Consider the following 72,089-nt stretch of genomic DNA (forward strand, 5'->3'; position numbering starts at 1 on the left):
AGATCTCATAATCATAGATTCCCTACAGTGTGTGAACAGGCCATTCGACCCATTGGGTCCACAATGACCTTCATGCCACCCAATAACTTACTACTGCGGGGCAATTTAGCATGGCCAAGTTTATAAAATCATGAGGGGCATGGATAAGATAAATAGATAAAGTATCTTCCCTGAGGTGGGGGAGTCCAGAACTAGAGGGCATAGGTTTAGAGTGAGAGGGGAAAGATATAAAAGAGACCTAAGGGGCAACTTTTTCACACAGAGGGTGTTACATGTATGGAATGAACTGTCAGAGGAAGTGGTGGAGGCTAGTACGATTACAACATTTAAAAGGCATTTGGATGGGTATATGAATAGGAAGGGTTTGGAGGGATATGGGCCGGGTGCTGGCAGGTGGGATGAGATTGGATTGGGATATCTGGTCAGCATGGACGAGTTAGACCGAAGGGTCTGTTTCAATGGTGTACACGTCTATGACTCTAAACCACGCACATGGGGTAGGGGAGAGGAGAGAATATGCAAACTCCATGTAGGTTCCGAGGGTGGGATTGAACCTGGTGCCATGTGATCTTGGATTGAAGGAATCCCCTCTCCAACGCTCAGCAGGAGATTGCCTTCTCCCCAATCCTGGTGACACTCCAGTCCGTTTAAGGAATTGAATTTGCTTCCACAGGGTCATTGGGTCTCGGCAGCTTTAACGATACAGTGAAGGCTTGTCTACTGTGAGAACACTCGTCCACATTTCACGAAAGAGTTAAAGTTCTCTCCACAATCAGAACCCTGGAGCACTCTCACGCAGGCTGTATGTAATCATGGGGTTTCTCAAGTCACGCTAATGTTTAAAATAATTTCCTGCGCCAAACATTTCTCCTCCTCCCTTCAAATGCTGCTGATATTCAGGCCCTGAGTACATTTCTTGTGCTTGCCTTAACAGCAGATGCTCCTCTGCTAATACCTTGTGAGAAGAAAGCACAGAAATCAGTATTGTCAGTGCAGGGCAGAAAATAGGATGAGAGAAGTCTGGTTTGTAAGAAACAGCCTTCTCTATCTTATACCTGAAATCTGAATCCCAATTCCTCCACCTTTCAATGGATTCCAATCAGAATTCACCCTTCCACCCTCCTGTTTTTGCCCAGCTCCCCTCTCCTGAAAGTTCAGCTCCTCAGCCACTTCTTGCCATCCCCAGTACATCCCCAAGTCTTCATTTATTTAGTTTTTAAAACAGAAAGGCTGATGCCAGGACATGAAGATGACTGCGCTCACACAGCGCCCCTTGTCCATTCCCCCGCCACCTACCAGGTTCCTGTCCATTCTCTCTCGCCCCTACCCCCAACACCCTATCCATTTGTCTCTCTATTCCCAGTTTCCTGTCCCTTCTCTCTCTCTCTCAACATCCCACCCTCTGCACATCTGTTGTTTCTCTCCCCACCCTCTGCCTCTCCGTCCAGTCCTTCTGATGAAACTCTACAACCTCCTCCCTGTCCATTCTTTCTCTCTCTCCCTTCCCCACATCATTCATTCTTTCTCTCGCTGCCCTAACCCTCTGCACACCCAGCCTTTCTCTTCCTCCCCACCCATTGTACTCCAGTCTTTTTCTATTCCCTACTCTCTGTCGCCCTGTCTGTTTTATCTCTTCACACCCCCACCCTCACCGCCACCCCCACCTCCTCTCTTTCCTTACTCGACCCTCAAGCCCTCTTTGATCACTGTACCAAGCCCTTCTAAGAGAGAGAGAGAATGGATGGTCACGACTCTACCTGCGAAAGACAGGGTTCAGGGAGGTGAGAAATAGCCAAAATGATATATTCAGAAATATTGTTAAAGTCTGAAAGCGTGTTCAATTTTTTAAAAGAGCTGCAGGCGTCTTTCTGAAATTTGTATTTAGTTAGGCAACAGCTCAGGGGTGAATTGCCTATTCGTAGTCTTGTGAAATTGGTTTTGAATATATAGAAATAGAGTTACAGAGCACTGAATTCTAAATTAGTGTCATGTCCCATTTGCCAGCATTTCGCCCATATCTTTTTCAACCCTTCCTGATGCCTTTTAAATATTTTAAATGAAGCAGTCTCCACCACTTCCTTTGGCAGTTCGTTCAACATACTCACCACTGTCTGTGTGAAAAAGTTACCTTTTAAATCTTTCCCCTCTCACCCTAAACCTATGTCCGCTAGTTTGAGAGTACCCTACCAAAAGAGAAAATGCTGGAAAATCTCAGCAGGTCTAGCAGCATCTGTAAGGAGAGAAAAGTGCTGACATTTCGTGTCGAATTGACCCTTGGTCAAAGCTTTGACAAAGGTTCAGTGAGACTCGAAACGTCAGCTCTTTTCTCTCCTTACAGATGCTGCTAGACCTGCTGAGATTTTCCAGCATTTTCTCTTGGTTTCAGATTTCAGTATCCGCAGTAATTTGCTTTTATTCGGAGTCCCCTACCCTGGCGAAAAGACATACAAAAGTTGAGTAGCCGGACTAAACGCAAACGGGATAAAATATCGAACCACAGGTGAAAAACACCTCCTACTTTTTTTCATTCCAATTGGTATTGGGACGCTTAAAATATGTCACTAACACAAACATCACCACAGAGAATACTGCGCATGCTTTTCGGTGTCAGCAAGAACAGCGCATGTTACCGGTGTCAGCAAAGGAGTGCGCATGCTCCTCGCTGTCCGCTGCAACTGCTCGCGACCCTCTTAGGATTGACCAATGAAAAGCCCTGGAGGACCGGAAGGGATCTGGCCCTTCTGCCAATTACGGCCACCCTATTGTCGAAATGCGGAAGTAGGACCATGAGCTTCTGAAGCTGCTGCTGTTGTTCCCCTCTCTCTGAATGAAGATTGCGCTTCTCCCCCAGATTGCAACTTCCTCTGTGAGTACAACACTTTTGTTTCTCACCCTCCCATTTTCCCTTTTTTTTCGTTCTGCAGTTCAATTGTTGACTGAAATGGAAGGGAGCGAATTTAGGAAAGGGACAGACTCTGGAAAAGCTCAATTGGCGAGCACATGGCAAATGCAGTAACCACAGGGTGAACTTATAGCCTTTGCTGGGGGGAAAAAATAAAGAAGGGAGGTGCATTGTTTAAATGTTGGGATGTGGAGAATGTGAGGACTGCAGATCAGAGTTGAAATGTGTGGCACTGGAAAGGCACAGCAGGTCAGGCAACATCCGAGGAGCCGGAGAGTCCACGTATTGGGCACGAGCCCTTCATCAGGAATGATGTATGAACGTAAAAAGTGGCTTTCTACGCCAGTCAATGCAAGTTGTCAGACAAGTGCAGCAAGCAATGAGCAAGGCAAGTTGTATATTAGCAAGAGGAATTGAGTTCAGAAGTGGGACGTCTTTCTGTGGTTAGAAGTTATTAAATATATTCAAGGCTGAGTTCATCTGATTTTTGAACAACAAAGAATTGGATGGTTATGAGGGAAGGCAAGAAAATAGTTTTAAGACCAGTACTGAATAGTTAGTCATACAGCACAGAAACTGACCCTTCAGTCAACTAGTCCATGCTGACTATGTTGTCAAACTAAACTAATTCCACCTGCCAGTGTTTGGCCTATATTCTTCTGAACCTTTTCTATTTATATATTATTCAAATGTCTTTTAAATGTTGTAACTGTACCTGCATCCACCACTTCCTCTGGACATTCATTCCACATACAAGCCACTCTGTGTTTTTAAAAAAAACACATTGTGCCCCTCGTCTTTCCCCCCTCACCTTCAAAATTGGCTGTCTAATCTTGAAACTCCCACCCAAAGGAAAGGACACATTTCATGTTCACCTCATCTATACCTCTTATGATTTTGTAATCCTCTGTAAGGTCATCTCTCAACCTCCTAAGCTCCAGTGAAAAAAGTCCCACTCTATCCACCTAGATGTCGATCATATCCAGTCATGGTCTGTTCAATGCTGGTACAGGCTCGAAAGACCAAATGGTCTACTGCTGCTCCCAATTCTGTGTCCAAGACAGCAAGAGACCTTAAGACACAGGAACAGAAATTAGGCCATTCAGCCCATCAGGTCTTCTCCACCATTCAATCACAGCTGATAAGTTTCTCAACCCCATTCTCTCACTTTCTCCCCATAACCCTTGATCCCTTCAATACTCAAGAACCTATCGTTCTCAGTCCTAAATATACTCAGTGATCTGGAAGTTCTCTGGAAGTAAATTCAATGCACTCACAACTCTCTGGCTGAAGAGGTTTCTCCTTATCTCCATTCTAAATGGTCTTTCCCATACTCCTAGTCTCTCCTACCAATGGAAACATTGTCCCAACGTCCACTCTGTTCAGGCCGTTTATTATTCTGTATGTTTCAATTAGATCCCCCTCTGAGTGTGGGCCTGTTAATCAGCATTTACCAGACCCTTCAGTATGAGGTACAGCAGGGATTAGGTTCAGCAAAGTGAGAATGGAGGGGGAGTGTGTGGGATGCAGAATTTCAGCTTTTTGAGAATAAGAGAGGAAAGAAGGTTTTGTGTAAACTAAAATTGATTGGATGAGCTGATAGGCTGAGGAGTAGTAGATGGAGTTAAATTTAGACAAGTGTGAGGTGTTGCCTTTTTGTAAGGCAAATCAGGACAGGACTTACACAGTTAATGGGGAGTGTTGCTGAACAAAGAGACCTTGCACTGCAGGTTCATGGTTCCTTAAAAGTGAAGTTGAAGGTAGATAGGATAGTGAGGAAGGCATTTGGTATGCTTTCCTTTATTGGTCAGTGCATGGAGTAAAGAAATCTTGTGGCTGCACAGGACATTAGTTCGACCATTGACTCATGGAGATTTACAGCATGAAAACAGACCCTTCGATCCAATTCATCCATGCCGACCAGATATCCTAACCCAATCTAGTCCCACCTGCCAGCAACTCCATATCACTACAAACCCTTCCTCTTCATATCCCCATCCAGATGCCTTTTAGATGTTGCAATCATACTAGTCTCCACCACTCGTCTGGCAGCCCATTCCACATATACACCACTCTCTGCGTGAAAACGTTGTCCCTTAAGTCACTTTTATATCTTTCCCCTTTCACCCTAAACTTATGCCCTCTAGTTCTGGACTCCCCCATCCCAGAGAAAAGACCTTGTCTATTTATCCTATCCATGTCCCTTATGATTTTTATAAACCTCTATAATGTCACCTCTCAGCCTCTAATGCACAGGGAAAACAGCCTCACCCCATTAAACCTCTTCCTATAGCTCAAATCCTCCAACGCTGGCAACATCCTTGTAAATCTTTTCTGATCCCTTTCAAGTTTCACAACATCCTTCTGATAGGAAGGAGACCAGAATTGCATGCAATATTCCAAAAGTGGCCTGACCAATGTCCTATACAGCTGCAACATGACCTCCCAACTCCTGTACTCAATAATCCAAAGGATTAGGGAGAATCCAAAGGCATTTTACACGTATGTGAGGAATAAGAGAATGATCAAAGAAAGAGCAGGGCCGATCAGGGATAGCATAGGGAACTTGTGTATAGAGTCTGAGGAGGTAGGGGAAGCCCTAAATGAGTTTTTTGCTTCTGTCTTTACTAAAGAAAGGTACCTTGTAGTGAATGAAACCATTGAGGAGCAGGTAAGCATGCTGGAACAGATAGAGATTGAGGAAGCTGATGTGTTGAAAATTTTGACAAACATTAAGATTGACAAGTTGCCAGGGCCAGACCAGATTTGTCCTCTGCTGCTTTGGGAAGCGAGAAATGTGATTGCTTCACCGCTTGCGAAGATCTTTGTGGGTGGCACGGTGGCACAGTGGTTAGCACTGTTGCCTCACAGCGCCAGAGACCCGGGTTCAATTCCCACCTCTGGCGACTCTGTGTGGAGTTTGCACATTCTCCCCGTGTCTGCGTGGGTTTCCTCCGCGTGCTCCGGTTTCCTCCCACAATACAAAAAATGTGCAGATTAGGTGAATTGGCCATGCTAAATTGCCTGTAGTTTTAGGTGAAGGGGTAAATGTAGGGGAATGGGTCTGGGTGGGTTATGCTTCGGCGGGTCGGTGTGGACTTGTTGGGCCGAAGGGCCTGTTTCCACACTGTAAGTAATCTAATCTGATCTAATCTAAATCTTTGCATCCTCGCTCTCCACCGGCGTCGTACCGGAGGACTGGAGGGAGGCAAATCTAATTCCTCTCTGCAAGGAAATAGGGAAATCCCTGGCAATTACAGACCAGTCAGTCTCACGTCTGTCGTCTGCAAGGTGTTAGAAAGGATTCTGACGGGTAGGATTTATGGCCATCTGGAAGAGTATGGCTTGATTAAAGGCAGTCAGCTCGGCTTTGTCATGCCTCACAAATCTTATTGAGTTCTTTGAGGATGTTACTAGACAAGTTGATGAGGTTGAGCGGTCGATGTTGTGTATATGGACTTCAGTAAGGCATTTGATAAGGTTCCCATGGTAGGCTTGTTCAGAAGGTCAGGAGGAATGGGATACAGGGAAATTTAGCTGTCTGGATACAGAATTGGCTGGTCGACAGAAGACAGCGAGTGGTAGTGGAAGGAAAATATTCTGCCTGGAAGTCAGTGGTGAGTGGTGTTCCACAGGGCTCTGTTCTTGGGCCTCTACTCTTTGTAATTTTTATTAATGACTTGGATGAGGGGATTGAAGGATGGGTTAGCAAGTTTGAAGACGACAAAGGTTGGAGGTGTCGTTAACAGGAAAGAGGACTGTTGTAGGCTGCAGCATGACATTGACAGGATGAAGAGATGGGCTGAGAGGTGGCAGATGGAGTTCAATCTGGCCAAATGCATTTTGGAAGGTCGAACTTGAAAGTTGAGTACAGGATTAAAGACAGGATCTTGGAACAGCGGGATCTTGGTATGCAGGTACATAGATCCCTTAAAATTGCCACCCAGCTGGACAGGGTTGTTAAGAAAACATATGGTGTTTTGGCTTTCATTAACAGGGGGATTGAGTTTAAGAGTCTGGAGATCTTGTTGCAGCTCCCTAAAACTTTGGTTAGACCGCACTTGGAATACTGTGTCCAGTTCTGGTCACCCTATTATAGGAAAGATGTGGATGCTTTGGAGAGGGTTCAGAGGAGGTTTACCAGGATGCTGCCTGGAATGGAGGGCTTATTTTACGAAGAGAAGTTGACTGAGCTCAGATGTTTTTCATTGGAAAAAAGAAGGAAGAGAGGGGACCTAATTGAGTGTACAAGATAATAAGAGGCACAGATAGAGTTGATAGCCAGACACTTTTTCCTAGGGCAGAAATTGTTAACACGGGGGGTCATAGTTTAAGCTGTTTGGCGGAAAGTATAGAGGGGATGTCAGAGGCGGGTTCTTTACGCAGAAAGTTGTGAGAGCATGGAATGTGTTGCCAGCAGCAGTTGTGAAAGCGAGGTCATTGGGGATATTTAAGAGACTGCTGGACATGCATATAGTCACAGAAATTTAAGAGTTTGTACATTAGGTTTACCTCGCATGAGGATCAATGGTCGGCACAACATCGTGGGCTGAAGGGCCTGTTATGTGCTATAGTGTTCTATGTTCTATGTTCTAATACTCTTATCAATAAAGGAAAGCATACCAAACTGCCTCTTCACTATCCTATTTACCCGTGACTCCACTTTCAGGGAGCTATACCCTGCACTCCAAGGTCTCCTTGGTCAGCAACTCTCCCTAGGGCTTTACCATTAAGTGTATAAGTCCTGCTAAGACTTGCTTTCCCAAAATGCAGCAACTCTCATTTATCTAAATTAAATTGCAACTGCCCCTCCCCATTGGCTCATCTGATCAAGATCCCGTTGTAATCCGAGGTAACCTTCTTTGCTGTCTACTATACCTCTAATTTGGTGTCATGTTTGGAATATTGCATTCTGTTCTGGTCTCCTTGCAAAAGGAAAGATGTTGTGGAACTTTGAAAGAGTTCAGAAAAGATTAATAAGGCTGTTGCTAGAGTTGTCGGGTTTGAGCTGCAGGGAGACGCTGAATCGGTTGGGTGTGTTATTCCTGGAGCATCAGAGACTGAGGGCTGATGGTGTAGAAGTTTATAAGGGGCATGGACAGGGTGAATAGCCAAGAGCTTTTCCCAGGATAGGGGAGTCCAAAACTAGAAGGCATGGGTTTGAGGTGAGAGGGAAAGATTTGAAAGGGACCTGAAGGCCAGCTTTTTCACACAGAGGGTGGTGCAATCTGCCAGAGGAAGTGGTGGAGGCTGGTACAATTACAATATTTTAAAAGGCATCTGGATGGGGCCATGAATAGGAAGGGTTTAGAGGGATATGGGCTAAATGCTGGAAAATGCGACTCGATTTAATTTAGGATATCTGGTCAGCATGGACGAGTTGGATCAAAGGGTCTGTTTCCGTGCTGTATGACTCCAATTGTCTCTGGTGAAAGCAGAAGTGTCATTGTGAAGACTGGATTTTCAGAGCAGCTTTCAAAGATGTTTTGCCCTTACTGGGAGCAGAAGTAGTTCCGATGAAAGTTCCAACAAAAATAATTTGTGAAACAGCAATTGAGTGAGTGAGTTCATCAGGAATTGCACTGTGGGGATGAAGTGCTTTAAGGTTTATCGGCATTAAGTCAGTGTGCTGAGCTGGGAGCCTAGTGAAGTGCTAGGTGGGTTTTTTCTTTTAAGCTGCTCATTTTCTTTCAGCCTCCAACATTATATTTCCAATGCTGTGCATCAGAAGGAGCTGTGAATCTTAGGATTTTCAGTACTGCATTGTAAAGTTTACTGGTAGCAGCAAGAGGTGTGGGCTGTACTCCCTGGAAATGATTAAGCAGTTAGATGAAGCATGTATAAGAGGGGGACAGGGTGGGACTTGCCTTTTGATTTGCAGAATATGGGATGTTCTGGGTGCTGTGAACCGGGTCAAACACAACTGGTATATCGTGGAACACCTACAGTGCAGATGTAAGCCATTCGGTCCATCAGGTCCACACCGACCCCTCCAAATCCAGCCCTCCCCAACCGTATAAGGTCATTTCTGCTGGTAGGTGAGACTAGGCCTCAAGACTGGGGGAGTAGAGTTTGGACAGAGATGGGGAGGAACTGCTTTTCCCAGAGAGTTCTAAGGAATTCTCTGCCCAAGGAAGCAGTAGAGGCAGCTTCATTAAGTATATTCAAGGCACAGTTGGATGGATGTTTGCATGGTAGGGGAATTAAAGGTAGTCGGGATAATGCAGGTAGGAAGAGCAGAGATGATGGATTTGTCAGCCATGAGCTTAAAGAATGGTGGAGCAGGCTCGATGGGCCAAAAGGCCTACACCTGCTTCTATTGCTATGAAACTATAACCCTACATTTCCCATGGCTAATGCATCTAACCTGCATATCCCTGGACACAATGGACAATTTAGCAAGGCCAAGCCAAATCGAGGCCGGTGAGCAATCTAGTGATGTGTAAAATGAATGTTGGAGAATGATAGAAAGGGACAAGGAGAGTGAATGTACTAGCAATCAAACCCCCAGTCTCCCAGCCTGTCAATCATCCAGACACAATGTTGTCATAGCAGAGAATAAAACAAGAAAAATTAAACAAAATTAGAAATAAATGCACAGTTGGTGATTGTGCTTAATTGACGGAAATAAAGCATCTATTATCAAATAGACAGAAATACAGCACGGAAATGGATTTTTCGATCAAACAGTCCCATGCTGATAAGATATCCTACGTACGTCTATGTTCATTTGGTCAATTTCCCTCCAAATCCTTCCTATTCACATACTCATCCAGATGGTTTTTAAATGTTATTGTACCAGCTTCCACCACTTCCTCTGGCAGTCCATTTCATATGTGCACCGCTCACTCTGTGAAAATGTTGCCCCTTGGGTCCCTTCGAAATCTTTCCTATCTCACTCCAAACCTACGCCCTCTGGTTTTGAACACCCCTACACAGGCTTTAATGCAATGTGGGGTATGTCGGATTCCAAGCGATCAATTGTAAAAGGGCACTCTCGTCAGAGGCACAGACAGATGTTTTTGTGGCCAGCAGTGAAAAGTCAGAATGGTGTGTTGCCTCCCTTGTGCCAGGATCAAGGATGTCTCAGAGAGGGGGCAGAATTTTCACAAAGGGGAGAGGGACCAGCAGGAGGTCATTGTACACATTGGAACCAATGACATAGGAAAGGAAAAAGATGAGATTCTGAAGGGAGAGCATAGAAAGTTCGGCAGGAATTTAAAAAGGAGGTCCTCGAGGTTGATAGCACCGGGAGTAATCCCGATATTATGAGCTAGTGAGGGTCAGAATAGGATGACAAGGCAAATGAATATGTGGCTGACGAGCTGGTGTATGGGAGAAGGATTCACATTTTTGGATCATTGGAATCTCTTCTAGGGCAGAAGTGACCTGAACAAGAAGGATGGATTGCACCTGAATTGGAAGGGGACTAATATACTAGCAGGGAGATTTGCTCGAGCTGCTCAGGAGGATTTCAACTAGTGAGGTGGGAGAGGTGGGACCGAGGGAGATAGTGAGGAAAGAGATCAATCTGAGACTGCCACAGTTGAGAAAACAAGCCAGTCAAGCAGTCAGTGCAGACCGGGACAAAGCAGAGAACAAGGTAGGACAGATAAATTAAACTGCATTTATTTCAATGCAAGAAGCCTAACAGGGAAGGCAGATGACCTCTGCATGGTGAGGAACATAGGACTGGGATATGACAGCAATTACAGAAACGTGGCTCAGGGATGGACAGGACTGGCAGCTTAATGTTCCAGGATGCAAATGCTAAAGGAAGGGGAAGGGTGGGGAGTGAGAGAGGAGAGGGAGTGGCCTTTTTGATAAGGGATAGTGTTACAGCCATATTTCGGGAAGATATTCCTGGAAATACATCCAGTGAAGTTATTTGGACGGAAGTGGGAATTAAGAAAGGATGATCACCTTATTGGGATTGTATTATAGAGCCCCGAATAGTCAGCGGGAAATTAAGAAACAAATTTATAATGAGGTTTCAGTTATCTGTAAGAATAATATGGTGGTTATGGTAGGGGATTTTAATTTTCCGAGCATAGACTGGGACTGCCATAATGTTCAGGGTTTAGATGGAGAGAAATTTGTTAAGTGTGTACAAGAAAATCTTTTGATTCAGTATGTGGATGTATGACTACAGAAGGTGCAAAACTTGACCTACTCTTGGGAAGTAAGGCAGGGCAGGTGACTGAGGTGTCAGTGGGGGAGCACTTTGGGGACAGCGACCATAATTCTATTAGTTTTAAAATAGTGATGGAAAAGGATAGACTGGATCTAAAAGTTGAAGCTCTAATTTAGAGGAAGGCTAATTTTGACACATTAGGCAGGAATGTTTAAAAGCTGATTGGGGACAGGTGTTCGCAGGTAAAGGGATGGCTGGAAAATGGGAAGCCTTCAGAAATGAGATAACGACAGTCCGGAGACAGTGTATTCCTGTCAGGGTGAAAGGAAAGGCTGGTAGGTGTAGAGAATGCTGGATGACTAGAGAAATTGACCGTTTGGTTAAGAAGAAGAAGAAAGTATACAGGTATACACAGGTATAGATCAAGTGAATCTTTAGAGTATAAATGCTGTAAAAGTATACTTAGGAGTGAAATCAGGATGGTAAAAACATGGGATCGCTTTGGCAAATAGGGTTAAGGAGAATCCAAAGGACTCATCCAAATACATTTAAGGACAAAAGGGTAACTAGGGAGCGAATAGGGCCCCTCAAAGATCGGCAAGATGGCCTTTGTGTGGAGTTGCAGGAGATGGGGAGATCCAAAATGAATATTTTACATCAGTTTTTACTGTGCAGAAGGACATTGAAGATATGCAATGTAGGGAAATAGATGGTGTCATCTTGTAAAATCTCCATATTACAGTGGAGAAGTGCTGGATGTCTTGAAACGCATAAAAGTGGATAAATCCCCAGGACCTGATCAGATGTATCTGACAATTCTGTGGGAAGCTAGTGAAGTGATTGTTGCGGCCCCTTGCTGAAATATTAGTATCATCAATCGTTACAGGTGAAGTGCTGGAAGATCGGAGGTTGGCTAACGTGGTGCCACTATTTAAGAGAGGTGGTAAGGACAAGCCAGGGAAGTATAGACCAGTAAGCCTAATATCGATGGTTGGCAGGTTTTGAAGGGCATCCTGGGGAACAGGATTTGCATGCATTTGGAAAGGGAACGATTGATTAGGGAGTGTCAACATGGCTTTGTGCGTGGGGAATGTCTCATGAACTTGATTGAGTTTTTGGAGAAGTAATAAACAGGATTGAGGGTAGAACAGTGGACATGATCGACATGGATTTCAGGAAGGTGTTCGACAAGGTTCCCCATGGGAGACTGGTTAACAAGATCAGATCAGATCAGATCTCATTGAATACAGGGAGAACTAGCCATTTGTATAAAGAACAGGCTTGAAGGTAGAAGACAGAGGCTGGTGGTGGAGGCCTGTGACCAGTGGAGTGCCACAAGGATTGGTGCTGTATCCACTACGTTTTGTCACATATATAAATTATTTGGATGTGAACATTGGAGATTTAGTTAGTGAATTTGCAGATGACACCAAAACTGGAGGTGTAGTGGATAGTGAAGAAGGTTACCTCTGATTACAACAGGATCTTGATCCGATGGGCCAGTGGGCTGATGAGTGATAATTTCAACAAATGCGAGGTGGTGCATTTTGGGAAAGCAAATCTTAGTAGGACCTATGCATTTAATGGTAAGTTCCAAGGGACTGTTGCTGAACAAAAAGACGTTGGAGAGCAGGTTCATATTTCTTTGAAAGTAGGTCACAGGTACATAGGATTGTGAAGAAGGCATTTGGTATGCTTTCCTGTGTTGGTCAGAACATTAAGTATCAGAGTTGGAAGGTCATATTGTGGCTGTACAGGATGTTGGTTTGGCTACTTCTGGAATGTTGTGTGCAATTCTGTCTCCTTCCTCTTGGAAGGATGTTGTGAAACTTGAAAGGGTTCAGAAAAAATTTACAAAGACGTTGCCAAGGTTGGAGGATTTGAGCTATGGGGAGAGGCTCAATATGCTGGGGCTGTTTTTCCCTGGAGGGTCAGAGGCTGAGGGGTGACCTTATAGAAGTTTATAAAATCACGAGGGGCATGGATAGAATAAATAGACAAAGTCCATTCCTTGGAGTGGGGGAGTGCAGAACTAGAGGGCGTATAGTGAAAGATATATTTATTTTATATAAAAGACCTAAGGGGCAACCTTTTAATACAGAGGGTGGTGCATGTTTGGAATGAGCTGAGGAAGTGGTGGAGGTTGGTAGAACTGCAACATTTAAAGGCATCCGGATAGGTATTTGAATAGGAATAACACGGGCTCAGTGGTTAGCACTGCTGCATAACCGTGCAAGGGACCCGGGTTCGATTCCCGCCTTGGGCGACTGTCTGTGTGAAGTTTGCACATTCTTCCCGTGTCTGCATGGGTTTCCTTTGGGTGCTCCAGTGTCCTCCCACAATCCAAGAATGTGCAGGTCAGGTGAATTGGCTATGCTAAATTGTCTGTAGTGTTAGGTACGTTAGTGTGGGAAGGGCTTCACCCGCTCCTCCCACTTGTGGAGGCACCAGCAAGTTCACATGCCATCGCAGGGGGATTGAAGGAGCGATGGCCGAGTGCCATTTTCGACTGGATTATCAGCCCACCTCTGGGAACTCCTGGGTTCCAATCCTGCCGTGGCAGAAGGTGGAAATGGAACTCAGTCAGAAATCTGAAGTCCAGAATCAAATGATGAAACCATTTTCATGAGGGGTCAAAAAAACGCCATTTGATTCACACATTTCCCTTTTTAGGGAAGGAAACTGCCATTGTGGGAAAGGATTCATTCAGTCGTCCCAGCTGCATTCTTTACCCGGTCTGGCTGACAAGTGACTCCAGACCCATAGCAGTGTGGTTGACTGTTGACTGCCATCCCTCTTCCCCCACACCCCCCCCTCCCCCAGCCAGTGAGTGGGGAGAAACATACTTGGATACAGTGTGTAGGTTGAAATTGCTGAGTGAGGCAATACTTCCGATGGATTAAGGCTGTACCAGGGATCCAAATACAAATCAATAGTAAAGAAAGTAGGGTGAGGGATTGGCGGTTGGGGTAGTGTGTGTGCTTTGACCTTGAGTTGCTTAAAGAAAGAAAAGGCTACTTTTTTGTATGCCTTTTCCCTGGGGAAACCTGAAGCTGTAGCAAAGTTGAGTCGCAATAAAGGTAACCTGGGCTCAGACTTTCATTGAAAGCTGAGAGATCCAAATGGTTTTTGTTTTAAAGTTGCTGATTTCTTTCAGCCTCCAGCACTAAGTTTCCAATGTCATGTATCAGACAGAACAGTGAATGAGTAACTAGTATCATTAGAAATTGTCAATTTTTCAGGAGTGCAGGTACTGCATTGTTTCATCAGCGTTGTAACATTTATTGGCAGCACCGGGAGGTGTGGGCTGTGGTCAGTCGACACGATGTGGAGGAGCTGGTGTTGGACTGGGGTGGTTCAAGTTAAAAATCACGCAGCACCAATTTATAGTTCAACAGGTTTATTTGGAAAGATCTTCAGGTAGCTGTGGAGCAGGATCATAAGACACATAATTTATATCGAAAGATTACAGTGTCATGCAGCCGAAATGATATTTTGAACAAATTTAGATTGCTGTTAAGTCTTCCATCTTTTACAGTGGGTTGCAGATTTCATTTCAATAATATTGTAAATCCCAGAACTACTTTCAAGTCACATTCTTGAAATAACTTCAGGTTTTATGAAACAAAATGATGACAGCTCAGCTCAGACAATGTATTAAACGTGTGAAGTTTGAGTCTCTGTATTCCAATCTTGAGTCAGACTGGTTCTATTTCCAAAGTAGGAATTTATAAAATATTACATGGATTGACTGCCTGCAGATTGTGTGCTTTTTGAGCCAAATAGAATGGATCTGCAAATGCAAATTCACCCCATAGACTTACTTGTATGGTTGCATGCATGAGAGAGAGTGTGAGGAAGTTGTGCTTGTGTGTGAGATGGAGTATAAGCCTGACATTAGTCTTGGGAAAGTGGAGTGCAGTTAGGCCACAGTTGAGGACAGGCTTTGAAGGGTGAATGGCCTAGTCCTGACTATGTAGAAATAGAATAATGGAGTTGTACAGTATGGAAACAAACCCTTCAGTCTGTGCCGAGCAGATATCCTAAATTAATCCAGGCCCATTTGCCAGCACTTGGCCCATATCCATTTAAACCTTCCTATTCATGTATCCATCCAGATGCCTTTTAAATGCTGTAGCCTCCACCACTTCCTTTGGCAGTTAATTCAGTCCATGCACCACCCTCTGCGCGAAAAAGTTGCTCTTTCAGTCCCTTTTTAAACCTAAACAAATGCTCTCACCCTAAACAAATGCTCTCTAGCTCTTGAAGTCTCACACGCCAGGGAAACCTATCCATGCCCTTCATGATTTTATGAACCTCTATAAGGTCACCCCTAACCCTCCTATGCTCGAGGGAAAACAGCCCCAGCCTATTCAGCCTGACGTTGTCTCTCAAACCTACTAACCTGAGCAACACCCTAACAAATTGTTTCTGAAGCCTTTCAAGTTTCACAATATCTTTTGTGCTCTTGTGATTATGTTCAGGGCTTAAGCGAGGGCATTTCTTGAGGGGAATTAACGTTCAATTTTTTTTTTCTAATCCTTAGGATCCTTTTAATCTTTCCCTTACTCTATGCTCTCTAGTTTGGGAGTACCCTACCCAGGGAAAAGATGTACAAAAGTTGAATGGGCCAGACAAAATGCAAAAGGAGTAAAATAGCGAGACGCAAGAGAGGGAAAAAAAAAAGTCGTTCCAGCCTTTTTTATTTCTCCTATTCTCATTTGAACACAAAATCTGTCAGTAACACCAACAACCTCACCGAGCATATTGTGCATGTTCGCCGGTGTCAGCAAGAATCTTCTTGCTGTCCGCGGAAACGGCGCGCGACCTCCTTTCGTTAGACCAATGGGGAAACTTGGAAGACCGGAAGGAGTGTGGTCCTCCTGCCAATCAAAGCCCCCCTCCCCCATTGTCTGAATGCGGAAATTCGATAACGAGCTTACGAAGCTGCTACAGCTGCTTCTTCTTTCCGTCTGAATGAAGATTGAGCTTCACCCCAGACTGCGTCTTTCTTCCTCTGTCCAACATCTGTGAGTACAACATTCACTTTTCTCACCCCCTTTTTCTATTTGTTTTTCGTTTTGGTGTTCAATTGTTGATTTGCAGCAACTGAAAGGAAAGAGAGTGAATCCAGGAAGGGGACAGACCCTGAAAAAGTTGGTCCAGATCTGTATCTCACTTAGCAAACACGTGGCAAATGCAGTACCACAATGTGAAGTTGTAGCCTTTGCTGTATACAAAAAAATGAAAGGAGGTGCGTTGTTTAAATGGTGATATATTGGGGTATTGGAGAAAGTGAGGACAGCAGATGCTGGTGGTCAGTGTAGAAAAGTGTGGCGCTGCAAAAGCACAGCAGGTCAGGCAGCATCCGAGTAGCAGGAGAATCAACGTTTCGGGCACAAGCCCTTCAGGAATGACGTGTGGATGTACAAAGGGACCTCCTTCTACACCAGTCAATGCTAGTTGTCAGACAGGTGCAGCAAGCAATGAGTAAGGCAAGTAGTACATAAGCAAGAAGAATTGAATTTGGAAGTGGGGATGTCTTCCTGCAGTTTGGGGGTCATTGCTGAGTTCATCTGATTTTTGAACAAAAAAGAAGTGGATGGTTATAGTGGAAGGCAAGAAAATGGTTTTAAGACCAATACAGGACAGAAACAGAACCTTCAGTCCAAATAGTCCATGCTGACTATGTTGTCAAACTAAACTAGTACCACCTGTCAGTGTTCGGCCCATATCCCTCCAAACCTTTCCTATTCATGTACTTATCCAAATGCCTTTTAAACATTGCAGCTGTAACTGCATCCATCACTTCCTCCAGACATTCATTTCACACACAAGCCACACTGAAATGGTGCACCTCATGTCTTTTTAAAATCTTTCTCTCCTCTCACCTTCAAAATTTGCTCCCGCATCATGAACCACCACCCTAAGGAAAGGATACCTGCCGTACACCTCATCCATACCACTCATTTTATAATCATCTATAAGGTCACCTCTTGGCCTCCTATGCTCCAGTGAAAAAAATCCCAGCCTTTCCAGTCTGTCAGTTGGGTTGAAGAAATTTCTCCCTTATCTCCTTTCTGCATCCTCGTGGCCTAGTCTCTCCTAGCAATGGAAACATTTTCCCAATATTCCCAATGTCTGGACCATTCAGTATTCTGTATGTTTCAATTAGATCTCTCCTGTGTGTGGGCCTGTTAATTAGCATGAACCAGACTCTTCAGGATGACGTGCAGCAGGGATTAGGTTCAGCAAAGTGTGTGTGGGGTGGAGATTTTTAGCTTTTAAGGAATGAAAAAGGAAGAAAGTTCCTTCTAATACAAATTAGAATTGATTGGATGGGCTAATGTGCTGAGGAATGGTAGAAGAAGTTTAATTTAGATAAATATGAGGTTGCATTTTGGCAACACAAATCAGGGCAGGCCTTAGTTAACGGTGACTGTTGCTGAACAAAGAGAACTTGCAGTGCAGGTTCATAGTTCCTTGAAAGTGGAGTTTCAGGTAGATAGGATAGTGAAGAAGGTTTTTGGTATGCTTTCCTTTATTGGTCAGTGTGTTCAGCATAGGAATGATGGTCATGTTGCGGCTGTACAGATCATGGATAAGGCCACTTTTGAATAATGCGTTCTGTTCTGGTCTCCCTGCCACAAGAAAGATGCTGCAAAACTTTGAAAGAGTTCAGAAAGGATTTACAAGGCTGTTGCCAGAGTTGGAATGTTTGTGTTAAAGGGAGAGGTGGAATGGGCTGGGGATGTTTTCCCTGGAGCATTAGAGGCTGATGGGTGAACTTACACCAGTTCATAAGGGGCATGGATAGGGTGAAGAGCCAAGATCTTTTCCCCAGAGTAGGGGAGTGCAAAACTAGATGGCATCGGTTTGAGGTGAGAGGGGAAAGATTTTAAAGGAACCTGAGGGGCAACTTTATGCAGAGGGTGGTGCATATATGGAATGAGCTGCTAGAGGAAGTGGTGGAGACTGGTACATTTAAAAGGCATCTGGATGAATATATGAATAGGAAGGGTTCAGAGGGATATGGGCCAAATGCTGGCAAATGCAACGAGATGAGGTTCAGATATCTGGGTGGCACGGATGAGTTGGACCGATTGGTGTCTCTTCGTGCTATGTGACTAATCGTCTTCAGTGAAAGCAAAAGTGTCGTTGTGAAGACTAGACTTTGACAGCAGCTTTCAAAGATGTTTTGCCCTTACTGGGAGCAGAAGTTACAACAAAATCTTTCATTTGTGAGACAGCGACTGAGTGAGTGAGTAGATCTGGGATTTTGGAAAGTTGGAATTCATTGCATTGTGGAGATGAATTGCTTTAAGGTTTACTGGCAGTAAGTGAACTGTGCTGAACAGGGAGCCTAGTGAATTGGTGGGTTTTTGTTTAAAACTGCTCAGTTCTTTTAACCTCCAATGTTGTATTTCCAATGCTGTGCAACAGAATAGGTGAATCAGTAATTGATCTCATTAGAAGCCGTACGATTTTCAGTACTGCAGGTATTGTTTCATCAGCATTGTAAAGTTTACTGGCAGCAGTGGGAGGTGAGGGCTGTAATTCACTTGAAATGATTAAGCAGTTAGATAACACACAGGAGGGGGCAGGGTGGGACTTATCTTTCGATTTTCAGAAGGTGTGAAGTTCTGGGCGCTGCGGTCAGGGGCAAACACAACTGCGGGAAATCATAGCCGCACAGTGTAGAAGCAAGCCTTCGGCCCATCAAGTCCACGCTGCCTCCTCCAAAGGGCATGCCAGCAGCTGATGGGCCCCATCCTACCAAGTTGTTTCTGCTGGTGGGTGAGATTAGGATGAGGAGACATGGCCTCAAGATTAGGGGGAGTAGATTTAGGACAGAGATGAGGATAAACTGCTTTTCCCGGATAGTCGTGACTCTATGGAATTCTCTGTCTAAGGGAGCAGCAGAGCCACCTTCATTAAGTATATTCAAGACATAGTTGGATGGGTTTTTCCATGGTAGGGAAATGAAGGGTAGTTGGGATAATGCAGGCAGGAGGGCTGAGATGATGGATAGATCAGCCACGATCTTAATGAATGGTGGAGCAGGCTCAATGTGCCAAATGGCTACTCCTGATTCTATTGCTATGAATATATAACCTTGTATTTCCCATTGGCTAACCCACCTAACCTGCACATCCCTGGAAACTATGGGCTATTTAGCATGCCCAATCCAAATCAAGGCTGGTGAACAATGTGGAAAATGAACAACAGAGAATGATAAAGGGACAGGAGAATAAATCAACTAGCATTCAAAAGATCATAAAAATTGAAACTAAAAACTGTGCATGAATGTGTGCTGCATTGTAACAAAGTGAATGAATTGACTGCACACATTGAAGAGAATAATTATGATCTGAGACTCCTTACAGAGAGATGTCTTCAAGATGATGAGGATTGGATCCTGGATATCGAGGGGGTATGTGGCATTCAAGTTGAATGGAAAGCTAGGTAAAGGTAGAGGGTTGGCACTGTTAATCAAAGCACTGATCACAGGGTAGTCTGGTGTCAACTCGAATTACAAGACCTGATTTCTCTATCCTCTGCTGATCTCCCAGTTCCCAAAGAGAGAGATGTCATCTGTTTTCAGCTCTGCAGGAATTCTGCTGAAGCTTTGATCCCCTTTTTACACCTTCTGGATCAATAGAACATTCAGTTAATTAAGGCCCAACCCACAATCTCCCAACCTGTCAATCATCCAGACATGGAGTGTCACCGTAGCAGGGAATATAACCAGAAAAATGAAACAAAATTAGAAATCAATACATAGTCGGTGCTCGTGCTTAACGTTTTATCATTAGGAAGTAAACTAGAAATCGGGGTCTTCCAGGATTCTTATAGTGCCCTAATTGAGGAATTCTCTCTCCTTTACACCTAATGATTAGTACCCAGCTATGATTTATAAGAATATTTACATCAACAGAAATAAAGGACTGTTATCAAATAGTCATGGAGATATACAGGACGGGAATAGACTTTTCAATCCAGCACATCCATGCTGAAAGATATCTTATGTAAATCTAGTTGCATTTGCCAGCATTTGACCGATATCCATCCAAACCCTTCCTATTCACATACCCATCCAGGTGCCTTTTAAATGTAATTGTACTGGCCACTTCCTCTGGCAGTTCATTCCATACACGCACCACTATAGATGCTCTTTAGGTGCCTTTTAAATCCTTTCCCCTCTCACCCTTAAACCCCTGTCCTCTGGTTTTGGACACTCCCACCCTGGGGAAAAGACCTTGCCTATGTCTGTATGTGTGAGAGGGTGCATCTGTGGGTTTGTATGTGTGAGCGTATGAGAGAAGGAGGTCTGTAGGAATGTGTGTGTGGGGGTGTGAGAGAGAGAGAAAGTGTGTGTAGTGTAGTGAGGGCACCTGTAGTGTGACATGAACCCAAGGACCTAGCTGAGACCATCCCCCATGGGTACTATACTTGACTATCAGCCTTTGCTTGGCCACTTGTGTTGTTGCCTGTCCAGATGTCTGCCTTGAAGGATAGTCACCTGAAAGTTTGAGGTCAAATGGGAGGGTACACTCCTACCTGATTGTTGTGTAGTGTCCATTCATCTGTTGCTGTAGCCTCTGCTCAGTCTTACGAATGTACCACGCATCAGGGCATCTTTGTCTGCAGCATGTGAGAGAGACAATGTTAGCCAGGTCTTACCTGCCGCACACATAGTGGGTGGTGTCCCCACATGTAATGGTGGTATGCATGTCGACACTCTGATGCGTCTTGCAGCCTCTGCCATGACAGGGTTGCATGGTGTTGTCCTGAAAGCTGGGCAGTTTGTTGCGAATAATGATCTGTTGGAGGTTTGGTGGTGGTTTGGCGCGTGGGGAAAGTCTTGGCGAGGTGCTCATCCTCATGGATAAAGCTTTGCATGCTGCGAAGAACATGGGAGTAGTTTTTCGACTGCTGGGAAGTACTGGACAACAAAGTTCATGTCTTTCTCCTAAGGAGGTTTTTTGCTGTGGCATTTCGGAATTCGCGGTCGATGAGTTGAGCATTGTACCCCATTCTTATGAGGACATCCTTGAGTACTTCCAAGTGTCTGTCACGTGTCTCCTCATCTGAGCAGATCCTGGACATTCGTAGAACTTGTCCGTAGGCTGTCAGTTTGAGTGAAACTCCCTCCCTCTGGGCAACATCTGGGAGCAAAGCAATGTCTCTTCCTTTCCATTTGTCATCTTGGGAGGGAAAGGGGGGGGCGGGGAAGCACTGTTCACTTGTAGCAAATGGAGTGAATCCAGGGTGGGAGCAGACTCTGCAAAGGTACTCAGATGCTCTTCTCTTCCCTCTTAAAGGTATTTTCCTTGGGTATTTCCTCAGTTTGGCACGTGTACAGTTTGCACCCTCAAAGGATCGCTTCTTTCCTCACAGTGTCACCCTCCGGTCCAACCCATCCATGCCGACCAGATATCCACCTGGCCCATATCCCTCCAAACCCTTCTTTTTCATATACCCATCCAAATGCCTTTTAAATGTTGCAATTGCACTAGCCTCCACCACTTTTTCTGGCAGATCATTCCATACACGTGACACCCTCTGTGTGGGAAAAGTTGCCCCTTGGGTCTCTTTTATATCTTTCCCCTCTCACCCTAAACCTATGCCCTCTAGTGCTGGACGCCCCCACGCCAGGAAAAAGACTTTGCCTATTTATCCTAACCATGCCACTCATGGTTTTTATAAACCTCTAAGATCACCCCTCAGCCTCTGCTCCAGGGAAAACAGCCCCAGCCTGTTCAGCCTCTCCCTATTAGATCAAATCCTCCAACCCTGGCAACATCCATGAAAATCATTTCTGAACCTTTTCATGTTCACAGTTAAAAGGGTAGTTTCTCATGGAACTGAGCAGAATTTAAGGGATGCACACATTGATATCAAATTATTCTTCACCTTCTACACGTCCTGTATTTCTTGTCATCTTTTTTTATTTAATAGTACAGCAGGAAGTCATTCAGCAACTTTTAATGGCTTTCTTTTTGCAAGCAGCCTTGACATTTCATTATCATGTCCCTGATTCAGCTCCATTTCCAGCACCTTTGTCGGAAGCTTGTTCCAGGTCATTGTCACCTAAATGAAGATTTCCTCCATACACACTTCAGGCTATCTGGCTTGCATGAGGGTTTTCAGGTTTGTGTCCTGGATAATGTGTGATCATCAGGCATCTGGCAATCTACAGGAATTGCCACCTATATAATTCTTATTTAACTGTACTGACAATGAATACTTATGTTGTGAATTTTTTTGCAGGAAGTCATGCGGGGGAAAAAATTCTGAAAACAATTGACGCATCAACTTCTGATGGAGCCATTTGGGATTCTTTGGGATTTGAATATTAGCATGTACTCAAACAGAAGAAATGTTTGCTTTTTGTCTGCTTGAAAGATTTTGGACACTGGTTTGGCAGGAAGAATACTGACTCACCTGAGTGAGGGAGGTTCAGTGCACTGACTGTGAAAAGTGCTACACACCATCTCCTCAGCTTAGGGGATCAAAATCTCACACCTCACGGTGGGGGAAGACTGTGTACCTGTTCTGCTTATAATTTCAAACACAGCAACACAAGGAAAGTTTCCCCCTCCATGGAGAAACCGTGGAAATGTGGGGACTGTGGGAAAGGATTCTATTCCCCATCGGCGCTGGAAACCCACAGACGCGTTCACACTGGGGAGAGGCCGTTCAGCTGCTCTCAGTGTGGGCAGAGATTCACTGCAGCATCCCACCTCAGGAGACACCAGCGCGTTCACACCCGGGAAAGGCCCTTCACCTGCTCAGTGTGCGGGAAAGGATTCAGTCGGATGAGCAACCTGCAGACTCACCAGCGGGCCCACACGGGAGAGAAGCCGTTCACGTGCCCCGTATGTGGGAAGGGATTTGCTCAGGCATCTCGACTGTTAATCCATAAGCGGGTCCACACCGGGGAGAGGCCGTTCACCTGCTCTGTGTGCGGGAAGGGTTTCAGTCAGACGGGCAATCTGCAGACGCACCAGCGGGCCCACACGGGAGAGAAGCCATTCACCTGCCCTGTGTGTGGGAAGGGGTTTGCTCAATCATCTAGACTGTTAATCCATAAGCGGGTCCACACAGGGGAGAGGCCATTCACCTGCTCAGTGTGCGGGAAGGGATTCACTCAGTCATCTACACTCCTCATCCACCAGCGGGTACACACCGGGGAGAGACCATTCACCTGCTCCGTATGCGGGAAGGGATTCAGTCGGATGGGCAACCTGCAGAAGCACCAGCGGGTCCACACGGGAGAGAAGCCATTCACCTGCTCAGTGTGTGGGAAGGGGTTTGCTCAGTCATCTACGCTGCTGGCCCACAAGCGCGTCCACACCGGGGAGAAGCCATTCACTTGCTCCATGTGTGGGCAGGGGTTCAGTCGGTTGGGTAACCTGCAGACGCACCAGCGAGTCCATACTGGGGAGAGGCCGTTCACCTGCTCTCAGTGTGGGAAGGGATTCATCAATTCTTCTGCCCTACTGACCCACCAGCGGGTCCACACTGGGCAGAGGCCATTCACCTGCCCTGACTGCGGGAAGGGATTTATCAACTCTTCCACCCTGCTGATCCACCAGCGGATTCACACCGGGGAGAGGCCATTCACTTGTTCTCAGTGCGGGAAGGGATTTATCAATTCTTCCACCTTGCTGCTCCACCAGCGGGTCCACACTGGGGAGAGGCCATTCAGCTGCTCTCAGTGCAGGAAGGGATTCACCCGCTCCTCCCACCTGCGGAGGCACCAGCGAGTTCACATGCCATCACAGGGGGATTGAAGAAGCGATGGCTGAGTGCCATTATCTACTGGTTCTGGGGACTCGCGTTGAGAATGTGTATAGGGTATAAGCAGGCAGAGAAGGAGTTAAGTTTTGAGTTTCGTGAAAGAGGTTCAGTTGAGCATGACTCAGATCAGATAAAAACTTAGTTAACAATGGGGTGCTCGAGGAAAGGATAATGGGTTAACAAGATGGAAAAGCAGTCATTATGTAGAGCCATTTAACAATATTGGAAGCATTCAGTGTGCAAGGTCAGCTAACCAGGGGAAATGTAAACAAGGTTAAGAACAGTAAACAGTCTCTGCTACTGATGCTCGTTGATTGTAACAGTCACCCAATTAATATGTATGTTGCCTTATCTGGATGCTTCTCCCTGTAAAATGACTACCTAGTTCATTTGAGAAACTGCTCTTCCAGAAGAGACCATGAACTTATCTTTGTGCACATGGACGATTGTTCTCTCTCTCCCTACAGGGCCTGGAAGAAACATGAAGTGGGTAAAACCATACTGTGTCTTTGAGCATTTTGCTTCGACTGAGGTGATACCGGGTTCAAATCCTGCGGCGGCAGATGACAATTGGAATTCGGTCAGAAGTCTAGTGTTCAGAATCTAAGGAAACCATCTTCAGGGGAAAGAAAACCCCATCTGATTCACTCCTGCCCTTTTTAGGGAAGGAAACTGCTGTTGCGGGAAAGGATTCACTTGGTGGTCCCAGCTGCATCCTTTACCCCATCTGGCTGATATGTGACTCCAGACCCACAGCAGTGTGGTTAACTCTTGACTACACCTCCCCCACTCTCCAGTAAATGAGTGGGGAGAAATTGACTTGGATAGGTGACTGGATTGAAATTGCTGAGTGAGGCAATAGTTCCTACGGGTTAAGGCTGTACTGCAAAGGGACAACTCAGTGCTGATCAATAGTAAAGGGGGTGGGGGGGGGGGGGGAAGGTGGAGACTGGGTGCGTGGGCTTTGACTGTGAACTGTTCTAAAAAGAAATTAGCTACTTTTTTTGTCAGTCTTTTTGCTGGGGAGATCTGAAGCTGTAACAAAGTTTGGTAGCGGTCAAGGTCACCTGAACTTCACCGCCAGTCTGAGACTCTCATTGAAAGCTATGAGATCCAACAGGTTTTTGTCTCAAAACTGCTCATTTCTTTCAGCCTCTCGCACTAAGCTACCAATGTCCTGTCTCAGAAGGAGCAATGAATGAGTAGCTACTATCGTTAGAAATTGTCATTTCATCAGCATTTTAAAGTTTTTACTGGCAGCAGTGGGAGGTGTAGGCTGTATTCACTGGTAACAAAGTTTAAAAACACACAATATCAGGTTAGAGTCCAACAGGTTTATTTGGAAGGATGAGCTTTCGGAGTGCTGCTCCTTCGTCAGGTGGCTGTAGAGCAGGATCATAAGACAGAATTTATAGCAAAAGATTACAGTGCCATGCAACTGAAATGATCTATTGAACAAAGCTAGATTGCTGTTAAGTCTTTCATCTTTTAGAATGGGTTGGAGGTTTCAGTTCATTAATTTGTAATTCCCAGAACTAATTTTCAGTTCACATTCTCGAGATCACTTAAGGTTTTAGAAAAAGAGGTGACATCTCTGCTCAGACAATGTATGAAAGATGTGAGGTTAGTCTGTACCCCAATTTTGGAAATCGAACCAGTCTGGCTCAAGGTAGAAATTTATAAATTATGACATGGATTTACTGCCTGGAGTTTGTGCACTTTTTGAGCAAATAGAATATATCTGCAGATATAGTTCTGCAAATTCAAATTCACCCCATAGACATGTGTGCATGCATGAGAGAGAGAGAGACAGACTGTGTGCATGAGTGTGTGTGCATGCTTGGTAAAGTGTGTGAGATGGAATATAAGCATGTGAGGGTGTGTGTGTCAGAGACTGTGTGTGTGTGTGTGTGTGTGTGTGTGTGTATGAGGGAATGTATAGTGTAGTTGGGTTACCTGTAGTGTGACATGAACCCAAGGTTCCAGTTGAGGCCTTCCTCCTGGGTTCTGAACTTGACCATCAGCCTCTGCACAGCTACTAGAAACGATTTTAAGCAGTTACATTGGAGAGGGCAGGGTGGGACTTGTCTTTTGATTTGCAGAAGGTAGGAGGCTCACATGGAGCTAGAAGCCATCTTAGCCAAGTTGGGGGGGAGAAAAGAGGGAAAGTTAGTCTCTTAGCACCAGGTTTGATTCCACCCGTTGGCGACTGTCTGTGTGGACTTTGGCATGTTCTTTCCCCCTTGTGTCTGCATGGATTACCTCCACGTGCTCTGGTTTCCTCCCACAGTCCAAAGATCTCCAGTTTTGGGTGGATTGGCTGTGTTAACGTGTCCAAGGTTGCGCATCTTCAGGTGGATTAGTCATTGGAACTGTAGGGTAAGTGGTGGGTCTGGGTGGGATGCTGTTTGGAAGATCGGTGTGAGTTTGATGGGCTAAATGGTCTGAAGGGATTATATAGCCACGTGTATATTGAGAAATGATCACCCCCAAGTCTGCTGTAGGAGGAGTGGGTTCAATGGACACTGACACCAGTCCTGGGGATTTGTTCTCTCTCTCTCTCTCTCTTTTCTAGATCATGTGAAATTTTGAGAGCATCTTCAATGTGTCCCAAGTGTAAAATAAGCACTGGGTCCCTCATTCATTACATACTAGGCATGTGGCAGGACTACAAGTAAAGGAGTGTGCTCTGGGTCTTGGGAACCAAAGTTAAAGTGGACCTGGTCTCTGTCGGCCTGGTTTGCCAAATTTATCTTCCTTAGATGTGCACGGGTGAAAGCTTTTTAACATCCTCAATTTATGTACGAGGAAGAACAGTCTGATGTGCTGGGTGCTTTAGGATCAAACTCAGATTAAAATACCCATGAACGGCCTCACTCACCCACCAAAAGAATATATTGTTGAATGCAGTTGACATATCTTACTCTTGTTTACAGCTTATCATGCCTGGATCCAATACCATGACTGGCAATGAAAGCTACATAAAACACAAACACTAACATGTCTGCCTCCTCTGATGGCATGATCAAACTATTTTTCACAACATTTGAAGATAGATTAGATTAGATTAGATTAGATTACTTAGTGTGGAAACAAGCCCTTCGGCCCAACAAGTCCACACCGACCTGCCGAAGCGCAACCCTCCCAGACCCATTCCGTTACATTTACCCCTGCCTCTAACACTACGGACAACTTAGCATAGCCAATTCACCTAACCTGCACATTTTTGGACTGCGAGGGGAAACCGGAGCCCCCGGAGGAAACCCACGGAGACATGGGGAGAATGTGCAAAATCCATGCAGTCAGTCACCTGAGGTGGGAATTGAACCCAGGTCTCTGGCGCTGTGAGGCAGCGGTGCTAACCACTGTGCCACCCAACATGCAAGTACAAAAATCAAACAAGTCCAATTTGCCATGCATGGAGAATAGGAAATATACTGGAGAATTTTTTTTGGTTTGAAAAAAAGATTTCTAGCATTCAGGCACAACAGTACATCTGTACAGGCTGGGTACATCTGTACAGGCTGGGTACATATATATGCTGGGTAGGTTGATTCTTTGGAAGATGACAATCGCAAAGAAGTGAAGCTCTTGATCAAGTTGCTGGATTTGGCAGAAGGATTAATTAGTACCTGACAAAACCCCAGGATCCAAATAACATACCTATACGCACAGACACACATAAAAATCCGAACCAACGACTGCATTTCACATCTGATTACCTCAAACTACATTTATAAAACATAACCACAGGGAGGTTTACACAGGCTCTCGCTCACAATGTTGCCTGTGATCTTCTACAGGTGCTCTGTGAAGTGATGCAAATTCCCATGGTGGCAATATTTTATATCTAATATATATTAAATAACATTGTATATTTTATAGAGAGAGATATCTACATATTATGCACAATTTTATACAGGATCAGTTCAGTCAGATGGTGCAGCCTGCCCTCCTACATGGATTACAGAAGGTGTCTGGAGAATTAGATGGTGATTCTAATATAAATTATGTTTGTTTTAGGAATGGGAGTGATTGCGGCTCCAGGTTAATGGTGATCCGCCTTATCCCCCGGGTTCCCCCTCAGCCCAGCCCGGTACCTGGTAGAGTGAAGCCGCGGGTAGCTCCAGGGACACGGTCCAGCACAGCACCGAGTGCAGCCTCTCCTCCAGCTTGTGATCCGCGCCGGACTTTACCCCCCGCCGCCGCCGCCGCCGCCGCTCCTCCACCTCCCGCCGCGGGCGCCGGCTCTCTCTCCTCCACCGCCGACATTTTTAATTTTGTTTTCTCGTTCACCCGGTAACCGTCACCTCCCCCTTCCCGGGCCCCGGAAATTATACAAAAATAAACCCCACAGGGGACTCTTCTTCACAACTTTTTGTTTGAAAAGTTCCGGCTTTAATTTGAAATGTATTTTAAAGGTATTTTCTGAGGTAAACGATGCCTGTCTGCCCCCCCCCTCCCTCCGTCAGAAACCGCCCGCTGAGTCGATGAGAAAACCGCAGCCTCGCGCCGCCATCTTTGTTTTTCTTCTTCTTTCCGTCCTCCCTCCTCCTTCTTCAGCGACGCGCGTCATCCGCGCCTCCTCCAATCAGAGCGCGCCTTACTCCACCTGACCAATGGCGGCCGGCTTTGCGGTCGCCGTTTGCCCCACCCCGCCGAATACCGCTCTCCGATTAGTCCGCACTGACCGCCGGTTTTGGGATGGGTGGAGAGGGCTTCAAGCCTCCGCTCCGACCTCGCGCCGCCATCTTTGTTGTTCTTCTGCTTTCCGTCTTCTCCTTCTGCGTCGCGCGTCATCCGCGCCCCCTCCAATCAGAGCGCACCTTACTCCAGCTGACCAATGGCGGCCGGCGCTGGTTGTTACTGACAGGTTTTGTGTCCAATTGTCAATCTGGGATAAAAAAGGCGGGAGCCACAATTTTGTTGTTTCCCTGTGTGGCTGTACATTTCCTTCTTTTGCATTTTGTTTGGCTGCTCAACTTTTGTGTGCTTTTTCCCCAAGGTAGGGGGGTCCCAAACCAGATTGCACAGATTTAGGGTGAGAGGGGAAAGATTTAAAAGGGACCTAAAGACTAGGAAAAAAAGTGTGAAAAGTCTGACGACCTGAACAATATAGATTGTTCACAGCCTATTACTGTCGATGTGGTCTCCTCTACATTGGGGAGACTGGGCGCCTCCTAGCAGAGCGCTTTAGGGAACATCTCCGGGACACCCGCACCAATCAACCACACCGCCCCATGGCCCAACATTTCAACTCCCCCTCCCACTCGGCCGAGGACATGGTGGTCCTGGGCCTCCTTCACCGCCGCTCCCTCACCACCAGACGCCTGGAGGAAGAACGCCTCATCTTCCACCTCGGAACACTTCAACCCCAGGGCATCAATGTGGACTTCAACAGTTTCCTCATTTCCCCTTCCCCCACCTCATCCTAGTTTCAAACTTCCAGCTCAGCACTGTCCCCATGACTTGTCCGGACTTGTCTGACCTGCCAATCTTCTTTTCCGCCTATCTTCTTTTCCACCTATCCACTCCACCCTCTCCTCCTTGACCTATCACCTTCATCCCCTCCCCCAGTCACCCATTGTACTCTATGCTACTCTCTCCCCACCCCCACACTCCTCTACCTTATCTCTCCACGCTTCAGGCTCACTGCCTTTATTCCTGATGAAGGGCTTTTGTCCGAAACGTCGATTTCGCTGCTCGTTGGATGCTGCCTGAACTGCTGTGCTCTTCCAGCACCACTAATCCACAGCCTATTATTGACTAATCAGGAAGAATCTTGTGAAACTTAAAAGGGTTCAGAAATAATTTTTAGGATGTTGTTAGGGTTGGAGGATTTGAGCTATAGCGAGAGGCTGAATTAGCTGGGGCTGTTTTCCCTGGTGGGTCGGAGGCTGAGGGGGTTTATAAAATCATGCAGGCATGGATAGAATCAACAGATATGGTCTTTTCCCTGGAGTGGAAGATTCCAGAACAGTTATTAGTTTTTGGTGAGAGGGGACCCTCAGGAGCAACTTTTTTGCATAGAGGTAGGTATTGATTGAGCTGTCAGAGGAAATGGTGGAGACTGGTACAATTACAACATTGAAAAAGCATCTGGATGGGTACTTGGGACTATGATGTTGTGGCCATAAAGGAGACATGGGTTCCACTGGGGCAGGAATGTTTGCGAGATGTTCAGAACATTTAAAAAGAACAGGGAGGGTGGAAAAAGAAGAGGGGGTGTAGCATTGCTAATCAGAGAGTGCGTCACAGCTACAGAAATGAAGGCTATTGAGGAAGGTTACTGAGTCAGTGTGGGTGGAAGTTAGCAACAGCAAGGAGGAAGCCACCTCATTGCGGGGTTTTCTACAGACCCCCTAATAGCAGTAGGGAGATTGAAGAACTCATAGGCTGGCAGATTTTGGAAAAATGCAGATGTAGCAAGGTTGTTGTTGTGGGTGACTTCAACTTTGCCAATGTTGACTGGAACCTCCTTAGTGCAGATGGTTTGGATGGAGCTGTTTTTGTCAGGTGTGTTCAGGAGGGTTTCCTCACTCAGGATGTAGACAGGCCGACGAGTGAAAGGCAATTTTGGATTTAGCGCTCGGCAATGAGCCTGGACAGGAGTCAGATCTCGCGTTGGGAGAACACTTTGATGACAGTGACCACAACTGCCTCACATTTACCATAGCCTTTGTGAGAAACAAAGCTCACGCACTTCAATAATTGCAGTCTGAGACAAAATCTGAATCAGTAGTGTCCTTTATTTTACACTTGCAAGAGGGTGTGATGTCCAGTGTCTATAAGGCAGGGGACATACACACCGCAAATTCAATTAATACACAACATTTATATAATTTGGTTTCTTTTGTTTTACATTGCTCCTCCCCTGTTTACCATTTTCCACTTCCCTAAGACCGGCACCCATTGCTCCTGTTTATCTCTTGCCTTATCTGGCCTTGTCTGTGACAAAGTGCTTATTTCTGGCCTCACAAAGCCGTTTGACCTCAGCCCGCTGTAGGTCATTGTTAGGCATATTCTTTCTTCACCGTTATCTACTCCCTCCATCTGTATCTTCCCCTGATCCTTATGACCCTTTTAATTGGGGTTTGTTTCTGTGTTTCTGTAAAAGTGGGAAACAGATGTTTATACCTACTGTTTGCACAGGGGTATCTAGCTTAACTTCCTCCCCTCACAGCATCTTATCTATTTGCCTGTAATATCTACCATTGTTTTGCTGTCACGTTTCTTTCTGGCATACAATTCCAGCTAATACAAAAACAATTATGTATTTCCTCCACATAGTTTCCATTCTTGTTGACTCAGCTCTTGGCTAAAACAATTACACACTGGTGTGAGTTCATTTACTTTGTATAAGTAAATGGAATTGCAGAAGTAACACTATTTTTCCCACATCCCACACCTTGGAGAGGGAAAGGAGCAGTTACCAAGGGAAGATATTTAATTGGGGAAAAGGAAATTATGATGCTATCAGACCAGAGTTGGGAAGTACAGATTGGGAGAAATAGCTTCACAAAAAGTGATGCACAAATTTGTTCCTCTGAGACAGGCAAGAAGGGATAAGATCAAGGAGCCTTGGATGAAAAGAACAGAGAAGCTTCTTGTCAAATGGAAGAAGGCAGCTTACGTAAGGTGGAGGAAGCAAGGATCTAGCACAGCTTTAGAGGATTGCAGGCTTACTAGAAAGGAGCTCAGATATGAACTGAGGAGAGCCTAAAGGGGACACGAGAAAGGCTTGGCAGGAAGGATTAGTGAGAACCCAAAGGCATTTTACTTATATGTGAGGAATAAGAGAATGATCAGGGAGATGGTAGGGCTGGTCAGGGACAGTGTAGAGAACTTGTGCGTGGAGTCTGAGCAGATAGGGAAAGCCCTAAATGAGTTTTTTGTTTTGGTTTTCAGTAAGGAAAGGGACCTTGTTGTGAATGAGAACTTTGAGGAGCTGGGAAACAGGTTTGAACAGATCAAGATTGATGAAGTTGGTGTGCTGGACATTTTGGCAAACATTAAGATTGATAATTCCCCAGGCCAGACTAGATTTATCCTGAGTTGCTCTGGGAAGCGAGAAAGGAAATTGCTAAGCTGCTGGCGAAGGTCTTTGCTTCCTCACTCTCCACGGGAGTCATACCGGAGGATTGGAGGGAGGCAATATTGTTCCTCTTTTCAAGAAGGGGAATAAGGAAATCCCTGGCAATTACAGACCAGTCAGTCTTTCATCTCTGGTCAGCAAGGTTTTGGAAAGAATTCTGAGGGATAGGATTTATGACTATTTTGAAAAGCAGAGTATGATTAAAGGCAGTCAGCATGACTTTGTGAGGGGCATGTCATGCCTCACAAATCTTACTGAGTTATTTGAGGAGGTGACAAGATAGGCCAACGAAGGTCAAGCAGTGGTTGGTGGTGTATATGGACTTCAGCAAGGCATTTGATAAGGTTCCCCATGATAAGCTCATTCGTAAAGTCAGGAGGTATGGGATACAGAGAGATTTGCCTTTCTGGATTCCGAATTGGTTGGCTGACAGAAGGCAGAGAGTGGTTGTAGATGGAAAGTGTTCTGCCTGGAGGTCAGTGGTGAGTGGTGTCGCGCAGGGCTCTGTTCTTGGGCCTCTGCTCTTTGTAGTTTTTATAAATGACTTGGATGAGGAGGTTGAGGGGTAGGTTAGTAAATCTGCTCATGACATAAAGGTTGGAAGTGCCGTTGATAGTTTCGAGGGCTATTGCAGGCTGCAGTGCAACATAGACAGGATGCAAAGCTGGGCTGAGAAATGGCAGATGGAGTTCAACCTGGATAAAAGCGAAGTGATGCATTTTGGAAGGTCGAACTTGAATGCTGAATATAGGATTCTTGGTAGTGTGGAGGAACAGAGGGATCTTGGTGTTCAAGTGCATAGATCTCTCAAAGTTGCCACCCAAGAAGATAGGGTTGTTAAGAAAGCATATGATGTTTTGGCTTTCATTAACAGGGGGATTGAGTGTCAGAGCTGCGAGGTTTTGCTGCAGCTCTGCAAGACCCTGGTGAGACTACACTTGGAATATTGTGTCCAGTTCTGGTTGCCCTATTATGGGAAAGACACGGAGGCTTTGGAGAGGGTGCAAAAGGTTTACCATGCTGCTGCCTGGACTGGAGGGCTTGTCTTACGAAGAGAGGTTGACTGAGCTCGGACCTTTCTCTCTGGAGAGAAGGAGGAAGAGAGGTATACAGAGTAATGGATAGAGTCATGGATAGAGTCAATAGCCAGAGACTTTTCCCCAGAGCAGGATTGATTGGCACGAGAGGTCATAGTTTTAAGATATTAGGAGAAAGGTATAGAGGCGGCATCAGATGTGGGTTCTTTACACAGAGAGTTGTGAATACATGGAATGCGTCGCCAGCGGTGGTGGTGGATACTTAAGCGACTTCTGGACATGCACATGTACGGCATTAAATTGAGGGGTGCGTAGGTTAGGTTATTTTAATTTAGATTAGGAATAATCCTTGGCACAACATAGTGGGCCGAAGGGCCTGTTATGTTCTGTGTTCTATGGGTGCATGAATAGGAAGATTTAGAGGGATGTAGGATAAGTGCTGACAAAGGAGACAAGGTTAATTTAGCATATCTGGTCGGCACAGACCGAAGAGTTGTTTCCTTAGGTCAGAACCAATTTCACACAACTAGGAATAGGTCATTACTCCCTCACAGCCTGTCCTCAACTATGGCCTGACTGTGCATAAAGCAATGCAAGTTTAAGAAATAAATTAGATTAGATTAGATTCCCTACAGTGTGGAAACAAGCCTTTTGGCCCAACATGTCCACACCGACACTTCGGAGAGTAACCCAACCAAACCCTTTTTCCCTCTGACTAATGCACCTAATTGACAACTTAACATGGCCAATTCACCTAACCTGCACATCTTTGGACTGTGGGAGGAAACTGCAGCACCTGGAGGAAACCCACGCAGACACAGGGAGAATGTGCAAACTCCACTCAGACAGTCACCAGAGGTTGGAATCAAACCTGGGACCCTGGTGCCGTGAGGCAACAGTGCTAACCGCTGAGCCACCATGAGCATGCTTTCAGACTTTGATGATGCTTCTGAATATTATCATTTTAGCTTTTCTCAATTTTAAAAAGTTAGCCATTTCTCGTGCACCCCTATCTCTAACCATCCATTCTCTCTCTCTCTTCTGAGAAGGTTTTGATGGCAGCGATCAAAGAGGGCTCAAAGCTTGAGAAAAGGTGGGGTTGGGGAGGGAGAGTAGGTAGAGAGAATGGACAGGAAGGCGGGGGGGGGCGGAGAGAGAGAAAATGGACATGGGGGCAGAGGGTGTGGTGGGGGGGGGAAGAGAAAAAGATTCGAGGGACAGACGGTTTGGGGAGGGGGGTAAGACTGGGGGAAAACAAATGGGGCGCGGAGAATGAGGAGGAGAAGGAGAGAATGTGAAGGGAGGGACAGCACAAATCCAACCTTCCCCTGGACCAGTGTCAGTGTCCCACTTCCTGGACCCCACTTCTCCCACAGCAGGCTTGGCGCAATCGTTTCTCAGTATACGTGTCGCTGAGGCAGTAGAATCATATAAGCCTGACAGGCCATTCTGCCCATCAAATTCACACCGACTTTCCAAACACCATCCCACCCTACAGCCCTGCAATTCCCCATGGCTAACCTAGCCTAACCTGCACACCACTGGAGACTTCAGCATGACTGATCCACCCTAAACTGCAGATCTTTGGACTGTGGGAGGAGATTGGAGCACCCGCAGTAGCCCACAGACACGAGGGGAAAATCCCAGAGGTTAGAATTGAATCCGGGACCCTGGTGATGTGAGGCAGCAGTGCTAACCACTGAGGCATCGTGCCACCCTTTGTAGTTCTGCTTTGTCTTTATAGCCTCTAACATCTCATGCGTCCTCAGCAGAGGCTAGCTCCTCCCAGCATTGTTGGACCACTCCTGCTGCAACCTGCCTTCTGCACTTCTCCAGCCCTGAGCACATCGTTTCCTGAATCCTGGTGCCAGACAGACACTGATGCCATCTGGCCTCCTGCTGCTAACTGCAGAGAATGGAGACAATTGCTGTCGCTATGCTGACCCTGACCACCAACGTTGTTGGAAACCCACCACCCAGCCAGTTAGCTCCTCCCCCCTACAGCCCTCTATCAGATCCCCTTTACCTGCCTGACACGCGCTCACACCCTTTTGAACCTGTCCACTGAACCCATCAGAAGGCTCTGTCCAGGGGGGAATAACTGCTGGAGTAAAGAGTCTGGTTAACGATTCCCCTTTTCCTCAGTCTGGCTTCCAGCTCCATCTCTCTGAGCCGAAGGTCCTCCAGCATGTGTTTGCCCTGGGTCACAGCATCCAGAGCCTCCCACCTTCTGCAAATCAAAAGACAAGTCCCATCCTGCCCTCTTCAATGTGTGTTGTGTAACTGTTTAATTGTTTCTAATGGCTGAGCAGAGGCTGATAGGCAAGTTCGAAACCTTTGAGGATGGCCTCAACCAGGACCTTGGGTCCATGTCACACTACAGCGGACCCCAATACACTATATACTCTCTCACACACACAAACGCACGTACACACACACACTCTTACATACTCACAAACTCACGCAGACCCTTTCTCATACCCATGCTCTCTCTCAGACACATATACATACACCCCCACACTCTCACCCTCTCACAGGCTTATACACACTTTATCAAGCATGCATGTGCACTAACATACACACACTCATGCATTTACACACATACACACAATCACACTCACTCTCTCTCATGCACGCACACACACATATAAGTCTATGGGGTGAATTTGCATTTGCAGAATTATATTTGCAGATGCATTCTATTTTGCTCAAAAAGCACACAATCTGCAGGCAGTCAATCCATGTAATATTTTATAAATTCCTACTTTGGAAATAGATTCAAGATAGGGATACAGACAGACTCGAACCTCACACCTTTCATGCATGGTCTGAGCTGAGATGTCACCTAAACCTTAAGTCATCTCGAGAATGTGACTTAAAAAGAAGTTCTGGGATTTATATATTGATGAACTGAAACCTGCAACCGATTCTAAAAGAGAAAAGACAACAGGTTTGTTCAACAGGGTGAAAGACAGTACCGCAGATGCTGGCGATCAGAGTCGAACAGTGTGGTGCTGGAAAAGCACAGCCAGTCAGGCAGCATCTGAGGAGCAGGAGAATAAATGTTCCGGGCATAAGCACTTCTTCAGGAAGGGCTTATTCCTGGTGAAGGGCTTATGCCCAAAATGTCGAATGTGACTAAAATTGACTTGGACACAGAGTAAAATCATGAAATGTCTGCAGGAAAAGGTCATTTGGCCCATTGAATGCATTGGGTATAGCCGTTAGGAGGTCATATTGCAGCTGTACAGGAACGTTGGTTAGGCCACTTTTGGAATATTGCATTCGATTCTGGTCTCCCTGCTGTAAGATAGGAAAAAATGTTGTGAAACTTGAAAGGGTGCAGAAAAGATTGATAAGGATGTCACCGGGGTTGGAGGGTTTGTGGTAAAAGGAGAGGCTGCTTAGGCTGGGGCTGTTTTCCCTGGAGTGTCAAAGGCTGAGGGGTGACCTGATAGAATTTTATAAAATCGTGAGGGGTGACCTTATAGAGGTTTATAAATTCACGAGGGGGATGGTTAGGATAAATAGACAAGGTCTTTTCCCCAGGGTGGGGCATCGAAAACTAGAGGGCATAGGTTTAGGGTGAGAGGGGAAAGATTTAAAAGGGATCTAATGAGCAACTTTTTCACAGAGGGTGATGTGTATACGGAATGAGCTGACAGAGTAAGTGGCCGGTACAATTGTTACGTTTAAAAGACATCTGGATGGACATGTGAACAGGAAGGGTTAGGAGGGATATGGGCCAAATGCTGGCAAACCCCACTAGATTTATATAGGACATCTTGTCAGCATGGATGTGTTGAATCAAGAAGTCCTACTTCTGTGCAGTATATCTCTATGTCTATTTGTTAACAGATGCTTTATTTCCATTGATGTAAACTTTGTTAGAAATCATAGTTCCTTTTAATTATTAGTTGTAAGGGAGATAGAATTCCTCAATTAGGACACTATAACAATTCTTGGTGGCACCTATTTCTGGTTTACTTCTTATTGAACAAACATTAAGCACAATTGTATGTTTATTTCTAACTTTGTTTCACTTTTCTTGTTTCACTCGCTGCTATAATGACAGTCAGTGTCTGGATGTTTGACAGGCTTTGAGATTTTGGGTTGGGGATTACTGACTGAATGTTTTATTGATCCAGAAGGTGTAAAAGGGGGTCAAAGTTTCAGCAGAAATCCAGCAGAGCTGAGAACAGACGACATCTTACTCTGTGGGAAGAGGGAGATCAGCGGAGGACAGAGAAATCAGGACCTGAAATCCAAGCTGACACAAGACTACCATGTTATCAGTGCTTTGATTGGCAGCGCCACCTCTCTACCTTTACCTAGCTTCCCATTCAACTTGAATGCCACGTACCCCCATGATATTCCTTGTCATCCTGGAGTCATGTCTCCATAAGGAGGCTCTTTCCTTCAATAAGTGCAGTCAAGACATTCACTTTTGTTACGATGCAGCACATATTCAGACACACTGTCTTTAGTTTTCAATTTTTGTCATGTTTGAACCCAGTTTTGATTGCTGGTACATATATTTTCTCTGTTCCTTTCTATCGTTCTCTGATGTTCATTTTCCACGTCACTACATTGCTCACTGGCCTTGATTTGGATTGGCATTACTGAATTACTCATAGTGTCCATGGATGTTCAGGTTAGATGGGTTACCCATGGGAAATTCAGTGTTATAGTTTCATAGTAATTGAAGCAGAAGGCCATTTGGCCCATCGAGCTGCTCTGCCATTCATTAACATTCATCAGCTCCTCCTACCTGCATTATCCTGACTACTCTTAATTCCCCTACTATGCAAAAACCCATCCAACTGTGTCTTAAATATACTTAATGAAGCTGCTTTTACTGCTTCCTTGGGCAGAGAATTCCAGGGATTCATTGCTCTCTAGGAAATGCAGTTCCTCCTCATCTCTGTCCTAAATCTGCTTCCCCTCATCTTGAGGCCATGTTCCCTTGTCCTAGTCTCACCCACCAACAGAAAGGACTGGATAGGGTGGGAGGGGTCGATGTGGACTTAATGGGCTGAATGGCCTGATCTGACTCTGTAGGGCTTCTATAATTTCCCCCAGTTGTGTTTGCTCCGGATCACAGCACCCAGAACATCCCACCTTCTGCAAATCAAAAAAGATAAGTCCCATCCTGCCCTCTCATATATGTGTTACATAGAACATAGAACATAGAAGCATACAGCGCAGTACAGGCCCTTCAGCCCTCGATGTTGCGCCGATCAAAGCCCACCTAACCTACACTAACCCACTATCCTCCATATACCTATCCAATGCCCGCTTAAATACCCATAAAGAGGGAGAGTCCACTACTGCTACTGGCAGGGCATTCCATGAACTTACGACTCGCTGAGTGAAGAACCTACCCCTAACATCAGTCCTATATCTACCCCCCCTTAATTTAAAGCTATGCCCCCTTGTAATAGCTGACTCCATACGTGGAAAAAGGTTCTCACTGTCAACCCGATCTAACCCCCTAATCATCTTGTACACCTCTATCAAATCACCCCTAAACCTTCTTTTCTCCAATGAAAACAACCCCAAGTGCCTCAGCCTTTCCTCATAGGATTTTCCTACCATACCAGGCAACATCCTGGTAAACTTCCTCTGCACCCGTTCCAGTGCCTCCACATCCTTCCTATAGTATGGCGACCAAAACTGCACACAATATTCCAGATGCGGCCGCACCAGAGTCTTATACAACTGCAGCATGACCTCAGGACTCCGGAACTCAATTCCTCTACCAATAAAAGCCAGTACGCCATATGCCTTCTTCACTGCACTATTTACCTGGGTGGCAACTTTCAGAGATCTGTGTACATGGACACCAAGATCCCTCTGCTCTTCCACACTACCAAGTAGTCTACCATTAGCCCAGTAATCCATCTTTTTATTACTCTTACCAAAGTGAATCACTTCACACTTAGCTACATTGAACTCCATTTGCCACCTTTCTGCCCAGCTCTGCAGCTTCTCTATATCCCGCTGTAACCTGCCATATCCTTCCTCACTGTCTACAACTCCTCCGACTTTCGTATCATCCGCAAACTTGCTCACCCAACCTTCTAACCCTTCCTCCAGGTCATTTATAAAAATGACAAACAGCAATGGTCCCAAAACAGATCCTTGCGGAACACCGCTAGTGACGGCACTCCAAGATGAACCTTTGCCATCAACTACTACCCTCTGTCTTCTTCCAGAGAGCCAATTCCTAATCCAAACCTCCAACTCACCTTCAATATCTAACTGCTTAAACGTTTCTAGTGAATACAGCCCACACTTCCTGCTGCTACCAGGAAACTTTACAATGCTGATGAAACAATGCAATACCCGCAGTACTGAGAATTGTAAGGCTTCTATCGATACCACTTGCTGATTCACCATTCCTTCTGATGCACAGCTTTGGAAATACAATGTTAGAACCTGAAAGAAATGAGAAGTTTAAAACAAAAACCCACCTACCCCTTCACTGAGCTCCCCACCCCGCTCACTTAATTTACTGCTGGTAAACCTTGAAGCACTTCAACCACAAAGTGCAATGAATTCCCACTTTCCACCAAAATCCTGGACGTACTCACTCACTCAATTGCTGTCTCACAAATGAAAGATTTCATTGTAACTTCTTCTGCTCCCAGTAAGGACAAAACATCTTTGAAAGCTGCTCTGAAAGTCCAGTCTTCGCAACGACACTACTGCTTTCACCGAAGATGATTAAAATCATACTGCACGGAAACATATCTTTCAGTCCAACTCATCCATGCTGGCCAGATATCCTGAATTATGGATTAGTGGTGCTGGAAGAGCACAGCAGTTCAGGCAGCATCCAAGTAGCTTCGAAATCGACGTTTCGGGCAAAAGCCCTTCATCAGGAATAAAGGCAGTGAGCCTGAAGCGTGGAGATATCCTGAATTAATCTAGTCTCATTTGCCAGCACTTGGCCCATATCCATCCAAAGCCTTCCTATTCAAGTACCCATCCAGATACCTTTTTATTGTTGTAATTGTAGCACAACTTCCTCTGGTAGCTCATTCCGTATGCACACCATCCCCTGTGTGAAAACGTTGCCCCTTAGGTCCAGTTTAAATATTTTTCTTCTCGTATCAACCTTGCCGTCTAGCTTTGTCCTTCCGTGCCATGGGGAAAAGAATTTGGCTATGCACCCTATCCATGCCCCTTATAAACTTTTATAAGGCCTCAGCCTCCAATCTTCCAGGGAAAATATCCCTGGCCTATTCAGCCTCTCCCAATAGCTCAAACCCTCCAAAACCTTCCTGATGAAGGGCTTCTGCCCAAAACGTTGATCCTCCTGGTCCTCCGGTGCTGCCTGACCTGCTGTGCTTTTCCTTTGCCACATTCTGGACTCTGACCTCCAGCATTTGCAGTTCTCATTTTCTCCTCAAACCTCCAACCCTGGCAACATCCTTGTAAATCTTGTTGAGTCCTTTCAAGTTTCACAACATCCTTCCATAGGAGGGAGACCAGAATTGCACACGATATTCCAAAAGTGGCCTAACCAACCATGTGCAGCCACAACATGCCATCTTCTATCCTCAGTGTTCTCGCCAATAAAGGAAAGTATTCCAAATGCCTTCTGCATTATCCCATCTACCTGCAATTCCACTTTCAAGGAACTACGAGCCTGCACTCCAAGATCTCTTTGTTCAGCAACATTCCCCATCAACTGTCTAAGTCCTGCCTAGACTGCTTCACCAAAATGCAACACCTCACATTTACCTAAATTAAACTCAATCTTGCCACTCCTCAGCCCATCAGCCCATTGAATCAATTCTAATTTATAGCAAACTTTCTTTCCTCTCTTATTCCCTACAAGCTGAAAATCTCCATCCCATGCATACTCCCTCCATTCTCACTTTGCTGAACCTAATCCCTTCTGTACTTCATCCTGAACGGTCTGGTTCATGCTGATTAATAGGCCCACACTCTGGGGCGGGGGGCGGATCTCATTGGAACAGACTGAACGGCCTAGACAGAGTGGACACTGGGAAGATGTTTCCATTGGTAGGAGAGACTAGGAGCCGAGGGCACAACCTTAGAGTAAAGATCTTTTAGAACGAAGATAAGGAGAAACATCTTCAGCCAGAGAGCAGTGAATCTATGGAATTCACTGCCACAGAAGGCTGTGGAGGCCAGGTGACTGAGTAGAGTTAAGACTGAGTATTAAGGGGATCGAGGATTATGGGGTGAAAAAAGGCATATAGTATGCTTGTGGTCAAGAAGGCATATAGCATGCTTGCTTTCATTGGATGGGGTATTGAGTATAAGAGTTGGCAAGTCATGTTAACATTGTACAAGACATTGGTTCGGCTGCATTTAGAATACTGTGTACAGTTCTGGTTGCCACATTACCAAAAGGATGTGAATGCTTTGGAGAGGGTACAGAGAAGGTTTACGAGGATGTTGCCTGATATGGAAGGTGCTAGTTATGAAGAAAGGTTGAGTAGGTTAAGTTTATTTTCATTAGAGAAAAGGAGATTGAGGGGGGACCTGAGTGAGGTTTACAAAATCATGAAGGGTGTAGACAGGGTGGATAGAGACAAGCTTTTTTCCCAGGGTGAAGGATTCAATACTGAGAGGTCACGCTTTCAAAGTGAGAGATGGAAAGTTTAAGGGAGATACACTTGGCAAGTATTTCACACAGAGGGTGGTGGACATTTGGAACGCTTTGCCAGCAGAGGTGGTAGAGGCTGGCATGGTAGATTCATTTAAGATGCATCTGGATAAATGCATGAGTCGGTGGGGAGCAGAGGGATACAAATGCTTAGGAATTGACCGACAGGTTTAAACAGTACATTTGGATCGGCTCAGGCTTGGAGGGCCGAAGGGCCTGTTCCTGGGCTGTAAATTTTCTTTGTTCTTTTCTTTTTTGTTCTTTGTAAGTGTGAGAATGGGCTTGAAAAGCTTAACAGCCAAGAATGAATGGTGGTGCAGACCTGATGGGCTGAATGGCCTAATTTCTGCTCCCATGTCTCTTGCTGTCCTGGATGAGAAGTGAGAGAATTGGGAGCTGAAGTAGGCCATTTGGTCTTTCGAGTGTGCACCAGCATCGTACAGATCATAAGTTAATATGGTTTGAAAAAGTCACGCAACACCAAATTATAGTCCATAACCTGGTGTTGTGTGATTTTTAACTTTGAGCACCCCAATTCAACACTGACACCTCCAAATCATAAGTGGATCTGAGTATACCTCCATCAAGGTGCATAGGCTGGGACATTTTTTCACTGGAGCAGAGGAGGTTGAGAGGTGACCTTACAGAGGTTCATAAAAATTATGAGGGGTATCGATGAGGTGAACGGCACATGTCCTTTCCCGAGGGTGGGGGTTCAAGATTAAAGAGCAACTTTTGAAGGTGAGGGGAGAAAAATTTTAAAAACACATGAGGGGCACTACCTTTTTTTTTGCCCTCAGAGTGTGGATCATGTGTGGAATGAATTTCCAGAGGAAGCGGTGAATGCAGGTACAGTTACAACGTTTAAGACATTTGGATAAGTACATGAATGATGAAGCTTAATTTAGATAAATGTGAGGGGCTGAATTTTGAAAAAAAACAAATCAGAGCAGGACTTATACACTTCATGGTAAGGTCCTGGGGAGTATTGCTGAACAAAGAGGCCTTGGAATGCAGGTTCATAGTTCCTTGACCGCAGTCGCAGGTAGATAGGATAGTGAAGGTGGCATTTGGTATGCTTTCCTTTACTGGTTAGAGCACTGAGTGTAGGAATGGGGAGGTGATATGGCAGCTGTACAGGACATTGGTGAGGCCATTTTTGGAATATTGCATGCAACTCTGGTCTCCTTCCCATCAGAAGGATGTTGTGAAACTTGAAAGGGTTCAGAAAAGATTTACAATGATGGTGCCAGATTTTCTCTGGAGCATCAGAGGCTGAGGGGTGACTTAATAGAGGTCTGTAAAATCATGAGGGGCATGGGGTGGGGAGTCTTGATCTGGAGGGCATATGTTTAGGGTGAGAGGGGAAAGATTTTGAAATGAAGGGCGATATATACCGAATGCTGGCAAAGGGGTCACTGGATTAATTTCGGATATCTGGTTGGCATATGCTCTGCAGCTCTATGATTCAGTTTCTACATATTTATAAACCAATTTTGCAAGACTAGGCCATTCCTCCCTTACAGCCTGTTCTCAACTGTGGCCTAACTGTGCATATTTCTGTTTCTTTTGTTCAGAGAGATGCCTCGATATGGTTCTGCTAGCATGGCGAAGAATGTTAAGGGTTCCTCCACAGCTTATACTTGCTTAATAAGATTTGAATGTTCACAGAATTTGGCAAATTGCAGTTGCATCAAGTGTGTAAGAATCTCAAGAGAAAGAACTTAACATTAGTGGCAGTGGTGGGATTTCAACATACACGGAGCTTCCAGGTGGACTGAGTAAGTGATTGTTTGCATGCCAGTGGACTGAGTAAGTGATTGTTTGCATGCCAGTTGTGTGAAATGGATGGGCCCACAAGGTAAGACTTACCTTGATCTCTCTCCTTAACTGACCACTCAGTCAGCCCCTTGTTCCCAGGAATCTGTGGTGACAGAATCTCTGAGGTAACTTACACACTTGTATGCAATTGAGTTTGCTTTCATAATCATAAATTACTGGGAAAGAAGGTGAAAGTCCACTCGAATTTGAAGGTGAAAGTCCCCCAGGAAAAGGAGATTAGTGTTATCTAGAGTTATCTATGCTCCGTAGCATAGTACAAAAAATAAAATATAATTACTGCGACTGTCTCAACCATCCTGCCTTAGACCGGCTGTTAAGAGGGGAAACGCGTAGGTCAGAACCCTGAAGTGGGTGTGGAGACTAAAGACACGGGACTAGTATATAGAAATAAGTAGGCAAAAGTGAGTACTGTAGATGGTGGAGATCAGAGTCAAGAGTAGAGTGGTGCTGGAAAAGCGCAGTGGGTCAGGCAGCATCCGAGGAGCAGGAAAATCGACGTTTCAAGCAAAAGTAATCTAATCTAAAAAGCTCTTCCTGCCTGCTTTTTGCATGCTGCCTGACCTGCTGTGTTTTTCCAGCACCACTCTAATCTTGACTATAGAAATATATAGGAAGTTAAGACCTTAATAAAACAAAAAAAGGGGATAGACTTTGGATAAGTTAGGGGATGGGACCCCTTTGTATTGGTTATGCTGGGATGGCCCCTAAAATTAGGAATGCTTCAGGGGCCTATCAGGATTGGGAAATGAAATTTGTCTGCTTGGAGGAACTTGGGACATAGGCAAATGTTTAAAGGCAGATGAGGCAATCTGGAAATGAAATATGGGGACTAAATGGAAAACTTTAATATCCACATGGAGAAAGACTGCAGAGGAAATTACAAACAAATCTAAACCAGCCAGCTGGGAGAATAAAGTGCGCCAAAAAGGTGTGATAATGAGGGAAACCCTCAGTCTTGGGAGGTGCTGAAAAGTCAGTGTGAGGATTGTGAATAGAGTAAAGATAAACAGGAAATTTTGAGAAAGGAAGGACAAAATAAGGAATCAGAATTGAAATGCCAAGCTGAACTATCAAGTGGGAATAAAATGGAGGTAACTCCTGATATGTCTGGTCTGCCAATAATGTTTCAAATTAATGACACCGATACCCGGCTATGATCACAATGTGGATTTCTGACCTCCCCAGCGACACCTGTTCAGAACTGACTATATGTCCAAAATCTGCTCAAAGCCATCTTCCTCCCCAAGCAATTGGCCATAATCAAATGTGCTGCCCTCTGTGGACTATCAATCACCTGCCTCAAAAAAACAGGCATACCAGACGTTGTCACAATACAGCGTTTATAGGGGGATGCCCCTGACCCAGAAAAAGAAATATGGAAGATGCATGGGTGTTCGCACTCTGAGTCAAAAAGCCTCTGGATCACTCCAGTTGGTCAAGTGTGTATACCTAATGCTTTGCTACTAATGCTAATAATACCTGAAATATTTAATTTTATTCCATTTTTATTGTAATTTTAAGTTTCAGTTCATAGATGTCAATTTAAATTGCAGCTGTTTAGAAAATCAAAGTTTGTGGGAAGATTTGTAGCTCGGGTGCTCGTTGTTGTGGTTCTGTTCGCCGAGCTGGGAATTTGTGTTGCAGACGTTTTGTCCCCTGTCTAGGTGACATCCTCAGTGTTTGGGAGCCTCCTGTGAAGCGCTTCTGTGATGTTTCCTCCGGCATTTATAGTGGTTTGTCTCTGCCGCTTCCGGTTGTCAGTTCCAGCTGTCCGCTGCAGTGGGTCGGTATATTGGGTCCAGGTCGATGTGCTTGGGACAACACTACTATTATAGGAGAAGCCAAACAGAGAACAGCCAGGGAATTCCTAGAGGCATGGCACTCATCCACAGATTCAATCAACAAACACATCGACCTGGACCCAACATACCGACCACTGCAGCTGAAACTGACAACTGGAAGCCGCAGATTCAAACCATTACAAAAGCCGGAGGAAAGATCACAGAAGCGCTTCACAGGAGGCTCCCAAGCACTGAGGATGTCACCTAGACAGGGGACAAGACGTCTGCAACACAAATTCCCTATTTAGAAAATATTTAAACATTGTTTTGTTTTGTCAAATGACTACTCATTTCTGTTTTCTGTAAGTTTACACACTATTGGCTATTAATACTTAGGAACAAAAATATTAAATATTTGTGTTGAGATGACGCAAGAAATTGATTGTAATTTCAGACAGGACACAATGCAATGAGTCCAGCAATGGGCTATCGGTTCCATTTGAATGACTCACAGCTGACAGGACTGTTTAAAGATTGGCTCGTAGATACAGCAAAAAAATTAATTTTCAAGAAAAAATCTACATCTACTGGTCGTAATCACTTTTGTTTAAGTGGTTAATTGCCTACAGTGTGGAAACAGGCCCTTTGGCCCAATAAGTTCACACTGACTCTGAAGAGTAACCCACCCAAACACGTTTCCCTCTCACTAATGCACCTAACATTATGGCCACTGACAAAATAAGGAATAAAGATGGCGCACATCTTTGGAGTGTGGGAGGAAACCAGAACAAACCCACACAGACAGTTACCTGAGGCTGGAATCGAACATGGGTCTCTACTGCTGAGCCACCATGCTACCCAAAAAGGAGAGTAGAAGACTTGAAATTAAACTTTTTGGGGAGTGGCTTGGACTGTAGTGCTGTGTGGTCTGCTGCAAGGGTTTTCTCTTTTTATAAGTGTAATGTCATGGAGAAATGCTGAAATTAAGTACTAATACTTGGATCAAAAAAGGAAGTTATAAATATAAATTATGCCATACTAAAAGTATTTAATATTTAAATATTTTGTTTTGTTAAAATACCAGTTCAGAAAATATCAAGGTAACTGTTTTTGGTGTTTTGTGGGCTATGTAATAGGGCAAATTTTGTTTTTACATTAATATTATACAACATTAGGTCCTTTTCAAAATTATCCAACATGTAACCTTAAAACAAATTGATTGAGGGCCTTGAATCCTTGATTTATTTGAAATTGTACGATGCCTGTTTCAAAAACAAATTGTGTCAGTAGTAATGCTTTAGCCAGATGAGAGTAAAATACCTTTGCTTGTTTTTTACAGAGTTTTCACAAAAAGCAGGGTGCATTTTAATTTTGATGTTTTGTGAAGATTTTAGAGAATATTTGAATTTCAGGCTGAGTTGTTTAATTTCTGCCAATTATGGTCAATTATTTGCCCCCTTCAGACTGCAAATTCAAAGAATGTTGGTCTCTGCTAAAGTTATACAATTACTGGTCTGTAGCCACTGTAATTCCAACAGTTATATTTGGGGAGTTCCATTTGGAGTAGAGATTTTAATATGTTCAGCATGTGTTTCACACGAATATTTGAGATTTAAATCTGAGCTGAAACTGCCTTTTCAATGGCTGAAGCACAGCAAACATTTTGTTGTTTTCTTGCTGTTCCAGATTTTTGAAACATTTTCCTGACAGCTTTCACGTTTGCCAAGTATTAATTTGTCAAAGGAAATTAATTTTTGACTGACCTGAATCGGGTCACCTGAGGGTTAGATTTTAGAACCATTGTTTGTGTTGTTTATAAATGACTGCATTGTTTAGGCAGTACGATTTGGAGGTTTATGGATTGTATAAACCTTGATAATGTCATAAATAGTAAACAGAGTAAGAGACTTCAAGACAACTGAGAATGTTAGAATAGGCAGATACAATCTAGTGCAGTTAAATGTGTGACTGTCTTCATACTAGGAAGGAATGAGAGAGGAAATGCAAAGAAACGCAAAAATGCAGCTAACATCGTCTCCAGCGTTTCTCCATTCACAGATAAAGCACCCCCTGTGGACCACTTCCCACCCCTCCACAGCCTGATCCAATGAATTGAATCAGCTCCCCAGTCATGAGTATGAAAAGTGAAGAAGCTAATAACAGTGAAGAGGAGGTCGGTACGCTTTTTGTCCATGGCCTTTCCAATGGACTTTAAACCACATGAGCTTTACCTTCTCTTTCGATCATTTCAAGGATATGATGGTTCACTGATCAAGCTAACATCAAACAGCCAGTTGGCTTTGTTACATTTGACAACAGAGCTGGAGCCGAAACAGAAAAGAATGCTGCGTTCACTTAGCCTGCTGCTGAAGCTACAGCTGCTGCAACCGCACTTCATAACCCAATGCACTGGTATCCTCCATCTGTAGAATCTCTGCAAGGATGGAAGTCTCGTCAGTTTCATTAAGTATTTAATTGCCCTTATCCAAGAATTCAGATTTCTCCATGGAGTGGAGTGCACCGACAGACGGGATTTTGTTTTCAGGATGGACTTTAGAGAAGGAGATGTTGGATTTGTTTCTACTCAACTGCAGACCCTATCTACTTCATTGACTGATCATTTTTGTTGTTACAGTCATTGTATGTTGTGTGTCAATAACTTGCTTAAGTACTGGCTGTAAGATTCTTATGAATAAGCTGGTAGTGCCTTTCTCATCCCCATCTAAGTGGTTAATTTGCCCTGCTGAAATGCAAGAAATTGAATGTCCCGAGGCCGGAGTAGCACGTCTCTACTCTACAGATAGAATGTAAGGAATTTACAGTCCCATCTCTTGCCAATCAGAGCCATTTGTGTGGCCATTTTCTAGTTACAGTGTATTCAGAAGCCAATTTAGATTGTCATTTCTTGCTATTTACATTATCATGACCTATTCAGAAATCAATAAGAACATTACAATTGGAATTTTGAATACTTTCTGCAGTTAAAAAGAAGATTCACAACAGATTTGACCATTAAGGATGATTTACATTATATTGTTTCTCGAAATGGTGTGATCACTACATTGTGTCTTGAGTGGCATGTGACTGTGGTAGAACAGCTGAGGGTTGTCTTGTGGGCGTTACTGATTGTTAGGTGAAACTCCTGTATTCTAAATGTGGTCTGACCAGAGCTTTATAGACCCTCAGCAGTACTTTTATGTTCCAGCCCTCTCTAGATGAATGACAAGATTGTATCTGCCTTTCTAACTAAAGACTCAACTTGCAAGTTTTTTTCTGAAAGAAACCTGGACTCGAATTTGCAAGTCCCTTGGCACTTCAGATTTCCAAATGGGGAGAAAATTCAGAAAATAGCCCATACCTCTATTCTTCCTACCCAAGTGCATGACCTGTTGGAGTGAAAGGAAAGGCTGGTATGATTCAAGAACTATGGATGAATAAGGATATTGAGGGGATTTCTTCAGAGGGAGATCAGGAAGGCAAAGAGGGACTATGTGATAACCTAATCTGCCAAGGCTAAGGATATTCCAAAGAGATTCTACAAGTATATATAGAGCAAGACAGCAATGAGAGAGAGAGAGAGAGAGAGAGAGAGAGAGAGTGTTAGGCACTCTCTTAAAAATCAACGAGGTTGTCTTTGTGTTGAAACACAGCAGATAAGAGAGATATTAAATGAATATTTCACGTCAGCTTTGATTGTGGAGAAAACCATTTATGAAGCTGGATAGTTCCTGTTGCCAAACTATTTGACAAACATCAAGGAAGTGGAAACGAGGTGAAGTTTCTGGCGGCTGGATTGACTTTCTACTCGGTGTTGCTCCATGCTACACTTAAGAGTAATTCTGTTCCCAGATTGGAGAATTTGAATTATGGCAGAGACTGTTAAAGCTAGGACTTCTTTCACTGCAGCGTAAAAGAGGTTTGAGGGATGACTTTATAGAAGTTTATAAAATCATGAGGGATATAGATAAGGTATTTTCCCTTGAATAGGAGAGTCCAAAACTAGTTGATATATTTTTAATGTGAGAGGAAAAAGAATTGAAAAGGAACCAAGGGGCAATCTTTTCACACACAGAATGGTTTGTATGTGGAATGAACTGTCACAGGAAGTGGTAGATGTAGGTGCTGTTACAAGATTTAAAAGATATTTGGACACGAATAGGAAGGATTTAGAAGGATGTGGACCAAAAGCAAGCAAGGCAGACTAGTTCAGTTAGACTGAAGGAGGCAAAAGAACTCAGGAAAATCAACATTGATGTTTTGAAAACAATTCACATTACAGGAGAGAAAGTGCTGGAGGGCTTAGAAAATATAAAAGCTGGATAAATATCCTGACCCTGACCGAGTGTATCCCAGGTAGACGAGCAGACACAGCAAGCCAGACAGCCAGGAGAAGTAGCTCTGGCCTCACCTGCTTTATGTGGCAGTAAATTCCACAGGATCACCAACGTCTGAGTAAACAAAAAACACCTCACGTCAGTCCTAAATGGCCTACCCCATATCCTCAAACTGTTATACCCCGTTTCTGGATTCACTGATCACCCGTTGTCAAACTTCCCACATTCTGTTGGCCCAACTCCGGTTTTCACTCAGAATCTGGAAATATGTCACAGCGCAGACTGAGGCCATGCAGCCAACCTTCGCTCTGCACAATAAGTCAATGAGTATCAATCTGTCGCCGTCTCCCTGTAAATCTGCACATTGTTACTTTGAACATGACCAGCCCGAATTCTCTATTGCGTCCAATGAATCGGCCTCTTTGTCACTGTCAGACAAGGCTTCACTGATCGTGAACACTCCTTGTTCTCCCTAATGTCACTTTTACTTTTTTTCCGAGTGAGTCTGCCTCATCGTTCTCAATCTTTTCAGGCGTGAGATCATTTTCACTGCATTTTTTCCTTTGTCTAGGCCTCTCATGACTTTGAAAACGTCAACCAGGCCACCTTTCAACCTTCTATTCACCAAGGAAAACTGACCCAACTGACATTCCTCAGACACAGCACCATTCACGTCAGCCTGTTCAGCACTGTCTCCAATCGCTTCGCTTCCCCGCTTTCTGAAATTTCACACTCAGAATTGAGCAGTAATGCAGCTGGAGGATTCGCTCAGAGTCGGATTGCGCGGACGAACAATCTGAAATACTTCTTTTCACCTTGAGCAAGTGTTTCCCTTTGCACTGTTGGCTGCAATGGTAGCTCTGCTCAATTCCTTCTTCAGGAAACCCGGTATCGTTTAATGAAGCGGCTTTTTGAGAAAATTGTTGGGGCATTTTTGCACTAGTCAAGTTAAGAAAGGAGGACTTGTCTGGGATTTGAACCACAGACCTCTTGCATGTCAACATATGGTGTAAGGCCCAAATAGCGAATCATGTCCCTCGAGCAACGAGCCACATATCAGCTAACCCTTGCTTAATTTGAAATATATTGTACATTGTTCCCAGAATTCTGTTCCAGAACTTCTCTGGAAACACGGTACCCTACAGGAGCAGACTGGTGCAGTGGAAGCGTGCTTCAGCGACAGATAGATCAAACTTCGCCTTTAGGAGCTTTCCCGTAAAACAATGTACTGTTCCCTGCTTTTTCATCTGCTTCCCAGAACTTGGGAGTATCAGAACTAAATACAGTATGTCATAGAGATACACTGGCCAAACTTACACAGTTGTCGTGACACGTTTGTGGAGGTCTGGATGGCCTTGGCCTGTTCTCTGTCAGCCTGCTCTGAACTAAAATGTAAAACCTCTTCTCTGAGATGGCAATGAACTGGTGAAGTTGAAGCACACGGCTTGAGCACTTTGTCCATTTCCAGCAGTAAGGAAACGACACCCGTGTTGCAAAAGGCTTTCTGCAGGATTGCTGTGTCAAGACGAATTCTGAACACCAAACAGGCTGCACAAAAATGCTCTCATATCAATTTACCTGAGGGAAGAGTCTCCGGTGTCCATTTCTCTCTGGCGTGTGGCCTGCACGTCCGAGAATGATGTCAAACAGTGCTGTCATGTTACATGCTGTTGTGCGATCGTATCGAGGCTGTGTAAACATAAACTTTGTTTAAATTTCCACCTTCTGTTGGTTGAAGTGTGATTTCGCTTAGAATCACAAAATTTTAAAACTCACAAACTTCAAACTTTCACAGAGCCCACAGAAATAATTAGCGAACATTCGGAAGAAATTCTTCCAAATTTACCTGATGTAGTTCGGTTTGATGGATCTTGAACTTTAAGTGGAAGGAAGGGAAGTTTGCCTCGAGGCTGTTTAATGTGGAGGTGTGTTCCCCATGTAAACTGATAGTGGTTGGCCATCCCAATGCTTCCCGATGCAGGGCTGCCTGACCCTCAGGGAGGTTTCTTTCCCTGGGGCTTCCAAGGCGCACGAGAGTAGGAGGGCGGAACTGCGGGAGATGAACACGGTTGAGGCCCCTATCACCACTGGGGCTGGGAATCTACATTGTGGAAACGAAGCGTAGACTGGGTGACTGCTTCACAGAGCGTCCATGTTCTGTTCGCCAAAAAAAGGATTGTTATTCCTAATTGGTGATAACAAGTAGACAACAATTACATCAGGCAGCACTTTGTTTGCATTATCGTGCTCATAGATCCCATTTCCACCTGAGCAAATGATCACTCAACTCAGGATCTTCCTATATCCCTGGTGCAAACATGGAGCAAATAACTGAATTCCAGAGCTGAGAGCGATTATCCTCTACATTAAGGCTCCATTTGACTATTATGTTAAGGAATCGTAAACCTAGAGTCAATGGGCATCAGAAAATATTATTATTTCTGCGATAGTGGGTATTTACAAATATGTCTTCTGACCTGAGTAGATCAAAACAAGATGACTTTATTTAAGCTTGTACCACATATGTGAGGAAGAATTCCGTAAATCTAGCCTGGAGACACTGCCATTTTCAGCTCAAAACCACATATTAATACATCTTTCTGTCAAAATAGTTACATGTAACATTGGTGTAAAATAAAGTTTTTGTTTGCAGGAACGGATTGACAAAAATAGGACGTTCTCAAATTTCGACAGGAATTACACATCCATTCACGGTTTGCGTAAAGATTTGTAGCTTGGGTGCCCATTGCCATAGTTGTGGGTACGTTAATTGAGCTGGGAAATTGATTTGTTGAAGTTACATCCCCTGTCTAGGTGACATCCTCAGTGCTTTGGTGCCTCCTGTGAAGCGCTGCTGTCCCTGTGTCTTCTGGAATTTATTTGGTTCTGTTTCTGCTCTTCCTATTTGCCGGTTCTGGTTGTTCGTTGCAGTGGTCAGTATATTGGGTCTCGGTCAATGTGTTTAGTGATGGAGTCCACGGGTAAGTGTCATGTTTCTAGAAATTCTCTGGTTGTCCCTTGTTTAGTTGCACTATGATTGTTGTGTTGTCCCAGTCGAATCTGCAGTCCTTGTCATCTGTGTGTATGTGTGGATATCGGGGACAGCGTTTAATGGGTAGATAGTATTCAGGGGTACGGATTGATACTTGTCTGCCTGTTTGTGCTTTACTGCATAGTGTTTCGTGCAGTATTTGTCTTCCACATGATGGGTTTTGTTTTTTTGTTCTGGTGAGTTGTAACCTGAGCGTGGCTGTCGGTTTATGGGCTATCATGAATCCGAACGGTCGGGGATGTCTGGCTGTTAGTCCCGAAATGTTTTTTTAAATATAAGGTAATGTGTTGCGTCGTGGCATGCCCTCGGCCAGTTGTTTGGCTGCTAGGCACCTGCGGATGAAGTTGTGGGGCTGTCTGTTTTTGGTGAAAACTCTGTAGAGATGTTCTTCTTCCCTTCGCAGGTCGGGAGTGCTGCAGTGTGTTGTAGTCCTTTCGGACATGGCCCTAATGCACCTTCTCTGTGTTCGGGTGGTTACTGTTGTAGTTCAGGATCTGGTCTGTGTGTGGCTTTCTGTACGTTATTGTCGCACATTCCCCGTTCTGTGTCCTTTCGACCATAAACCATCAGCTTCCAGTTTCCTGTCACTTCAACATCCCACTGTGTTCCCATGCCACCATTTCAGTCTCTGATCTGATGCAGCGCTCCTACAAGGCACAACGCAAGCTGAAAGACCTCATTTTCTACTGAGAGACCGTGTAGCCTTCAGGACCCAACACCGAGTTCATTCATTTTAGAAACTGTCCGCCTTCTTCCATGGTCTTTGCTCGCCCACACATCCCATCTAAAGACTGAACATTGGCATCGATTCTTTCTTTCCACAGAAAAACCTGCTGTTTTTCTTTGGAGAACATTGTTCACTTCTGTTGGCCAGACTGCAGGAAGCATGTGATTGCACGAGAGGGTGTTCAAAGGAGATTGACCAGGATGTTGCCTGGGCTGGACCATTACCACTGTGAAGACAAATGATCTGGACTGGGATTGTTTATCTGAAAGCAGAGAAGGCTGAGTGAGGAACTGATTAATTATGAAGGGGGCAGTCATGTGTGACAGGAATAAACTTCATATGAGAAGGATCAATAACCATGGATATCGATTATTGAGATATCGCAAGTGAGAGGATGTTTAGAGAAGATTTAGGAAGAATGTTTTCAGCCAGGGAATGCTGTTTATCTGGAATTCACTGCTTGAACGTGTGATAAGGTTAAGAGTCATCAGAGCGTTTCAGGAGTCTGTAGTTGGAACACTTGAAGTGCCAGAGCAGCTACTGGGGAGTGGGAGAGCCGAACACAATGGGCCAAGGGCACCTTCGTGCGCTGTAAGTCTGTACTAACTGATGTTCTGTTGTGCCATTGAGAGCATGTTGGATTTGTACACCATTGTTCGAAGGTTGTGAGTTTAAATCCCACCAATTCAGATTTGAAATGGTTCAATGGTTTTCTGTTGATTCACCGTCTCTTCCTGTCATCTGGCCCCTGCTGCTGCCCAGAGGAAATTCCTCACTTTCTTGGGACACGTTTTCAGGGAATCGCTTCGTTGAAAACATGATCAGACGAGAATTGGATGGTCACCTGGTAAACCTGTAAAGTTCATGCAGAAACCCAGCTGGCTCAAAACGCAAACTCTCCATGCCACAGTTGCAACTTCACATTCCATTTCTTTTTACTGTAAGGCTCGATAAAGATCTGTCTCCCAATGGATGACAGGATGATGTGGTTGGGCTGAGAAAAGACATTGAAGTGTTCGGTCAGCCATGACAGCATAGAATGGAGGGGCCGGGCCAATGGATTGAATGGCTTTCTTCTGCTCTCCTCTGTCTATGATGAGGCCAATGTGAATCTCCACCACGGAATATCACAGTCCTCTCCTTTACCCTGCCGCTCTCGCAGCTGGAATAGACAGCTCCTTCGATCAGACAGCGGGGGATTCTCACTGGCGCTCTATCAGACTGCATGCTCCTTCACACAGTTTTCCAAGTGAACACATTGAGTGTGAATGTTGGGGCTTCAGGCACAGATTTCCACTTTCCTGGGCTGGACCTCTGGCCACTATAATGAACATGAACGTCTGACATTCTGAATCTAACTCTGGATTCTTACTACGTTACAATTTAAACTGAAATTCAACTTACCCTTACATAACGTTCTTATATCTTAAGTACTTATGAAATACGTTGTAATAGTAAAGACTGTTGACATGGGTGTAGTGTGGGTCATGTTGTCTGCATGAACTTTCCAAAGGAAGTTGGTGAAGTGTCACTGAATGGAATTCTGTGGCGAATTGAAGCGGATGGAATGAAAAGGCCCATGACAGCGGGGATGTAACATTGTCTGTAAACGACACAGGAAGCCACTGAAACCTATTTTTCAATAAAGTCGGTTTTGCACAACATTTTTCGAAGTCCCTTTCCTGAGCGTGATGGTCCATGGCTGGGCGAGGCTTGATGTCAGAACTCAAAATCTGCATGGATCAACTGGTTTGAAGGACCCAGTGATTAGATTATGTTGCAGGGCGTTTGCTGGCGGTTCTGGGGCACAATTAGTCAGCGCGAGGGATGTATATGACAATGTAGAGGTGCGAGCAACGGCGGGGTTTTGAGTTTGAACCTCACCTGGAGGAGCTTTACTGAGTTTGATCAGTTATTATTGAAAGAGCCTGAGGCAGAGTCACAGAGTGATACAGCATAAAAGACCAGTTTCTGATGCTGTCGAGATTTCTGTCCCTGGGAAATATCTCAGTTATTAACCGAAAAGCTGCGAATATTCCCCAGGTGAGTGTCCATCTGTGGATAGAGAAACAGAGGTGAGGTTTTAGCTCGGTGACCTTTCTCACATCGCTGGACCTGCACTGGGAAAGACTGCTTAGCCCGTTACATACTTGCTGCAAACTCGCACAGATCATTAAAAGAATTGAATGGATTAGATTTTCTCATTGAGTAGTTTGGATTTTGTCAGCAAATCTGGTTCTGATATAATAAACAATTTTTGTATAATAAGTCCCCACAACTGTTCAGACGTGAATGACAAGATGATCATTTCGAAAACAGTATCACTACACAGCCACAGTTCCCCATTGTTAGGACAGATATCACCGATTGTGAATAACCTCAGAGAGATCCAAGTGACAGAGTATGACTGTGAACTTGATGGGCTGAACGGCTTCTGTCTACGCTGGAATGACGCCACGCGTTTATGCCACCCCTCTCCCTGTCTCTGGGACACTCAGATTCTCTTCATCTGGGACAGTTGGTGTTCAGATGTTAACTGCTGCCCATTCACAGCAAAGAAACAGATGCCCGCCTTATAAAAGCAGGATTGGTGTGTCAAGATGAATTCTGAACACCAAAACAGGCTGTACAAAAACACACTTTATATGAATTTATCTGAAGGAAGAGTCTCCCGTGTTCATTTCTCTCTGCTCCGCCTGCACAGCATCTTTCCGTTTCTCCAATAACAGACCTTTGGAGCAAGTTCCCAATCAAAGTTGTCCATTTTCTAACGTATTAGTGTAACTGATGTCTCCTCCCTCAAATGATAGTGAGAGAGAGCAGAAGAGCGAATGGGTTCTGCCCTCCTCCAGCACAGCTTGCAAGTAGAAACAAAATAATGGGGCGGCACGATGGCACAGTGGTTAGCTGCACCAGGGCCCCAGGTTCGATTCCAGCCTCGGGTGACTGTGTGGAGTTTGCACATTCGTGTTTGCGTGGGTTTCCTCCGGGTGCTCCGGTTTCTTCCCACAGTCCAAAGATGTGCAGGTGAATTGGCCATGCTAAATTGTCCATAGTGTTCGGTGCATTAGTCAGAGGGAAGTGGGTCTGGGTGGGTTACTCTTCGGAGGGGTTGGTGTGGACTGGTTGGGCCGAAGGGCCCGTTTCCACACTGTAGGGAATCTAATCTAATCAAAAGTGGAGAGAGCCTGGTCGCTGGGAACAGGACGAACAGCAGCGTCCCGGGAGAAGGGAGACAAATGTTCTGGAACCTCTTTGAGAATTGCAATTCTTGGAGCAATGTGGAATGTATTTCACACTGAGCAGATCTCAGCTGATTCCGGAGGTAAGAGATGCCTCGACACGTGACTTGTTGGTCTAGGATATGATCCACGCTTCGGGTCTTCTGCAATGCAGACGTGTGAAAGGCCCAGGTTCGCATCCTGAACTTGTTTCTTGCCCGATCAATTTTCTCAAAAAGCCGCATCATTAAACGAGTCAAACTGCCTGAAGTAGGGGGTGGGGTAGAGCTACCATTGCAGCGAACGCAGTAAAGGGAAGCACTTGTTCAAAGTAAAAACAAGTATTGCAGATTGTTCGTCCGTGCAATCCTCAACTGGATTTTGCTCAATTCTGAGTGTGAAATTTCAGGAAGCAAGGAACTGGAGTGTTTGGAGACAGCGCTGAATAGGTTGACGTGATGGTGCTGTGTTCGTACGTCAGCAATGAAGGTAGGTTGGAAAGTTGGGACAGTGCTCCTTGGAGAACAGAAGGTTGAAAGCTGGCCTGATTTGACGTTTTCCTTGTCATGGGACGTCTAGAGAGAGAAAATAAGGGAGAGAAAATGCTCCCATACCTGAAAGGATCGATAACAATGAGGCAGAGATTTGAAGTCATTCCGAAAAGAAGTAACAGTGACATTAGGAAGGAGGTTTTCGCACAGGGAATGGTTAGGGTTAGTAAATCCCTGTCTGACAGTGACAAAGCAGCAGATGGACATGAAAGGGAATTCGATAGTCATGTTGAAAGTAACAACGTGCAGAGTTACAGGAGAAAGGCGACAGAATGATACGAAAAAAGACACTCATAGAGTCATCAAATCATAGATGTACAGCATGGAAATGCTAGTGTGGGCCGAATGGCCTCAGTCTGCGCTATGACACATTTTGTGATTCCTTATTGCACATTTCCGGCCTGTCAATGGGGACAGTACCTACAAGAAAATATTCTTCAATTATTGAATGTTCTGGGAATATAGGCATCTTTTACCAATATTCGTACAAATACAATCACAGAACAATTAATTGACTGTATTCCCGCACTTGAATCTTAAGAAACAGTGTTCTTGGTTTCAAACATAATGATTTGCTTTGCTCAGCTCCATATGGAACAAGACAGGGAAAGAAAAACAGAAAAACAGTAATATTCCAGTCCTATAATCTCCAATTCTCTGTTGCCAATGAAAAGCAACAATGCAGTTTCAGGCAGGTTCTACTGCAAATCCTTGGAATGCAAGAATTCTGCAACCCAGGCCTAATACCCCAATACACCGAGCACAGGCCCAGTGAAACTGAGGGAAATTATGGCCTGAACTCTAGGTCCAAGCGAGTCACCCATAAAATTCACTCACCAATTTTCTAAACGTTCTCAACTGCTTACTTTTTGAAAATTTTATTTACCTTTGCAAATCTGAACGTGAGCAGTGGGGATATGTGGTAGCGAGTGGATGTTTGTGTGTTCGGGTTGGCTGTCCGTTTTGTTGATTTTGAACCGAACCTGTTGTCAAAATAAAGCAAAGAAAAAACCCCAGACAAACAACTCTACACCCAGGACGAGAAACTGAAGAAACTGAATGTCAGCGTTGAGAAGGAAGCAAAAGGGAAATGAAATCTCAATGATTTTGCTGATGTATGAGCAGAAAGCATTTGAGTGGACTTCTGGTGATCAAATTATTTATCGGTGGATTTTAAGAAGTCATTCAATAAATCGAACTTCACTCATTCATTCAATGACTCAAACTTCATTCATTCATCCAATGAAGCAAAATGCACTCGTTAACTCAGTCATTCGAGCTTTTCTCATTCATGCAATGAATCAAACAGCATTCATTCAATCAACGAATCACACTTCATTCATTGAATCACAGACATTAGCTTCATTCATTCATTCCAAGAATTGAGCTTCAGTCTTTCATTCAATGTGTTAAACTTCACTCATTCATTGAACGAAGTGAAATTCATTCATTCAATGAATCAAACTTCACTCATTCAATCAATGAATCGAACTTCACTCATTCATTCAATGAATCGAGCTTCATTCATTGATTAATTAAAAGAGCTTCGCACATTCATTCAATGAGTCAAACTGCATTCAATCATTTAATGAATCGAGCTTTAGTCATCCATTCAATGAATCTAACTGCATTAGTTCACTGAGTTTATCAAACTTCACTAGTTCATTCAATGAATCGAACTTCAGTCATTCATTGAATGAATCAAGCATCGTTCATTCATTCAATGAATCGAACTTGACTCACTCATTCCGCGAATCAAACTGCATTCATTCAATGAGCCTAACTTGGTTATTTCATTCAATGAATCGAACTTCATTAATTCACTCAACGAATCAATCTTCATTCAGCGAATTGATTCAGCGAATTTGGGCGGCACGGCGGCTCAGTGGTTAGCACTGCTACCACACAGCACCAGCGTCCCAAGTTCGATTCCTGCCTTGGCTGTGTGGATATTGCACACTCTGGCCGTTGCTGCGTGGGATTCCTCCGGGTGCTCTGGTTTCCTTCCACAATCCAAAGATGTGCTGGTTAGGCGAATTGGCCATACTAACTACTAAAATGCGTTAGGTGCATTTGTCAGAAGGAAATGGGTCTGGGTGCGTTACTCTTCGGAAGGCTGGTTGGGCCGTGGGCCTGTTTCCGCACAGTAGGGAAGCTAAACGCTCTTCATTAATAGAATATAACAGCATTCATTGACTCAAACGTCACTCATTCATTCAACGGAGCAAATTTCATACATTCACTCTGTGCTTGAAACATAGCTGATTCATTCAGTGAATCAAGCATCATTCATTGATTCAATGAAACGAGCCTCACTCGCTCATTAAATGAATCAAATGGCATTCACTCATCCATTGAAGCAAATTTCTTTCAATTATTGATTGGCTCGAGATTCCCTCACTCTTTCATTAATTGAAGCAAACGTCACTCATTCATTGAATGAATCAAACTGCAGTCGTTAAATCAACGCATTCAACTTCACTTTCACGTTGAAAGCTTAATTCACTCAATTAACAAAATGCATTTGTTAATTCAGTGACTCAAACTATACTCATTCATTCAGTGAAGCAAGCTTCGTTCATTAAACGAATCTAGCTTCTCTCATTCATTCAATGAATCAAACTTCCTTCATTGATTTAATCAAATGAGATTCACTAACCCATTCAATGAGTCAAACTGCATTCATTCATTCAATGAATCAAAGTTCATTCATTCATTCATGAATCGAGTTTTAGTCATTCATGCAATGAATCAAAGTGTATTAGTTCATTCAATGCATCAAATTTCACACATTCATTCAAAGGATCGGACTTCTCTCATTCATTCAAATAATCAAACTTCATTCATTCATTTAACGAATTAAACTGCATTGATTATTTCAATGACTCAAACTTCAACGAAACTCATTTAATGAAGCTAACTGCATGCATTCATTCAATGAATCTAACTTTATTCATTCATTCAAATGATCGAACTTCAATCATTCATTCAATGAATCAAACTGCACTAGTTCATTCCATGTTTCAAACTTCACTCATTCATTGAACGAATTGAAATTCACTCATTCATCAACGAATCAAATTTCATTCATTCATTCATGCGTCAAGTGGCATTCATTAATTTAATAAATTAAACTCACTCATTCATTCAATAAATCAAACTGCATTCATTGATTCAACTAATCAAACGTCACTCATTCATTCAAACAAGCAAATTTCATACATTCACTCCGTGCCTCAACCTTCACTGATTCATTTAGTGAAACAAAAGGCAGTCACTCTCTCAGTAAATCAAACTTCATTCATTCATTCAACCAGTCAAACGTGATTAATTGATTCAATTAAATGAGCTTCACTCATTCATTCCTTGATTCACACTGCATTCATCCATTCATTGAAACCCATTCTCCCAATTATATGTTGTCTCGAGCTTCACTCATTCATTCATTAAAGCAAGCGTCTCTCATTTTTTCATTAACTTGAACTTCACTCATTTTTACAAATGAATCAAATGGCATTCATTCATTCATTGAAGCAAACTTCACTCATTCATTCCTGAAGAAGGGCTCATGCCCCAAACGTCGATTCTCCTGCTCCTTGGCTGCTGCCTGACCTGCTGCACTTTTCCAGCAACACATTTTCAGCTCTGATCTCCAGCATCTGCAGTTTTCACTTTCTCCTTCACTCGTTCATTGAATGAATCAAACTGCAGTCGTTCTTTCAATGCATTTAAATTCACTCTTTCATTGAATGAATCAAACTTCATTCATTTAATGAAACAAACCGTATTCTTTAATTCAGTGACTCAAACTGCACTCATCCATTTAATGAATCAAACCTCTCACATTCATTCAATGAGTCAAACTTCAGTCATTCATTGAACGAAGTGAAATTCATAGAACATAGAACATAGAAGAATACAGCGCAGTACAGGCCCTTTGGCCCTCGATGTTGCGCCGATCAAAGCCCACCTAACCTACACTAACCCACTATCCTCCATATACCTATCCAATGCCCGCTTAAATACCCATAAAGAGGGAGAGTCCACTACTGCTACTGGCAGGGCATTCCATGAACTTACGACTCGCTGAGTGAAGAACCTACCCCTAACATCAGTCCTATATCTACCCCCCCTTAATTTAAAGCTATGCCCCCTTGTAATAGCTGACTCCATACGTGGAAAAAGGTTCTCACTGTCAACCCTATCTAACCCCCTAATCATCTTGTACACCTCTATCAAGTCACCTCTAAACCTTCTTTTCTCCAATGAAAACAACCCCAAGTGCCTCAGCCTTTCCTCATAGGATCTTCCTACCATACCAGGCAACATCCTGGTAAACTTCCTCTGCACCCGTTCCAGTGCCTCCACATCCTTCGTATAGTATGGCGACCAAAACTGCACACAATATTCCAGATGCGGCTGCACCAGAGTATTATACAACTGCAGCATGACCTCAGGACTCCGGAACTCAATTCCTCTACCAATAAAAGCCAGTACGCCATATGCCTTCTTCACTGCACTATTTACCTGGGTGGCAACTTTCAGAGATCTGTGTACATGGACACCAAGATCCCTCTGCTCTTCCACACTACCAAGTAGTCTACCATTAGCCCAGTAATCCATCTTTTTATTACTCTTACCAAAGTGAATCACTTCACACTTAGCTACATTGAACTCCATTTGCCACCTTTCTGCCCAGCTCTGCAGCTTCTCTATATCCCGCTGTAACCTGCCATATCCTTCCTCACTGTCTACAACTCCTCCGACTTTCGTATCATCCGCAAACTTGCTCACCCAACCTTCTAACCCTTCCTCCAGGTCATTTATAAAAATGACAAACAGCAATGGTCCCAAAACAGATCCTTGCGGAACACCGCTAGTGACGGCACTCCAAGATGAACCTTTGCCATCAACTACTACCCTCTGTCTTCTTCCAGAGAGCCAATTCCTAATCCAAACCTCCAACTCACCCTCAATGCCATATCTCTGTATTTTCTGCAGTAGCCTACCATGGGGGACCTTATCAAACGCCTTACTAAAATCCATATATACCACATCTACCGCTTTCCCCTCATCTACCTCCTTCGTCACCTTCTCAAAGAATTCAATAAGGTTTGTGAGGCACGACCTGCCCTTCACAAAACCATGCTGACTATCCTTGATCACATCATTCTTATCCAGATGTGCATAAATCCTATCCCTTACAATTCTCTCTAAGACTTTGCCCACAACAGAAGTGAGACTCACTGGCCTATAGTTACTAGGATTATCCCTACTCCCCTTCTTGAACAAGGGAACCACGTTTGCTAGCCTCCAGTCCTCTGGCACTACTCCTGTCGACAAAGAGGACACAAAAATCAAGGCCAATGGCTCTGCAATCTCCTCCCTTGTTTCCCAGAGAATCCTAGTATAAATGCCATCAGGCCCAGGGGACTTATCTATTTTCACCCTTTCCAGAATTTCCAACACCTCTTCTCTACATATCTCAAAGCCATCCATTCTACTTATTCGTGCCTCAGTATTCATATCGACAACAGTGTCCTGTTCCTGAGTGAATACTGACGAAAAGTATTCATTCAGCGCCTCCCCAATCTCTTCAGCCTCCACACGCAACTTCCCATTACTATCCTTGATTGGACCTATTCCTTCCCTAGTCATTCTTTTATTCCTAACATACCTATAGAAAGCCTTAGGGTTTTCCCTAATCCTACCAACTAAGGACCTTTCATGTCCCTTCCTTGCTGCTCTTAGCTCTCTCTTCAGGTCCTTCCGGGCTACCTTATAACTCTCAATCGCCCCTATTGAACCTTCACGCCTCATCTTTACAAAGGCCGCCCTCTTCCATTTAACAAGGGATTCCAACTCCTTATTAAACCACGGCTCCCTCACACGACCTTTTCCTCCCTGCCTGATAGGTACGTACTTATCAAGGACACTCAATAGTTGCTCCTTGAACAAGTTCCACATATCAATTACGCTCTTGCCTTGGAATCTACTTTTCCAATCCACACATCCTAAGTCATGCCTCAACGCATCATAATTTCCCTGCCCCCAGCTATAACTCTTGCCCTGTAGTACACACTTATCCCTCTCCATCACTAGAGTAAAAATCACCGAATTGTGGTCACTGTCCCCAAAGTGCTCACCTACCTCTAGTTCTAATACCTGGCCTGGTTCGTTACCCAGAACCAAATCCAGTATGGCCTCACCTCTTGTTGGCTTATCTACATATTGTGTCAGGAAACTCTCCTGCACACATTGCACAAACACTGACCCATCTAACGAACTTGAGCTATAGCTTTCCCAATCAATATCAGGAAAGTTAAAGTCTCCCATAACAATCACCCTATTACTGTCACTCTTCTCCTGAATCATCTTCGCAATCCTTTCTTCAACGATTCTAGGACTATTAGGAGGCCTGTAAAAGACTCCTAACAGGTTGACCTCACCTCTCCTTTTCCTAACATCAACCCAAACTACCTCAGATGGCAAATCTTCGTCCATCTTCCTTTCCACCGCTGTAATACTATTTTTGACAAGCAAAGCCACACCCCCCCTCTTTTACCCCCACCTCTGACTCTACTAAAACATTTAAACCCTGGAACCTGCAACAGCCAATCCTGTCCCTGATCTAGCCACGTCTCCGTAATAGCCACAACATCGAAGTCCCAGGTACCACTCTTTCATTCAACGAATCAAACTTTACTGATCTATCGAATGAATTGAAAATCACTCATTTATTCAATGAAGCAAACTTTATTTATGTATGCAAGGAATCATCTGGCACTCTATAATTCAGCGACTCAAACTTTACTCATTCTTTCAGTGAAACAAACTGCATTCATTAATTCAGTGACTCAAACTTTATTCATTCATTGAATGAAGCAAAGTGCATTCATTCATTCAATGAACTAAACTTCACTAAGTTATTCAAAGAATCAAACTGCACTCATTCATTCAAAGAATTAAACTTCCCTCATTCATTCAATGAATGAAACTCCATTCGTCATTCAACGAATCAAACTTCATGCATTAGTTCAATGAACCAAATTTTGTACATTCACTCTATGCCTCAAACTTCACTGTTTCATTAAGCAAAATAAAAATCACACGTTCATTCAATCAATCAAACTTCACTCTATCATTCAATCAATCAAACTTCATTCTTCGATGCAATGAAACGAGCTTCACTCACTTATTCACTGAATCAAACTACATTCACCCATTCAATGAAGCACATTTTCTCAATTGTTCGTTGTCTCGAGTTTCACTCATTAATTCATTGAAGCAAACTTCTCATTTATTCATTGACTCGAACTTCACTCATTTTTACAAATGAATCAAACGGCATTCATTCATTGAAGCATACTTCACTCATTCATTGAATAAATAAAACTGCAGTCGTTCTTTCAATGCATTAAACTTCACTCTTTCATAGAATGCATCAAACTTCATGAAACAAACTGCTTTCTTAAATTCAGTGACTCAAACTGCAGTCATTCATTCAATGTATGAAACTTCAATCATTCATTCAATGACTAAACCTTATACAATTAAAAGAGCTTTACTCACTCATTCAATGAGTTAAACAGCATTTTATCATTCAATGAATCTAACTGCATTCATTCATTCCTTGATTCAAACGTCACTCATTCATTCAACGAAGCAAATTTCATGCATTCCCACCATGCTGTAAATTTCACGGATTCATTCAATGAAACAAATATCACTCGTTCACACAACAAATTAAACTTCACTCATTAATTCAATCAATCAAACTTCATTCATTGATAATTTGAAGGAGCTTCACTCACGTATTCACTGAATCAAACTGCCCTCTTCAATTCAGTGAAGCACATTCACTAAATTATTCGTTGACTCGATCTTCACTCATTCATTCATTGAAGCAAACTTCTCTCATTTATCCATTGACTCGAACTTCATTCATTTATTCTAATGAATCAAACTGCATTCATTCATTCCTTGAAGCAAACGTCACTCGTTCATTGAATGAATCGAACTGCAGTCGTCCTTTCAATGTATTAAACTTCATTCATTCAATGAAACAAACTGCATTCTTTAACTCAGTGACTCAAACTGCACTCATTCATTCAAAGACTCGAATGTCACTCATTCGTTCAAAGAATCAAACTTCAATCATTCATTCAATGAATCAAACTTCATGCATTGATTCAATTAAAAGAGCTTCACTTTCTCATTCAATGACTCAAATTGCATCAATCATTCACTGAATCAAAGTTCATTCATTCGTTTAATGAATCGACTTTAGTCATTCATTCAATGACCCAAACTTAACTCACCCAAGCAAACTGCATTCTTTCACTCGTTGTTTCAATGAATCAAGCTTTATTTATTCTTTCAACGAATCAAAATTCACTCATTCAATGAATCAAACTGCATTCATTCACTCAACTAATGAAACTTCAGTCATTCATTCAAAAAATCAATCTTCATTCGTTGATTCAGAGAAACAGAATGCATTCATTCATTCAATGAATCAAATTTCACTCATTTATTCAACGAATCAAACTTCATTTATTCATTCAACACATCAATATTCACTCAATCGTTCAATGAATCAAACCTCATTCCTTTCATGAAGTGAACTTCACTCATTCATTCAATGAACAAAACATCATTCAGTCAATGAAAAAAACTGCATTCATAAATTCAGTAACTCAAACTGCACTCCCTCATTCAATGTGTCAAACCGCTTTCAATTATTCAACGAATCAAAGTTCATTCCTTCATTCAATGAATTGAGCAAGACTTATTCATTCAATGAATCAAAATTCAATTAATCAAGCTGAATTTATTAGTTCGGTGACTCAAACCTCACTCATTCTTTCAATAAAAAACTGCATTCTTTAATTCCAGTGACTCAAACTTCATTCATTCATTTAATGGAGCAAAGTGCATTCATTCTTTCAGTAAATCAAAGACTGGAACTTCATTCACTCAGCTATTCATTCAATGAATCATAGTGCACGAGTTCATTTAATGTATCAAACTAAACTTATTCAGTGAATGAATTGAAAATCACTCATTAAATGAAACGGGCTGCATTCAATAAATCACACTGCACTAGTTCATTTAATGTACCAAAGTAAACTCGTTCAGTGAATGATTTGAAATTCACTCATTCATTCAATGAATCAACCAGCATTTGTTAATTCAGTCACTTAAGCTTTACTCATTCATTCAATGAATCAAACTTCATTGATTCGTTCAAAGACTAGACCTTTACTCAGTCATCCATTGAATCAATCTGCATTAATGAAGTCAGTAACTGAAACTTCACACATTCATTCAATGAAATAAACTTCACTCAGTCATCCAACGAATCACGGTACATTTAATCATTCAATGAAGCAATCTTCATTCATTCAGTGACTCGAGCTTAACTCATTCATTCAATGAATCAAACTTCATTAATTCAATGAATCGAGCTACGCTCACTCATTAAACCAATCAAACTACATTAATTAATTCAACTGATCAAACTTCACTTATTCATTCAATGAATTAAACGGAATTCATTAATTCAACTGATCAAACTACACTCATTCATTCAAAGATACAAACTGCATTCATTCAATGAATTAATTTTCGTCATTCATTCAGTGAATCAAACTGCATTAGTTCATTCAATAAATCAAACTTCTCACATTCATTGAATGAATCCAACTTCATTCACTGAATCAAAATTCATTCATTACTTCAGTAACTCAAACTTCACTCATTCATTCAATGAAACAAACTGCATTTTTAAATTCAGTGATTTAATGTTCGTTCATTCATTTAATGAAGCAAAGTCCACTTCACTCATTCATTCAATGAATCAGACTGCTTTCATTAATTTTGAGACTCAAGCTTCACTCACTCATTTAATGAAGTAAAATGAACACGTTAACTCAGTCATTCAAGCTTCACTCATTCATTCAGTTACTCAACCTGCATTCCTACATTCAGAGACACAAATTCCTTCATTCGTTTAATGAAGCGAAGTGCATTCATTGAATGAAAATTTATTCATTCATTCAAAGACTCGAGATTCATTCACTCATTCAATGAATCAAACTGCACTAGTTCATTCAAAGTTTCAAAGTTCACTCATTCATTGAATGAATTGAAATACACTCAATGAATGAAACGGCATTCATTAAGTCAGTCACTCAAGGTTTACTCATTCATTCTATGAATATAACTGCATTAATTCATTCAATGCATTAAAATGCATTCATGAAGTTATTGAATCAAAGTTCACTCATTCATTTAATGCTCCAAACTGCATTGAATGATTCAGTCAATCCAAATGTGAAACATTCATTCAATGAATCGGACTTCACTCATTCCTTTAAAGGAACAAACTACACAAATTAATTCAATGAATCAAATATGATTCACTTATTCAATGAACCAAACCTCATTCATTCAATGTATCAAACATCACTCATTCAATCAATGAATCCACCTTCAGACATTCCTTCAATGATTCAAAATGCATTCATTCAATGAACTAATCTGCATTGTTTAATTCATGACTCAAACTTCACGCATTCATTCAATGAAATAAACTGCATTCCTAAATTCATTGACTCAAACATTACTCACTCAATCATTCAATGAATCCAAACTTATTAATTCATTCAAAGATCGAGCTGCACTAGTTCATTCAATGTTGCAAACTTCACTCATTCATTGAATGAATTGAAATACACTTAATCGTTCAATGAATCACACTTCATTCATTCATGCAATGAATCAAACAGCATTCATTAAATAGAGACTTTAACTTCACTCATCCATTAAATGAAGCAAATTCAACACGTTAACTCATTCAATTAATCAAACTGCATTCAGAGATCCAACCTCCCTCATTCATTTAATTTAGCAAAGTACATTCGTTCATTTAATAAATGAAACTTTATTCATTCATTCAAAGATTCGAGCTTCATTCATTCATTTAATGATTCTATCTACAGTCATTCATTCAATGAATCAAACTGCACTACTTCATTCGATATTTCAACGTTTTTTTCATTGATTGAATTGAAATGCACTCATTCGATCAATGAATCAAACTTCATTCATTCATGCAATGAATCAAATGGCATTCACTGATTCAGTCACTGAAGCTTAACTTATTCATTCAATGAATAAAACTGCATTCACTCAATGAATCAAACGCCATTCATTCATTCAATTAATCAAATAGCAATCATTAATTCAACTAACCAGACGTCTCTCATTCATTCAATTAATCACACTTCAATCATTCATTTAAAAAAACAAAATGAATTCATTCATTCAATGAATCAAATCTGATTCATTTATTCAACGCATCGAAATTCCCTCATTCATTCAATGAAATAAACAGCACTGTTCCAGGAAGGGTATATTTTCCCACTTAAAAAAGGATTTACCTCGGGAGTCTGGCCTCCATTTTTATAGAGCGGCAAGGAGAGAAGGTGAAGTGAAGCGAGGGCTGCCGGTAAGGTACGGGATTAATTATATTTGGGCTAAACCCGAGATACGAAACGTGTAGTATAGAACATAGAACATAGAACATGGAACAATACATCACCGAACAGGCCCTTCGGCCCACGATGTTGTGCCGAACTTCTATCCTAGATTAAGCATCCATCCATGTACCTATCCAAATGCCACTTAAAGGTCGCCAATGATTCTGACTCCACCACTCCCACGGGCAGGGCATTCCATGCCCCCACCACTCTCTGAGTAAAGAACCCACCCCTGACATCTCCCCTATACCTTCCACCCTTCACCTTAAATTTATGTCCCCTTGTAACACTGTTGCACCCGGGGAAAAAGTTTCTGACTGTCTACTCTATCTATTCCTCTGATCATCTTATAAACCTCTATCAAGTCACCCCTCATCCTTCGCCGTTCCAACGAGAAAAGGCCGAGAACTCTCAACCTATCCTCGTACGACCTATTCTCCATTCCAGGCAACATCCTGGTAAATCTTCTCTGCACCCTCTCCAAAGCTTCCACATCTTTCCTAAAGTGAGGCGACCAGAACTGCACACAGTACTCCAACTGTGGCCTAACCAAAGTCCTGTACAGCTGCAACATCACTTCACGACTCTTGAATTCAATCCCTCTGCTAATGAACGATAATACACCATAGGCCTTCTTACAAACTCTATCCACCTGAGTGGCAACTTTCAAAGACCTATGTACATAGACCCCAAGATCCCTCTGTTCCTCCACCTGACTAAGAACCCTACCATTAACACTGTATTCCGCATTCTTATTTGTTCTTCCAAAATGGACAACCTCACACTTGGCAGGGTTGAACTCCATCTGCCAATTCTCAGCCCAGCTCTGCATCATATCTAAGTCCCTTTGCAAACGACAAATGCCCTCTTCACTGTCCACAACTCCACCTATCTTCGTATCATCTGCAAATTTACTGACCCACCCTTCGACTCCCTCATCCAAGTCATTAATAAAAATTACAAACAGCAGAGGACCCAGAACTGATCCCTGTGGAACTCCACTTGTAACTGGGCTCCAGGCTGAATATTTACCATCTACCACCACTCTGACTTCGACCGGTTAGCCAGTTTTCTATCCAATTGGCCAATTTCCCTCTATCCCATGCCTCCTGACTTTCTGCATAAGCCGACCATGGGGAACCTTATCAAATGCCTTACTAAAATCCATGTACACTATATCCATTGCTCTACCCTCATCCAAATGCTTGGCCACCTCCTCGAAGAATTCAATAAGACTTGTAAGGCAAGACCTACCCTTCACAAATCCGTGCTGGCTGTCCCTAATCAAGCAGTGTCTTTCCAGATACTCATAAAGCCTATCCCTCAGTACCCTTTCCATTACTTTGCTTACCACAGAAGTTAGACTAACTGGTGTGTAATTCCCGGGGTTATCCCTATTCCCTTTTTTGAACAGGGGCACAACATTCGCTACTCTCCAGTCCCCTGGTACCACCCCCGTTGACAGTGAAGACGAGAAGATCATTGCCAACGGTACTGCAATTTCCTCTCTTGCTTCCCACATAATCCTAGGATATACCTCGTCAGGCCCGGGGGACTTGTCTATCCTCAAGTTGTTCAAAATGTCCAACACATCTTCCTTCCTAACAAGTGTCTCTTCTAGCTTACCAGTCCGTTTCACACTCTCCTCTTCAACAATACGGTCCCTCTCATTCGTAAATACTGAAGAGAAGTACTTGTTCAAGACCTCTCCTATCTCTTCCGACTCAATACACAGTCTCCCACTACTGTCCTTGATCGGACCTACCCTCGTTCTCGTCATTCTCAGGTTTCTCACATACGCATAAAATGCCTTGGGGTTATCCTTGATCCTATCCGCCAAGGATTTTTCATGCCCTCTCTTAGCTCTCCTAATCCCTTTCTTCAGGTCCCTTCTGGCTATCCTGTATCCCTCCACTGCACTGTCTGAACCCTGTTTCCTCAACCTTATGTAAGCCTCCTTCTTCCTCTTTACTAGACATTCAACCTCCCTCGTCAACCAAGGCTCCCTCACACGACCATTTCTTTCCTGCCTGATAGGTACATACATATCAAGGACACGTCGTATCTGCTCTTTGAAAAAGTTCCACATTTCCACCACATCCTTCCCTGACAGCCTATGCTCCCAACGTATGCTCCTCAAATCCTGTCTTACAGCATCGTAATTTCCCAAAATGTTCACCCACTAACAAGCCCACCACTTGTCCCGGTTCATTACCGAGTACCAAATCCAATATGGTCTCCCCTCTGGTTGGACAATCTACATACTGCGTTAGAAAAGCTTCCTGGACACACTGCAGAAACACCGCCCCATCCAATCTACTTGATCTAAAGAGCTTCCAATCAATATTTGGGAAGTTGCAGTCACCCATGACTACGACCCTGTGGCTTCTGCACCTTTCCAAAATCTGTTTCCCAATCTGTTTCTCCACATCTCTGCTGCTACTGGGGGGCCTATAGTAAACACCCAACAAGGTGACTGCACCTTCTCTATTTCTGACTTCAGCCCATACTACCTCCAGAGGCAGATCCCCCTCAAACTTCCTTTCTGCAGCCGTTATACCATTTCTAATTGGCAATGCCACCCCCCCTCCTTTTTTACCACCCTCCCTAATCTTACTGAAACATCTGTAACCAGGAACCTCCAACAGCCATTCCTGTCCCTCGTCTATCCACGTTTCCGTGATGGCCACAACATCGTAGTCCCAGGTACCGATCCACGCCTTAAGTTCACCCACCTTATTTCTGATACTCCTTGCATTGAAGTATACGCACTTGAGCCCATCTCTGTGTCCGCAAGTATTCCCTGTCAGTGCTACCTTCTCCACAGCCTCCCTACAGTCTTGGGCATCCTGACACACAGCTAGCTTACTTGCTGGACTACAAGTGCGGATCCCATCCCCCTGCCGAATTAGTTTAAACCCCCCTGAAGAGTGCTAGCAAACCTACCCCCCAGGATATTGCTGCCCTTCTGGTTCAGGTGCAACCCGTCCTGTTTGTACAGGTCCCACCTTCCCCAGAATGCAGTCCAATTGTCCAAATATCTGAAGCCCTCCCTCCTACACCATCCTTGCAGTCACGTGTTCAACTGCACTTTCTCCCTATTCTTTGCCTCACTGTCACGTGGCACTGGCAACAACCCAGAGATGACGACTCTGTCTGTCCTAGCTTTTAGCTTCCAGCCTAACTCCCTGAGCTCTTGAATGACCTCCCCACCCCTGTTCCTACCTATGTCGTTGGTGCCAATGTGTACCACGACTTCTGGCTGCACACCCTCCCGCTTAAGGATTCTGAAGACACGGTCCGAGATGTCTCGGACCCTGGCACCCGGGAGGCAACAAACCATCCGAGTGTCTCGCCCATGTCCACAGAACCGCCTGTCCGTCCCTCTAACTAGAGAGTCTCCTATAACTAGC

General features: G+C 43.8%; 1 protein-coding gene and 1 long non-coding RNA gene across 3 annotated transcripts; one reads left to right on the forward strand and one right to left on the reverse strand.

Annotated features, from left to right (window-relative positions):
- Window positions 1-2,775: 2,775 nt before the first annotated feature.
- LOC140460234 (uncharacterized) lies at window positions 2,776-24,342 on the forward strand. 2 transcript variants are annotated; one of them, XM_072554665.1, is made up of 2 exons: window positions 2,776-2,866; window positions 22,311-24,342. In XM_072554665.1, exon 2 carries the CDS (start codon window positions 22,643-22,645, stop codon window positions 23,834-23,836), a length of 1,194 nt encoding a protein of 397 aa, XP_072410766.1. In that variant the 5' UTR covers window positions 2,776-2,866; window positions 22,311-22,642; the 3' UTR covers window positions 23,837-24,342. The 2 variants fall into 2 exon arrangements, with proteins under 2 accessions (XP_072410766.1, XP_072410763.1); XM_072554662.1 differs by lacking the exon at window positions 2,776-2,866 and adding an exon at window positions 15,910-16,066.
- Window positions 14,420-28,481, reverse strand: LOC140460239 (uncharacterized). The gene is made up of 2 exons (XR_011953920.1): window positions 27,944-28,481; window positions 14,420-20,681 (listed from the first exon to the last, which is right to left on the reverse strand). It is a non-coding gene; the product is annotated as an uncharacterized lncRNA (long non-coding RNA).
- Between the last annotated feature and the right edge of the window lie 43,608 nt (window positions 28,482-72,089).

This window comes from Chiloscyllium punctatum, chromosome 36 (assembly GCF_047496795.1).
Source record: "Chiloscyllium punctatum isolate Juve2018m chromosome 36, sChiPun1.3, whole genome shotgun sequence".
Taxonomy (NCBI): Eukaryota; Metazoa; Chordata; class Chondrichthyes; order Orectolobiformes; family Hemiscylliidae; genus Chiloscyllium; species Chiloscyllium punctatum.

Excerpts from the sequence above, each read along its gene's own strand:
- LOC140460234 (XM_072554665.1), top strand. The coding sequence starts at position 22,643 with ATGGAGAAACCGTGGAAATGTGGGGACTGTGGGAAAGGATTCTATTCC.